The sequence below is a fragment of the Astyanax mexicanus genome, chromosome 21 (genome assembly GCF_023375975.1).
Source record: "Astyanax mexicanus isolate ESR-SI-001 chromosome 21, AstMex3_surface, whole genome shotgun sequence".
In the NCBI taxonomy this organism is placed as follows: Eukaryota; Metazoa; Chordata; class Actinopteri; order Characiformes; family Acestrorhamphidae; genus Astyanax; species Astyanax mexicanus.
This window is the reverse complement of record NC_064428.1, coordinates 36417020-36489108: the sequence shown is the minus strand read 5'-3', so window position 1 is coordinate 36489108 and position 72089 is coordinate 36417020. Positions and strand designations below refer to the sequence as shown.

Sequence of the window (72089 nt, the reverse complement as noted above, 5' to 3'; positions counted from 1 at the left end):
CACAAGCGAACCCCTCCATAAAATAATCTGTGCGTTGGGCGGGGCACATGACGGCATAAGTTAGGGTCAAACTTGTTGACATAATTAATTTGCGTTAACAAAACATGCTCAGATGAAAGCCTTGGATTCCCACACCTGATCAACCAATCAAAATCTTACTGCAATGCTACAAATGTGCTGCAACTCACCAGAGTTTGGAACTAGGTAGTTTAGGATCCATCCGTAACAGCTTGCAGTCCGTACACTTTCCATCACTGTGTCACATGCATACAGATAAAGATCTGCAGAACCTCCACTGTCATCCCTACTACCCTTATTTAAGCAGTAGGAGATTGGCTGAAAGTTTTCAGAAGCATAGCATTCGTACCACCCCTCCTCAGTTCCAGAGTACCACAGTGTCGCAAAAGCAAAAGAGGTGGAGCCAACCCATCTACCAGGTAGTAAACCCTCATAATCCTTACAAACATCTGAAAACCAGAGAAGTAAACATATGAATATTAAATAACAACACAAACAGATTTATAAACAAGAATAAAGTTATTATATGTGAGATTTGATGAATACTACCATAATCAGGGCATTCTCCCCATTTCCCATCTCTGGTATAGTCCTCAGTCGTGCTGCACCATCGTTTATATGTGTTGTTATACTGGTGATCAGTGCTGCTCCATGGTGTAGCTTCAGTAAAATCAATGCAGGCAGTGTAATAAGTTCCATAGTAGAAGAATGGAAAAACACACTGAGCTCCTCTAGAGTTCCCTTTAGTCGTGTCTGAACATAAAAAACATTTTAAAATAATTTACAGTAGTATAAAAACAGACTACCCTGAATAAGTATAAAAATCACTTTTATAACAGATTTAAATATGCTCCTAAAAAGACAAAAGTAGGACACGTCAGAAAACTCTTTATCGTCATGTGACCAATATTAGTAATACTTTAGTCCAGTGGATGGAAAGACCAGAGAGAGAAGCTGTTGGGAAACTATTGTGTTAATAGATATTTTTCTTCTTTTGTGCGTCCACAGTTAAGATTTATCAGTGTCTTCCTGTTTTAGTGTACTTTGAAGTAAAAGCATGTTTTTCCTAGTGAGTTACATTGTGTTCATGTCCTATGGGTAATTATGGGTAATGTAATTGTACATGTTGATAAATATTGACCTCAATGATAAACAAATTTAGAGGAAACAGAACTATAGTCCTATAATGATGGAGTGTTGCTGCTTTCCATTAGCAACAGTTAGCAGATAAGGCTAAGCTAATGCTAAGTATGTCTACCTTGGGATACTGTTGTTATGCCACAACTAATTCTGCTATTATTGGTTAATACTGTTATTTAAGAATGTTTGTTTCTCATGATAATGCCAATCAATCCACTGTTTATTCATTTATTGTTATGAAGGCAGAATTAAGGATTTTGTGTGTGCATCGATCCCTGTCTCTCTAATCAGACGTAGCAACTGTTTTTTGGGGTGAATTGTACTGGGATATTTGGAGGCAACGCTACTCAACTGTTACGACACCTGGTCATATTGTTTTTTCCTTGTGTGCCCTATGTTGCATTACCATGATTGGCCACGAGGGGCACACTCTATAAAAGGAGAAGAGGAGACCTGACCTGAGAGAGACGTTCAGGGCTCCTCCCCTTTCCTGACCTGGAACAACTTCCTGTTTAGACCAACCCAGCATCTCCATTCTGCATTCTGTTTGTTGCTTTAGTTTTTGCTACAGTATACATTAGTCTTTGGGTAAAGTGACCCTAGACCCTAGACTAGGTCATAACATCAACTAAACACATTAACTGAGCAGAAGAGATTTTTTGTAAAATGTAAATAATTCAGTAGTATAGTCAAGATTAAAATATTAACTTTATATAAAGATTAACAGAAACAAGGGACAGCGAGGCATTGGGCACCTGATTCAGACAATCAGCTAACCATAACTCAAGTTTCTTAAATGAAGAACGATAGGTGACTCTGTTTTTTAGTTAAAAGAGATAAAGAGATAATTAGCCAATCACCTTGCCTTCTTTTGGATTCCAACATTTAGACAAACATTTAAAACAACGTATAAAATGCAGCAGCCTTAAAGCCAACTAGCAACCACTTAGCAACCAAGAGACACATCAGAGCATCATCTTATGCCACTTCCTAGCAAAACCTACAGTAACCAACAGCTTAGTGACAGTATAGCAACACATCAAATCCATTATATCCATTACCATAGCAACGCTTAGCAACCCCTAAGCAACCAACATCTTTAGCAACTCCTAACAACAGTTTGGTAACTAGCCAATTAGCATAGAAACCAACACCTTATAAATCTTAGCAATGAGCACATGTAACCTAGCAACAACAAACACCTTTTTCTCTCTGTTTAAAAATACATTTTTTAAGTTGTCTGTTTTTAGTCTTTAGACTTAATTTAATTGTGGCTGTAGTCTTTACTTACAGTAACGATTTGCATTGGGATCTGCAGTAGGATCTTCATTGGGATCTGCAGTAGGATCTTCATTGGGATCTTTATTGGGATCTGCAGTAGAATCTACATTGGGAACTGCAGAAGGATATGCGTTGTAATCTGCATTGGTATTTTTATTGGGCTCTGTAGTAGGATTTGCATTGGGATCTGCATTGGAATCTTCATTAGGATCTGCATTGAGATCTGTATTGGGATCAGCAGTAGGATCTGCATTGAGATCTGTATTGGTATCTTTACTGGGATCTGCAGTAGGATTAACAATGGGATTATCAGTAGGACCTGCATTGGGATCTGCAGTAGTGTTTGCATTGAGATCTGCAGTAGGATCTGCATTGGGATCTGTAATAGGAACGGCATTGGGATCTGCAGTATGATTTGCTTTGGGATCTGCAGTAGGATCTGTAGTAGAATTTGCTTTGGGATCTGCAGTAGGATCAGTAGTTGGTTTTGCTTTGGGATCTGCAGAAGGATTTGTAGTATGATTTGCTTTGGGATCTGCAGTAGGATCTGTAGTAGGCTTTGCTTTGGGATTTGTAGTAGGATCTGTAGTAGAATTTGCTTTGGGATCTGCAGTAGGATTTGCATTGGGGCCTGCAGTAGGATTTGCATTGGGATCTGCATTAGGATCTGTAGTAGGCTTTGATTTGGGATCTGCAGTAGGATTTGCATTGTGACCTGAATTAGGATTTGCATTGGGACCTGAGGTAGGATTTGCATTGGGACCTGCAGTAGGACTTGGATTGGAATCTGCAGTAGGATTTGCATTGGGACCTGCAGTAGGATTTGCATTGGAGTCTGCACTAGGATTTGCATTGGGATCTGCAGTAGGATTTACATTGGGATCTGCAGTAGGACTTGCATTGGGATCTGCAGTAGGATTTGCATTGGGATCTGCAGTAGGATTTGCATTGGGACCTGCAGTAGGATTTGCATCGGAACCTGCAGTAGGATTTGCTTCGGGATCTGCAGTAGGATTTGCATTGGGATATGCAGTAGGATCTGTACTAGGATCTGCATTAGGATCTGTAGTTGGATTTTCATTGGGATCTGCAGTAGGACTTGCATTGGGATCTGCAGTAGGATTTGCATTGGGTTCTGTAGTAGGATTTGCATTGGGATCTGCATTGGGTTCTGCAGTAGGATTTGCATCGGGATCTGCAGTAGGATTTGCATTGGGATCTGTAGTAGGATTTGCATTGGGATATGCAGTAGGATCTGTACTAGGATCTGCATTGGGATCTATAGTTGGATTTTCATTGGGATCTGCAGTAGGATTTGCATTGGGATCTGCAGTAGGATTTGCATTGGGTTCTGTAGTAGGATTTGCATTGGGATCTGCATTGGGTTCTGTAGTAGGATTTGCATTGGGATCTGCAGTAGGATTTGCCTTTGGATCTGCAGTAGGATTTGCATTGGGATTTTCAGTAGGGTCTGCAGTAGGATTTGCATTGGGATTTGCATTTGGACCTGCAGTAGAATTTGCATTTGGGTCTGCAGTAGGATTTGCATTGGGGTCTGCAGTAGGATTTGCATTGGGGTCTGTAGTAGGATTTGTATTGGGACCTGCAGTAGGATTTGCATTGGGGTTTGCATTAGGATCTGTACTAGGATTTGCATTGGGACCTGCAGTAGAATTTGCATTTGGGTCTGCAGTAGAATTTGCATTGGGCTCTTCAGTAGGATTTGCATTGAGGTCTGCAGTAGGATTTGCATTGTATTGTGCAGTAGGATGTGCATTGGGACCTGCAGTAGGATTTGCATTGGGATCTGCAGTGGGATTTACATTGGGATCTGCAGAAGGATCTGTAGTAGGATTTGCTTTGGGATCTGCAGTAGGATCAGTAGTTGGCTTTGCTTTGGGATCTGCAGTAGGATTTGTAGTATGATTTGCATTGGGATCTGTAGTAGGCTTTGCTTTGGTATTTGTAGTAGGATCTGTAGTAGGATTTGCTTTGGGATCTGCAGTAGGATTTGCAATGGGGCCTGCAGTAGGATTTCCATTGGGATCTGCAGTAGGATTTGCATTGGGATCTGCAGTAGGATCTGTAGTAGGATTTGCTTTGGAATCTGCATTAGGATTTGCTTTGGGATCTGCAGCAGGATCTGTAGTAGGCTTTGCTTTGGGATCTGCAGTAGGATTTGCAATGGGGCCTGCAATAGGATTTCCATTGGGATCTGCAGTAGGATTTGCATTGGGATCTGCAGTAGGATCAGTAGTAGGCTTTGCTTTGGGATCTGCAGTAGGATTTGCATTGGGACCTGAAGTAGGATATGCATTGGGATTTGCATTGGGACCTGCGGTAGGATTTTCATTGGGACCTGAAGTAGGACTTGGATTGGAATCTGCAGTAGGATTTGCATTGGAACCTGCAGGACGATTTGCACTGGGATCTACAGTAGGATTTGCATTGGGATCTGCAGTAGGATTTGCATTGGAACCTGCAGTAGGATTTGCATTGTGATCTGCAGTAGGATTTGCATTGGGATCTGCAGTAGGATTTGCATTGGGATCTGCAGTAGGATATGCATTAGGATTTTCATTAGGAACTGCAGTAGGATTTGCATTGGGGTCTGCAGTAGGATTTGCATTGGGACCTGCAGTAGGACTTGGATTGGGATCTGCAGTAGGATTTGCATTGGGATCTGCATTAGGATTTTCATTAGGATCTGCAGTAGGATTTGCATTGGGGTCTGCAGTAGGATTTGCTTTGGGACCTGCAGTAGGACTTGGATTGGGATCTGCAGTAGGATTTGCATTGGGACCTGCAGAAGCATTTGCATTGGAACCTGCAGTAGGATTTGCATTGGGATCTGCAGTAGGATTTTCATTGGGATCTGTAGTAGGATTTGCATTGGGATCTGTAGTAGGATCTGTACTAGGATCTGCATTGGGATCTGTAGTTGGATTTGCATTGGGATCTGCAGTAGGATTAACTTTGGGATCTGCAGTAGAATTTGCTTTGGGGCCTGTAGTAGGATCTGCATTCAGATCTGCAGTAGGATATGTACTAGGATCTGCATTGGGATCTGTAGTTGGATTTGCATTGGGATCTGAAGAAGGATTTACTTTTGGATCTGCAGTAGGATTTGCTTTGGGACCTATAGTAGGATTTGCTTTGAGTTCTGCAGTAGGATTTGCATTGGGATCTGCAGTAGGATTTGCATTGGGATCTGAAGTAGGATTTGCATTGGGATCTGCAGTAGGATTTGCATTGGGATCTGCCGTAGGATTTGCACTGGGATTTTCAGTAGGATATGCAATAGGATTTGCATTGGGATCCGCAGAAGGATTTGCATTGAGATTTTCAGCAGGATCTGCAATAGGATTTGCATTGGGATCTGCAGTAGGATCTGCAGTAGGATCTGCATTGGGACCTGCAGTAAGATTTGCATTGGGGTCTGCAGTAGGATTTGCATTGGGGTCTGCAGTAGGATTTACATTGGGATCTGCAGTAGGATTTGCATTGGGATGTGCAGTAGGATTTGCATTGGGATGTGCAGTAGGATTTGCATTGGGTTCTGCAGTAGAATTTGCATTGGGGTCTGCAGTATGATTTGCATTGGGGTTTGCAGTAGGATTTGGATTGGGATCTGCAGTAGGATTTGCATTGGGACCTGCAGTAGGATTTGCATGGGAACCTGCAGTAGGATTTGCATTGAGATCAGTAGTAGGATTTGCATTGGGATCTGCAGTAGGATTTGCATTGGGGTCTGCAGTAGGATTTGCATTGGGGTCTGCAGTAGGATTTGCATTGGGTTCTGCAGTAGGATTTGCATTGGGGTCTGCAGTATGATTTGCTTTGGGATCTGCAGTAGGATCTTTAGTCGGATTTGCTTTGGGATCTGGAGTAGGATCAGTAGTAGGATTTGCATTGGGATCTGCAGTAGGATTTGCATTGGGACCTGCAGTAGGATTTGCATTGGGACCTGCAGTAGGATTTGCATTGGAATCTGCAGTAGGATTTGCATTGGGGTCTGCAGCAGTATTTGATTTGGGACCTGCAGTAGGACTTTGACTGGGATCTGCAGTAGGATTTGCATTGGGACCTGCAGTAGGATTTGCATTGGGATCAGTAGTAGGATTTGCATTGGGATCTGTAATAGGATTTGCATTGGGATTTGTATTAGGATCAGCATTGGGATCTGTAGTAGGATTCGCATTGGGATTTTCAGTAGCATTTGCATTGGGATTTGCAGAAGGATTTGCATTGGGACCTGCAGTAGGATCAGCGTTGGGATCTGCAGTAGGATCTGTAGTAGGATTTGCATTGGGATCTGTAGTAGGATCAGCATTGGGTTCTGTATTAGGAGTTGCAATAGCACCTGCAGTCGGATCTGCATTGGAATCTGCAGTAGGATCTGTAGTGGGATTTGCATTGGGATCTGTAGTAGGATCAGCATTGGGATCTTTAGTAGGATTTGCATTGGGATCTGTAGTAGGATTTGCATTGGGATCTGTAGTAGGATTTGCATTGAGATCTGTAGTAGGATTTGCATTGGGATCTATAGTAGGATCAGCATTGGGATCTGTAGCAGGATTTGCATTGGGATCTGTAGTAGGATTTGCATTGGGATCTGTAGTAGGATTTGCATTGGGATCTGCAGTAGGATTTACATTGGGACCTGCAGTAGGATTTGCATCGGAACCTGCAGTAGGATTTGCTTTGGGACCTGCAGTAGGACTTGGATTGGGATCTGCAGTAGGATTTGCATCAGGACCTGCAGTAGGATTCGCATCGGAACCTGCAGTATAATTTGCATTGGGATCAGTAGAAGAATTTGCACTTGGATCTGCAGTAGGATTTGCATTGGGACCTGCAGTAGGATTTGCATTGGAATCTGCAGTAGGATTTGCATTGGGGTCTGCAGTAGGATTTGCTTTGGGACCTGCAGTAGGACTTGGATTGGGATCTGTAGTAGGATTTGCATTGGGATCAGTAGTAGGATTTGCATTGGTATCTGTAATTGGATTTGCATTGGGATCTGTAGTAGGATCAGCATTGGGATCTGTACTAGGATTTGCTTTGGGATTTTCAGTAGGATTTGCATAGGGATTTGCAGAAGGATTTGCATTGGGACCTGCAGTAGGATCAGCATTGGGATCTGCAGTAGGATCTGTTGTAGGATTTGCATTGGGATCTGTACTAGGAGTTGCAATAGCACCTGCAGTCGGATCAACATTTGGATCTGCAGTAGGATTTGCATTGGGATCTTTAGTGGGATTAGCATTGGGATCTGTAGTAGGATTTGCATTTGGATCTGTATTAGGATTAGCATTGGGATCTGTAGTAGGATTTGCATTGGGATCTGTAGTAGGATTTACATTGGGATCTGTAGTAGGATCAGCATTGGGAACTGTAGTAGGATTTGCATTGGGATCTGTAGTAGGATTTACATTGGGATCTGTAGTAGGATCAGCATTGGGATTTTCAGTAGGATTTGCAGTAGGATTTGAATTGGGACCTGCAGTAGGATCAGCATTGGGATCTGCAGTAGGATCTGTAGTAGGATTTGCATTTGGATCTGTAGTAGGATCAGCATTGGGATCTGTATTAGGATTTGCATTGGGATCTGTAGTAGGATTTGCATTGGGATCTGTAGTAGGATTTGCATTGGGATCTGTAGTAGGATTTGCATTTGGATCTGTAGTAGGGTTTGCTTTGGTATCTGTAGTAGGATTTGCATTGGGATCTGTAGCAGGATTTGCATTGGGATCTGTACTAGGAGTTGCAATAGGACCTGTAGTCGGATCAGCATTAGGTTCTGCAGTAGGATCTGTAGTAGGATTTGCATTGGGATCTGTAGTAGGATTTGCATTGGGATCTATAGTAGGATCAGCATTGGGATCTGTAGTAGGATTTGCATTGGGATCTGCAGTAGGATTTGTATTGGGATCTGTAGTAGGATCAGCATTGGGATCTATAGTAGGATTTGCATTGGGATCTGTAGTAGGATTAGCATTGGGATCTGTAGTAGTATTTGCATTGGGATCTGTAGTAGGATTTGCATTGGGATCTGTATTATGATTTGCATTGGGATCTGTAGTAGGATTTGCATTGGGATCTGTAGTAGGATTTGCATTTGGATCTGTAGTAGGATTTGCATTTGGATCTGTAGTGGGATTTACATTGGGATCTGTAGTAGGATTTGCATTGGGATCTGCAGTAGGATTTGCATTGGGATCTGTAGTAGGATCAGCATTGGGATCTATAGTAGGATTTGCATTGGGATCTGTAGTAGGATTAGCATTGGGATCTGTAGTAGGATTTGCATTGGGATCTGTAGTAGGATTTGCATTGGGATCTGTAGTGGGATTTGCATTTGGATCTGTAGTAGGGTTTGCTTTGGTATCTATAGTAGGATTTGCATTGGGATCTGTAGCAGGATTTGCATTGGGATCTGTACTAGGGGTTGCAATAGGACCTGTAGTCGGATCAGCATTAGGTTCTGCAGTAGGATCTGTAGTAGGATTTGCATTGGGATCTGTAGTAGGATTTGCATTGGGATCTATAGTAGGATCAGCATTGGGATCTGTAGTAGGATTTGCATTGGGATCTGCAGTAGGATTTGTATTGGGGTCTGTAGTAGGATCAGCATTGGGATCTATAGTAGGATTTGCATTGGGATCTGTAGTAGGATTAGCATTGGGATCTGTAGTAGTATTTGCATTGGGATCTGTAGTAGGATTTGCATTGGGATCTGTATTAGGATTTGCATTGGGATCTGTAGTAGGATTTGCATTGGGATCTGTAGTAGGATTTGCATTGGGATCTATAGTAGGATCAGCATTGTGATCTGTAGTAGGATTTGCAGTGGGATCTGTAGTGGGATTTACATTGGGATCTGTAGTAGGATTTGCATTGGGATCTGCAGTAGGATTTGCATTGGGATCTGTAGTAGGATCAGCATTGGGATCTATAGTAGGATTTGCATTGGGATCTGTAGTAGGATTTGCATTGGGATCTGTAGTAGGATTTGCATTGGGATCTGTAGTGGGATTTGCATTGGGATCTGTAGTAGGATTTGCATTGGGATCTGTAGTAGGATTTGCATTGGGATCTATAGTAGGATCAGCATTGTGATCTGTAGTAGGATTTGCATTGGGATCTGTAGTGGGATTTGCATTGGGATCTGTAGTAGGATTTGCATTGGGATCTGTAGTAGGATTTGCATTGGGATCTATAGTAGGATCAGCATTGTGATCTGTAGTAGGATTTGCATTGGGATCTGTAGTGGGATTTGCATTGGGATCTGTAGTAGGATTTGCATTGGGATCTGTAGTAGGATTTGCATTGGGATCTGTAGTAGGATTTGCATTGGGATCTGTAGTAGGATTTGCATTGGGATCTGTAGTAGGATTTGCATTGGGATCTGTAGTGGGATTTGCATTGGGATCTGTAGTGGGATTTGCATTGGGATCTGTAGTAGGATTTGCATTGTGATCTGTAGTAGGATTTGCATTGGGATCTATAGTAGGATCAGCATTGTGATCTGTAGTAGGATTTGCATTGGGATCTGTAGTGGGAATTGCATTGGGATCTGTAGTAGGATTTGCATTGGGATCTGTAGTAGGATTTGCATTGGGATCTGTAGTAGGATTTGCATTGGGATCTGTAGTGGGATTTGCATTGAGATCTGTAGTAAGAGTTGCAGTAGGATCTGTAGTAGGATTTGCATTGGGATCTATAGTAGGATCAGCATTGTGATATGTAGTAGGATTTGCATTGGGATCTGTAGTGGGATTTGCATTGGGATCTGTAGTAGGATTTGCATTGGGATCTGTAGTAGGATTTGCATTGGGATCTGTAGTAGGATTTGCATTGGGATCTGTAGTGGGATTTGCATTGGGATCTGTAGTAAGAGTTGCAGTAGGATCTGTAGTAGGATTTGCATTGGGATCTGTAGTAGGATTTGCATTGGGATCTGTAGTGGGATTTGCATTGGGATCTGTAGTAGGATTTGCATTGGGATCTGTAGTAGGATTTGCATTGGGATCTGTAGTAGGATTTGCATTGGGATCTGTAGTGGGATTTGCATTGGGATCTGTAGTAGGATTTGCATTGGGATCTGTAGTAGGATTTGCATTGGGATCTATAGTAGGATCAGCATTGTGATCTGTAGTAGGATTTGCATTGGGATCTGTAGTGGGATTTGCATTGGGATCTGTAGTGGGATTTGCATTGGGATCTGTAGTAGGATTTGCATTGGGATCTGTAGTAGGATTTGCATTGGGATCTGTAGTAGGATTTGCATTGGGATCTGTAGTGGGATTTGCATTGGGATCTGTAGTAGGATTTGCATTGGGATCTGTAGTAGGATTTGCATTGGGATCTGTAGTAGGATTTGCATTGGGATCTGTAGTGGGATTTGCATTGGGATCTGTAGTAGGATTTGCATTGGGATCTGTAGTAGGATTTGCATTGGGATCTATAGTAGGATCAGCATTGTGATCTGTAGTAGGATTTGCATTGGGATCTGTAGTGGGATTTGCATTGGGATCTGTAGTGGGATTTGCATTGGGATCTGTAGTAGGATTTGCATTGGGATCTGTAGTAGGATTTGCATTGGGATCTGTAGTAGGATTTGCATTGGGATCTGTAGTGGGATTTGCATTGGGATCTGTAGTAGGATTTGCATTGGGATCTGTAGTAGGATTTGCATTGGGATCTGTAGTAGGATTTGCATTGGGATCTGTAGTGGGATTTGCATTGGGATCTGTAGTAGGATTTGCATTGGGATCTGTAGTAGGATTTGCATTGGGATCTATAGTAGGATCAGCATTGTGATCTGTAGTAGGATTTGCATTGGGATCTGTAGTAGGATTTGCATTGGGATCTGTAGTAAGAGTTGCAGTAGGATCTGTAGTAGGATCAGCACTGGGATCTGCATTGGGTTCTGCTGTAATTAGTACTACAGGCAGTACTAGTGTGAATACAGTGACCCCTAGAGGAAACATATAAAACATTTTCAAGCAAGTGGTTTACTGAGTTTACTTCTTCACTATTACATGAAAATTATTTAATATCTTCAGTGAAATTTTTGCCCAATTTTTTATGTCTCTCTTAATTGTTTTAGATCATCAATCAAATTTAAATTGGAATGAAATATAAAATGCAGGAAGTTAATAATAATACATTTCTGTGCTAAAAAGAACTTAAATATGCTGGACAAAATAAAAAAATAAATATTTAAAGAAGAGTGGGGGAAAAAAAATCCTCAGAGATGTGAAAGACTTTAAATATTATTGCCAACTCCTCAGTAAGGGAAGTAGTTATTGGCTGTCCTAAAAGTCGCTAAATTATGTAATCACCTAATTTGCATAATATGTGTTTTTAAAGCTGTAAAGGAATAATGTCGTGGGAGAGAAACAAGTTTGTGAAAAACACAATAAATATGGTAGAACTGATGTTTTATGTTTAACCCTCCTCCTTTTTCTGGGCTTGGGACACTTAGGCAGAGTAACAGTACAATGGCTACAACTGAAGTAGAGGGTTAAAAATTGTCATTTGCTTTATATTTACACAGTGGAACCCATTTGCTAGATGACCATAGTGTACTTTAGATTGGTGTAATTTTTTTGTAGATGGTTTAATTACATTACTTTGTGTTATATAGTTCCAAAATGGTCCCATAACATTTTTTCAACAATAAACATAACGCCTCAGGCCTTATATATAAGAACTGCATTTTAAAATGCAACATGCTATTCCCACAAATAACCAACTTATTATGAATATAACTTAATACCATTCAAACTGCTATTACAGAACATAAATAATGTAGAGAATAAAAGAGTGTTTCTCACCTGTAAAAAGATACTTGGTGATTTTATTCATTTTTGTAGGGATGTGTTGATCTCATGTCCATCGAGAAGAGGTCAGGTTGATGAATGTGAGTGATGTGTGGACTGTGTTTGCAGGTATAATCCTAGAAATGGTAATTCATTTGCATTTCAAGGCTGGTCTGAGGACAGTAGGACAGTACTTCTTTGCATAAAACACCTTTGAATGTGCTGTTTGGTTTCTGATGAATGGATCCGCCCTTAGGAATGGTGCCACTAGGTTCATGTTTGTTTATCTGCTCCAGAGTGTCCTATTCTATTGGCAATACGTCTCTACAGTGGCTAGACTTGCTGTGTGAGTGTATTTGCATATCTGCGTCAGCACTGGGTGAATGGATTCCTCAGAAGGGGTGTCCATCTGACTTCTCTAGCATCATTAACGATGACAGTCCATCAGCACTAAGCCACTCTCTCACAGACCCTGCATTCATTTCAGTATTTGGATGCGAGTGAATTTCTCCAGAGGACAAACATCTGTTTTCCAGCTAACAACAGCTTCAACCGACACATTTGCAACCTTAACAACAATCTAGGTCACTGAGAGAGAGCATCTTTTACAGGGTCTCATGCATTGGCATCTTGAAAGTAATAATCTCTACTATTGCAGTTATTTATTTACTCATATATCACAAAAACTTATAGTAATGCACAAAAACAATGCATGATCATGCAGCTTTGCCATCAAGCTGCCGGCACTTTTGGCCCTGCTCCCTCTGGGTGGGTAGATGGCGCTCTCTCCCCACATAACTCCTAGGGTGATGTCCACAGCACAGGGCGTCTGTGAGCTGATGTATCAGAACAGAGCCGCTGCGCTTTCCTCTGAGCGTTAGCGCTGTGATGCTACTCAGCAATGCTGCATCAGCAGCAGCTTGAAAAGAAGCGGTGGCTGATTTCACATGTATCGGAGGAGGCGTGTGCTAGTCTTCACCCTCCTCTTGTGTTGGGGCATTACTAGTGATAGGGGGAGTCCCAATGAGTGGGTTGGGTAATTGGCTGTGTAAATTGGGGAGAAAATGGGAAAAATGTATAGTATTAAAAAAAAAAAAAAAAAACTGCTATTGCTGAATCCATTTCACCTGCACTGCACCCAACCAATTCACCTACTGGCAAAACCAAGGAACAAGTCAGGTCAAGTTGGGCCAAACAAAGTCAAGTCAAGTCAAGTTGGGCCAAATCAAATCAAGTCAAACCAAGTCAAGCCAAGCAAAATCAAATCAAGTTCGGCCAAATCAACCCAAGTCAAGTTGGGTCAAACTAAGGAAAGTCAAGTCAATCTGGTCGAATCCAAGCACTAACAGCCTAGGTCAGGTCAAGTCAAGTAAAGCTGGGCCAAACCAAGGCAAGTCAAACTTGTCGAACACAAGCCGAGATGTCTAGATCAAGTCAAGTCAAGTCTGGCCAAATCATTTCAAGTCATGCCAAGCCAAGTCATGCTAGGTCAAACTGGTTGAACCCAAGCCAAGACATCTGGTTCAATCCAAATCCAGTCAAGGCAAATTGGACCAACCCAAGCCAAGCCCTCTAGGTCAATCCAAGTCCACTAAAGTCAAGTCGGGCCAAAGCAAGTCAGGTCAAACTGGGTGAACCCAAGCCAAGATGTCTAGGTCAATCCAGGTCAATCATCCAAATCAAGTCAAGGCAAACTGGACCAACCCAAGCCAAGACAGTCTAGACCAAGCCAGGTCAAGAAAGGTCAGGTCAGGGTATTTTGGCATCTCCTTTTCTGCATCCTCACTTATTGGGATGTACTGTGACTGCTTGCCAGATTTCCCCATGACATAAGAGTAAGACAATAGGCTGACAAATCAAGAGTCAGAATGTTAGAATAAGGCTCTGAATTATTTAAAAAATGCACAGTCACAGTTTAAACACTCCAATAAATAATGATGGATTTCCAAAGACACTTTTTTAAGATGGCAGCCATGCTCTGGACATAGTCTAAAAAATAGGCCCCTCTTCCTTTATTCATAATTTCCCCCTTCATTTCAGTTCCTTTTTTATATTTCTAAAACAAAAGGAATCCCTGCGTTTTTTACCCACCATGTATTACACAAAATAACTGAACTACTGATAGACTGGATTCTATCATTTTAATTTTTATTTGTTTACAGTATAAAATACAAAATGTTTTTTTTTTGCGTTGAGAAGGAAAGTTAACTGTAAAAATGAAATATTTTAAAGTTATAGAGGAAAATATCATGACAACTGTTATTTTGTGATTACAGTATGTACATGTTTAGCTTTTTTGGTCTCATCTGGAACATCTCAAGTGGCCTCAGGAATTCTTTTTACCTGGGCAAAAAGCTCTTGACCATTTCTTGCACTGCTCTCTGACCTGGAAGAGGATAATAATGATCATTAATAATTATATATTTTTTGCAGTGTAGATGAGACTTAAGCTTAAGTTTAAGAACACTTAACAGACTGACATCTTTGTTGAGGATGCAGTGGATGAGGAAGATGAAGGTTCCCTGCTGGGAGTTGAAGAACAGGAAGAGGAACTCCAGAACTTCACTGTTGCAGGTGAAGAAACCCAGAATCCAGGGGCAACCGAGGATGAAGAACTGAGCCATGGTTTTAAGCATCACACTCTGAATGACCTTCTTATCAGCCAGAGTATTTTTCCTCTGTAGGATCTCGCTCTTCAGGCTCTTCAGGGTGAAGATCACCATGATGACGATGGCAACAAAGAGAATCAGGTTGCACTGGAGAAATAAATTCAGAACAGAACAGCTAAAACTGCACTTGTGTAAACGCAGAGATCACTTTTTAAACCTGAAAGAAATATCAATAAATACTTACAGCGAGTATAACACACACAGGACCCAAAAAACTCCAGAAGAAGCCTCTGTCCATCTTAATCCAGCATCTGAAAAAAGAAATATACCATTCGTCACACAGGTATACATTTTTAATCTTCGACAAAATTGACCATACATCATACTGTCATGCCAGCTGCCTCTTCCACTGCTCTCAGTCTCCTGAGTACTAATCTTTCTCACCTGTGTCTCTTTACCCCTTAAACATTTAAGTCAGTTTCATTTAGTAAGATATGTCCAACTCCTGTCTTTCTCTACTGACCAGTTCTTTCTGTATTATATTACCACACTATTGGTTATGCCATTTTACTATAGTTTAGAGCATTGGCTATTATTTGTTATCAAAACTTAAGTATTAATTTACATCTGCAAGCATCTGGTTGGTTCGCGCAGCTTAGAACATACAACACATTTCATTCTCATTTAAAATCAACAGAAATATATTGGCACTGCACATTTGCATTATATTGTGTTTTCATCAGAATATTACTTTAAATATATAAATCTGTCAAATAAACTTTACCAAACTTTGGAAGAACTGTACTTTTTAATTGAAATGCTGCATTTAAAGTCATTCCGCATATCTACAATGAAGTCTTCAGTGTTTTTCTGAGTGTTCATTGGTCAGTTTCACACAAAGCAATCTACCAATCAGACGTGGTGAGAGACAGTAGATGAGTTTCTCAACTGATACTGTGTATTATCCCAAAGATATTTACAGCATTTAGCTGACCGTTTTATCCAAAGTGACTTACAAGGTTATTCCAATTACAGTCTTCCCCAAGGACTCCTATTGGTGTAGAGCAGCATTCTGTAGTCACCCAGAATTGGAATTGAACCCCAGTCTCCCACATGATGTGGTAGCTTACTAGCAGGTAGTGGTGTTATGCACTGCGCTACACCAACCAGTCAATAATAGAAACACTGTGAAACACTGAATTTAATTCGCCAACAGGTCCTTGGACCCCAAGAATAATCATTGGAAGTAAGGGTGCTGAAGGTGCTGCAGAACCCCCTGTTGATCACCTTACCACTTTTTAGCCAAAAAACCTTCTAGCCTAAACCCCACCCCCAACTGTTAAAACCACACCCCTTTCCAATACTTACTGTTCAGAGCCGTATCCTTCTGGCACGACCCCAGCGGACACTCCCACCAGAACCAGTGGAATAACGTATCCAATCACAGTCAGCCATTTCCAGCCCAGAACCTCCTCCTTACTGGATCTGATCTTGCTGAGGTTCTTCGCCGATATGAAGAGCAGAACCGCATCGATGAGCATCCAGACAAACGCAGACAGGAAGAGGTAGTGCAGAACACCCGACAGAACTTTACACGCCCACTGGACAACGAGACAGAGACGGAAAATTAGAGGATCGTAGAGAAGTACATGAAGAAGCTGTAAAAACGGGTTTGCTACTGTATCTGCTATCTCTATAATATCTTTATAAAGTGTAATATTGTGTAGATAATTCAGATTAACTCGTAACACATAGCTTGTATGAGAGCTTTTACGTTATGGGTTAAAAGTATTTGGACATCTGTGTATTCATTTGTTTCTTTTCCTTTTTTAAAGTAAGAATTTCTACTTTTTTTTTTCTACTAAAATTGAGGAAAACGGTTGCCTTAAAAAATGTAAGAAATGGGCAATGAAAACTAATGAAAAGTTAGCATAACTCAAAACATCAACTTATTACAAATTAAAAACTAATTCGCGCAATATTTCTAATGATAAAAATAATAAAATAAGAATGTAATTTTTTTCTTCTTTTGTTTTGATTCCAGTTTACTTTTTTTATAGATATTCACATTGTAAGCTTAAATATGTTGAATTAACCAGTTGCCTTATGATTTTAAATGAATGCTTTCTGAACTTGAGTTAATTAGACTAAAATTTTAGTTATTATGCCTCAATTGTGAGTACATATCAATGATTTAAATTTTTCATTATATCGATTGCTTTGCATAATAATTCTACTGAATGTAATTAAAATGTAAGTAAAATACAGATTTGAAATATTCCTATTCATGTAGCTGGTAATTGGAACACTCACCAGAAAGGCTCGTATTTTGCGTAGGAATTTCTGGGAGAGCAGGAACAGGAGCTGAGCCAGCAGGAGGCTGAGGGTCAGGTTAGCCTGAGCCACACTGTTGGTCTTCAGGTGATGACGGCAAACAGCGAAGGTCAGCAGGGTCAAGCCGAGGAACCCCAGCCCGACGGCCACGGCCACCAGGTTAAACATGTACAGATAGCTACTGGGGACCTGACATGTCAAAATGAGAAAAAAAAAGAAAAAATTTAATTGTAGCATCATTAAAAGCAATTTTAACACATTTCTCCTGCATTATTTTTTACTTTTACTAACTGAAAGTACATAGAATTACTGGCGGTAATTTTCTAAAGTTTGAAACAATATTCTTCGACTAATAAAACAATCTGCCAATAGAACAAGACCCTTTTGTAAAAACTTAAATAACTTAAACAAGTAAATAGCAGATGAGGGACCAACATACAGTACCAGTTACTATTTTAAAATGTTCTGCGTCGTAGATCATTTCTAAAGTCATCCTAACTAGGAAGAAAATCATGATTTAGCAAACTAAAAAAAATAAAGGAGTTAGATATTTAGGAGCAGTAAAGCCACTTATAAGAGTGAGTTTTCAGTAAAGTTTCTCCAGCACTAAGGCTGGGTGCAGCAGCATTAGCATTAGCTGCTAACCGCAGTGCTAGCTCTTTCACCATTCAGAGGTATACATTTAGAGAGAGCGCTATCGGGTGGAATTTACTAGCGCTAAGTGCTGCTGCTAACCACGTTTAAATACTGTCAGTAAACAAAAGCACTTTACTCACCCAAATAAACAGTTTTCAGTAGAAAAATCTGTATAGATTAACATCCAGCACTCATTTAACTAATTAGAAGAGAAATATAGCAAACACCTTTGTCCTTGTTCCTTACTATTGTCGCTTAAATGCGCCTCGTAATTCGGTGCGCCTTATTTATGAAAATAGACCAGAAAATAGACAGACGTTCATTGATAGTGCACCTTATAATACTTTGTGCCTTATAGTCTGTAAAACATGGTAATACACCCCTTTTTGAAAATAATCTTACAGTATATTGTTTTTTATCACCCATACCTGTTCCACACTCTCACCTTTGAAGAGCAATTGATTTGCATGATGAGGGCGAAGGTTCCCGGCTGATCACAGGAGCACACAGTGTGAGAGCTGTTGATGGAAATGACTTCGCAAACATCTTGCACCCATTTAGTGCCTTGCCAGTTCATACAGGACAGAGTACCTTCAGGATTCACTTCCTGAAAGGAGCATGAAGCAGATGAAATGTTTATTGTTTAAGTAAATTGTATATTTTCTATTTTATTTCTCTATGTGTGTAAATATTCTTCTCTGCTTCTCTGTTTTTCTCTCACCTGTACACCTGTACTCGTATGATTTGACAGTAAATCTGATCTGATTGGATTGGATTGGGTTTGATTCAGGGTGATGTTGAAGGATCTGGGCAGCTTTTCGATGGTGATGTTGTACAGTACGACTGAAACCACGTTAGATACGATGTTTTTGTCTTTGCCCTCGGGTTTGTTGAAGATGCTGGGGTTCAGAAGGTTGGATAAGTAGGTGTAGCTTATGAAGGCCACAGCGGCATATCCTATAATACACAATATAAACACATGAGAAACAATATGGGTTGGTAGTTTCGGGGTGAAATGGTAATAAAATAGTTAAATTTTCCTCAAAAACGATCAGTTCGCCCTATAATCTGGTGCACCTTATGTATAAAAATGTGAATTTTACCAGTCAGGTACAAAGAAGGAAGTTCAGAGTTATACAGGAGATTCAGTGAAGTTTCTCCAGCACCAAGGCTGGAGCAGTATTAGCATTAGCCGCTAACCGTGCTAAGTGCCAGCTCTTTTTTCGTTCAGACGTAAGTATTATTGGCCTGTAGTCTGCTCCTAACTTTAGCTAGCACTGCTAGGGCAGCATTAGCATTAGCCACCAACCATGCTAAGTGCTTGCTCTTTCACTGTCTTTCAGAGGTGAGTAGTATCGGCCTGTAGCCTGCTGCTTACCCAAGCTAGCACTGATGGGGCAGCATTAGCATAAGCCCCTAACCACGCTAAGTGCTTATCTTTTGTCATCTTTCAAAGGTGAATATTATCGGCACTAAACGCTATCGCTTTTGCAAGTCAAGTATATTGGACTGTAGCCCACTTGTTTACCACATTAAAAAAAGGTACGTGGAACAAAATGCTAGTTTATATCACCCTGGCTTACCGGTAAACTCAGGGTTCACAGTTTAGCGTAGTCAGGCAGCATTAGCACTGGCGGTAAGCTGCTAATGCTGCTGCACCCAGCCTTAGTGGAAATCTGGAGATCTAAGCATACTGTAAATAAACGGAATAGCTTTACTCACCCCAATAAACAGTTTTCAGGAGAGGAATCTGTGTAGATTCACATCCAGCACTCATTTTACTTTAATAATTAAACAACACCCCTGTTCCTTACTAGTTTAGCATAATTCACCTTATAATCCTGTGCACCTTATAGTGTGAAGAATACGGTAAGATAAATAAAGAAGGTTCTACTGTACCATTATTAATCTGTGAAATCCCAATCAGATCAATATCCAGATAAGCGTTGCTCGTGTTGAGTCGAGGGATTTCTGTTAAGGAGGCATTCGGTCCAACCACAAAGACCTCCGCCTCTGATAAACAGAAACCAACACAATCGGTCAACACAACGTATTTCACTGTTCATATCAATTTCAGTTTCTGTACTTCAATCCAGAGGTGTAAAGTAATGAAATATAAATACTTTGTAATAATACATAAGTAGAAATGTAGGTTATTTATACTTTACTGTAGTGCACTATAGGACTCTTGGGCATAGGTTTTGTTCTTAATGGCTTGATTTTTTCTCCTTACATTAATTTTACTTTTATACTTTAAATAGTTTTGAAATCAGTACTTTTTTATATATTCACTTTTACTTAAAGAGTAAAAAGCTTGAGTTGAGAGAAATATTTTAAACCCTAGTATCTACAATTCTACCTACAGAGTAATGAATGAAGATACTTTTTAAACCTTTGCTTAAATCCAAACTTCTACATGTTTCCTTAACGTCTTTAATGAAGCACCCATTGATCTTTGGTTCAGGAGATCTGCTTTTATAGTTTGAACTTGTTTACCTATTGCATCAAGGCTGATGCTAACGGAGTAATACGTCCACGTCCACGTCACCAGTCCAGACAGCAGTTTCTCAGTGCTGTTTAGTACAGAGTCACCATAGAACCCCGTCACCCTGGGATCCTCATCAGGCTCCAGAACCCTCACACACTTCATCTGCTCATTCAGATACTCAGCAACAACCTGACCAATCAGAACAGAGACAGACTCTTTAAAAAGTAAAACAGTAAAAAAAATAAAAATAATAATTCTATCTAACATCTGTCACACTTCTAATACATTTCCTGCAGCTGTGGTTGCCAGATATTTATTTTAAAATGTACTGTAAAATACTGGTAGCTGTGGTTGCCAAACATTTATTGCACAGTGCACAGTCAAATACTGGTAGCTGTGGTTGCCAGATAGTTATTGTAAAATGTACTGTAAAATACTCACAGCTTTGGTGCTGTATTTTGCATGTGGTTGGGAACAGTAACAGTAAAACTCATAGTATTTACATAAGAATGTGGATGTACAGTGAAATACTGGAAGCTGTGGTTGCCAGATAGTTATTGTAAAACGTACAGCAAAATACTTGATGCCATGGTTGCCAGATATGTATTGCAAAATGTACAGTAAAATACTGGATGCCATGGTTACCAGATATGTATTGCAAATTCTACAGTAAAGTACTGGAAGCTGTGGTTGCCAGATATTTATTGTAAAATGTACTGTAAAATGCTGGAAGCTGGGGTTTTCAGATATTTATTGTAAAATGTACAGTAAAGTATGGGCAGCTGTGGTTGCCAGATATTTGTTGTAAAATGTGCAGTAAAATACTGGCAGCCGTAGTTGCCAGACATTTATCATAAAATGAACTGTAAAATGTACTGTAAAATGCTGGAAGCTGGGGTTTTCAGATATTTTTCATAAAAAATGTACTGTAAAATACAGGCAGCTGTGGTTGCCAGATATTTATTGTAAAATGTACTGTAAAATACTGGCAGCTGTGGTTGCCAGATAGTTATTGTAAAATGCACAGTAAAATACTGGCAGCTGAGATTTCCAGATATTTATTTGCAAAATGTACAGTAAAATACTGGTAGCTGTGGTTGCCAGATATTTATTATAATATTTACAGTGAAACATTTGAAGCTGTGGTTGCCAGATATTTACTATAAAATGTAGTGCAATATATATATATATTGAATAGTTAGGAGTTTCGTACTGTTTTGGACATCACTTGGGCAGGGCTGCTCTGGATCTGCTTGAGGAGATTTAGTGCACATTCTAGGGAACAGTGAACCTGGAAGAAGGAGAAAATCAGGTTGGGGATTGAGTTGTGGTTGCCAGTTATCCAGTTATTGAGAAAGTGATTATATTTCCAATTAAACAGAAATTTATACACACCATGCAGTCTTCAGTTACTGGTGGAATTAACTCTGGAAGCAGAGCAATGCAGATTAAATAATGGTTAGCTGGTCCAAACTATATATATTTTTAAAGAATTGCTAATTCCTTATTATTATTATTATTATTATTATTATTATTATTATATTCACTCACTATTTCCTATGAAATCAAGGGTATTAAAATGACTTTATCCTGTCTCTACTGTCCAGATAAAATATTCTCCCACCTTCATTGCTATCTTGCACCCCGCCAACAGTCTATTTTCACGCCTTCATTAACCTGCATTCTTTAAATAGCAACAGCTTCTGAATATATCTACACTGATGGGCGTGGCGTTCTGGAAATGAGGTGTGTTCAGGTACATTTCTGGAGTTTTGCTTGTTTATCTTGGTAACAGAAAACACAGGAGCTCCACTGACTGATTAAAACCTATACAGAGGCCAACATTCAGATGTTCATCGCTGTCTTGGCAACATAGAAAACAGCATCAAAGAAAATAAAATAGTAAATAAAATAACATTGCTGTTCCCATAAATGAGCTGCTGGAGCTCCTTCACAGCATCAACCAGCAGCTCAGTTTCCTCTGCTGAGAAGAGTTTGTTGAACACGTTCAGGTAGCTGCACCGTTAAAATAGCAATCCACCAAAGTCAGAGCTAACCTGGTTCTACTCTTAAAGGGAATGATGAGCAATTGACATGCTGATTGCTTTATTTCACTTTACGCCCAATGACTAATTAAAAGTATTAGTACATGCATACGTTTTCACATTTCAAGCTGCTCAAGGTGTACTTTTCCCGTCTTTACGATAGCAAAGACTCACTGACACGCCCTAAACCAAGCTGCATGGTGCATGGCCGATGTCTTGCTCATACAGTAAATCACTAAAATGGGGCTCTTAGTATTAGTATAGAAGTTTCTTTTGGCAGAATGCATTAATTAGAAAAACATATATAAACATCTGGACATATAAAGCGTATCTACAGTACAATCAGCACCTCTGCAGGTGTAGGACTCTCTTGTGGTCAGGAAGCCAACTGGTGTAGGAAGTCTAGAGTCACAACAGCAGCCACCATCCTCAGGATTACAGACCGCATGAACACCGCAGGACAAGTTACTGCAGGAGGAATGACCTGTAGAGGAAACAGAATAATTTATCTCATACTAAACATATGGAGATTTAGTGAAGATAAAAGTGTTAAACAAACCAGAATATGTTTAGATGATCAGTTTTGTACATCTCTGCTGCATTTTCTCAGTCAGTTTCATGAGGTAGAGTCACCTGAATTTCAGGCTTTCAGTTAACAGCTGTGGTGAACTCATCAAGAGTTAAAGCTCCACTAGGTAGGATTGAGATTTTGTGCTCGTGGGTTCCCCCTACAGTTGTAGAGTGTAATAAATGTTTCAGGGGGATTAGTTTCTCTTTCTCGTTTTCTGGCTTTCACTTCTGCCAGAGTGTCTGTATGTTAGTTTGTAAAGAATGAACCAGTAGTCCTTGTAGAACTGTTAGAACTAAAGGTCGGAAAGCAGGTCGCAGTTCTCGCGAGCGTTGGTCGCGGCCGCCTCGAAAAACTTACAGAGTCTGGTTTGAGCTCAGAGGAGCTCCGGCACAGACACGAGATCACTGCTATTCCTCCTATTACACCTCAATGCAGCACTGCAGTGAGTTTCAAGCTGTAATTTTACTTCTTTAAAAAGTTCAATAATCAAGGAAATCCTACCTAGTGCTGCTTTAATTACTTGAATTTCTTGCCTCTGAGCTCAATTTGAGTAATGTTTTAATTCATATTAAGAGAAGAACTACTCAACTAAGTAAAGGAAAAATGAAGGTCAGTCAATCTTAAAAGATGAACAAAGACCGTCAAAAACGTCATAATGATAAAACTGGCACTCATCAGGAAAGGAAGAGCGAGAGTTTCCTCTGTTGTACAGGATAAGTTCATCAGAGTTACCAGCCTCAGAAACCACAAGTTAATAACAGCTCCTCAGATAAGAGCACCTTAATGATTCTTCACAGAGTATTGATTTGATTGATTTGGTTTGTTTAACACTGTTTTTAAGTTATTACATGATTCCTTATGTGTTCCTTCATAGTCTGATAGATCACTTCACTATTCATTTATAATGTGGGGAAAAAAATGAAAAGAAGAAAACATTAAATAAGAAGAAAAGTTAAAAGAAACTTAAAAGAAAAGAAAAGAAGAAAATTTAAAGGTCTCATTCCATTGTTTTTAAATTAATTCTAAAATGTCTAGTGGTCTCTAATATGAATGAATTAGCCCTGCTTTAGATCACTGGATTAGAGGTCTCTGAAGAAAGACAGGATTTGCACTAATGCTCATGAATATGCATGCATGCAAATATATCGCCTCTGATTGGCTATTCAAGGATTCAAGGATTCAAGGAGATTTTATTGTCATTCGCATCTTATGTGGTACATGAGGTGGAACGAAATTGTGATCTCACGATCCAGTTTACACCCAGGAGTTGTTATTAAATAGATATATAGATAAAAGTACAATAAAGGAATACAATAAAAATAGAATATACAAAATAGTTAAAGATAAATACCCCAAATGAAATAAATAGAAAGAGTAGACAGGTTGCAACAACAAGTCCAGAGTGCAAATGTGCTATAGCAGCATGAAATGAATTAGAGCAGTAGAAAATAAAGTGTCTCAGTGCAGGTAAAGTGACCGTGTTTGTGCAGTAATTGTCCTTGTGTGTCAGTGCAGTGTGTTGTTAAGTGGAGTTTAAGAGTCTTACAGCTTCCGGAATGAAGCTGTTTCTCAGTCTGGTTGTTTTGCACTTGATGCTCCGCAGCCTCCGTCCTGAGGGAAGCGGGACAAAAAGTGCATGTGCTGGGTGGGTGGGATCCTTCCTGATGCAGGTGGCCCTCTTCCTGCATCTGGAGGTGTAGATGTCCATGGTGCTGGGGAAGCTGACTCCAACAATCCTCTGTGCAGCCTTCACCACCCTCTGCAGAGCTTTCCTGTCTGCAGCAGAGCAGCTTCCATGCCACACGTTGATGCTGGAGCACACGACGCTCTCCACCACACATCTGTAGAAGGAGGTGAGGACTGCGCTCCCGAGTCCAGCTCATCTCAGCCTCCTGAGGAAGTAGAGCCGCTGATGTGCCTTCCTGACCAGAGTGGAGGTCTTGTTGCTCCAGGTGAGGTTGCTGCTCAGGTGCACCCCTAAGTACCTGTAGCTGTCGACCACTTCCACCGCAGATCCTCCAATGTGCAGGGGGAGGTGGGCATGCTGGCCTCTTCTGAAGTCCACAATCATCTCCTTCGTCTTCTTTACGTTGATGCAGAGGTTGTTCTCTCTGCACCAACCCTCCAGGTGTTCCACCTCCTGCCTGTAGCTGGACTCATCTCTGTTTGTGATGCATCCAACCACTGCTGTGTCGTCTGCAAACTTCACAATATGACAGCCTGGATGGAGAGGTGAGCAGTCATATGTGAGCAGTGTGAACAGGAGGGGGCTCAGCACACAGCCCTGAGGGGAGCCAGTGCTGAGGATTATAGTGGGGGAGGAGATGTTGTGAATTCTCACAGACTGCGGCCTGTTGGTCAGGAAGTCTAGGACCCAGTTGCACAGCGAAGAGCTCAGTCCAAGTGAGGAGAGTTTGGTTATCAGTGTCTGAGGAATCATCATCATCGGAAAGAGCATCCGAACGTAGGAATCCTTCTGCTCCAGGTGGGTGAGGGCAGTGTGGACCACGGAGGAAATGGCATCCTCTGTGGATCGGTTCTTCCTGTATGTGTACTTGTGTGGATCCACAGTGACGTTGATGGTGGCTTTGATGTGGGTCTGAACCAGTCTTTCAAAGCACTTTGTGACTATCGGAGTGAGGGCCACTGGCCGGTAGTCATTCAGACCTGTCACTGCGGAGCTCTTGGGGACTGGGATGATGGTGGCGGTCTTCAGGCAAGTGGGGACAGCTGCCTGGATGAGGGACGCGTTGAAAATGTCGGCCAGGACGTCCGAGAGCTGGTCTGCGCAGTCTCTTAGCACCCGTCCGGGGATGTTGTCCGGGCCAGCAGCTTTTCGGGGGTTGATCCTTCTCAGCGTTCTCCTTACTTCTGCTGGTGTCACGCTGAGGGGCTCCTCTCCTGGTGAGTGTGGGAGTCTGGTGCTGGGGGGGGGTGTCAGGATTCTCAAAGCGGGCGTAGAACTTGTTGAGAGCCTCAGGCAGGGATGGGTCTTTGGAGCTTTGTGCAGCGTTGGATTTGTAGTCCGTGATGCACTTGATGCCCCTCCACATGCTCTGTGGATCCTGGGAGGAAAAGTGTCCCTGGATTTTCTGAGCATATGCAGCTTTTGCCCTCTTAACTCCAACAGTCAGCTCTCTTCTAGCCCTTCTGAGTTCGTCTGGGTCTCCAGACCTGAAGGCAGCATCCCTGGCTTTCAACAGAGAACGCACCTCTGCGTTCAGCCAGGGCTTCTGGTTGGGGTAGCAAGTCACAGTCTTGGTGGTAGTGACATCCTCAGTGCACTTGCTGATGTACCCAAGAACAGCAGATGTGTATTCCTCCAGATCCAGCTCCCCCTCACACTCAGCAGCATCCCTGAAGACCTGCCAGTCTGTGCAGCCGAAGCAGTCCTGCAGCACAGCGTCGCCGTCACTGGGCCACACAGTGATGGTCTTCTGTGTGGGTTTGGAGCGTCGCAGCGGGGGGTGGTATGCGGGGACCAGCATGATGGAGATGTGGTCTGAAAGCCCGAGGTGGGGGCGCGGGAATGCCCTGTAAGCGTCTTTCACGGAGGAGTAAAGGCGGTCTAACGTATTATTACCTCGCATTGGGATGTTCACGTGTTGGTAAAACCTCGGCAGCGTGTTCTTCAGTTCTACGTGGTTAAAATCCCCCGCTACCACGTAGAACGCATCCGGATGCTTGTTCTGAAGCGAGCTGATGTTGTCATGGAGCTCCTTCAGCGCGTTGTTAGCATTAGCATCCGGTGCTATGTAAACAGCAATCACGAACACCGCCGAAAACTCACGAGGCACATAGTGAGGGCGACACTTCACAGTCAGCTGTTCTGTCGCCTCGGAGCAGTGGCTGTTTACCAACACGCAGTTTGTGCACGCAGTAGACGCACAAACCGCCCCCCCCGGGATTTTCCAGATAAAAGGCTGCGGTCCGCTCGGAAGAGCTGCCGGCCGGCGAGCTGGAAGGCTGAGTCCGGCATGGTCTGGTTCAGCCAGGTTTCCGTGAGACAAATCACAGCGCAGTTCCTCATCTCCTCAGAAACATTCATCCTCAGTCGCAGCAGGTCCAGTTTGTTATCCAAAGCGCGGACATTAGACAGGAAAAGCGACGGAATCGGGGGCCGGTTAGCATTAGCCTTTAGCCTGGCTAGCACACCACTGCGTTTACCTCGCTTCTGACGCCGCTGGCACCGCCTCCTCCTGCCCTTTGTCTGCAGCGATCCGCTCCCCCACGCCGGAGCGCGGAGGAGCTGTAGCTCGCCCAGCGTAGCTCGTATATTATTGTCCAAAGTTGCTGTTTTACTGACCAAACTGTCCATAATCCTCAAAAGTTCGGTCCTGCTATAACTCACACGCGTGGGGTGCATGAAGTTGGGTTCAGAACCGACGGAAAAACAGCTAAAAAAAGGGTGTTCGCTAGGAGCATGAGTAGCCGCTGCACTACTGCGCGCCGCCATCATTACATTATCAGTAAAGATTTAAGGTTTGGGTAAAACGCAGAATCTTTCCACTGGAGATCCGATTTAAACTTACAGTTACTTACACAAGATAGCTAACGCTAACTAGCTCCTGTAAACAGACCTGTACGCTCTTTAGCCTGCTGACACTTTGCTTTTGCTGATCAACTCGACTTTTCTGAATATTTTATTTTACTAGCTACTGCAGATAATAGAGGTTAAGCTCAGAGAACTTAGAGAGGCCTGATGTATTTTACAAAGAACAAAGAAAAAGTGGATTTTAGCGAAAGAAGACCTTTAAAATACTGCAAATATTATAAAAGGTTTGTGCTCAGGTGTACTGACGTGTGAGATAGGTTCCGTTGGTTGGGACGAGGTAGTACATGACCAGTCCTCCACCACAGTCCAGGGTCTTAGGGGTGTCCATCACAACATCACAGGTGTAGAAGGCTGAATCTGCAGAACTGAAGGAGCTTCCAGAACAATTATAGGAGATTTCACCCACAACCAGACTCAAGCATCTGTAGACCAAACTGTCTCCACCTATACCAGCAAACCGGTACCAGCCCTCCTGCAGCCCACCGTCATCCAGCGGCCCCCCGGGGAAAGCACTGCGGTTAAACTCAGCGTTCCTCCAGGGGTCTCGTAGAGTCTTATTGGACTGGCAAACATCTGAGAACAAGAGGACTGAATCAGAGCGGGTTTAAAAACTTAAAAGTGTTCTCCTTAATGTGATTTTTAACTCAGCTCAACAAGAAACATTGAATTGCACCGTAAACCATAGCAAACTAATTACATCAAATAACATTCTTAAGTTTCTGGTATCAATTTAAAACCATGCTCTTTTACAAAGGGTTTATAAATAGTTTATAAAGGAGTTAATTAAAGGTTATAAATTAAGTTGTAAGTACTAACATTACATTAATAAATATTAATAAGCACTTACAACACATAAGAAGACAGAACAACAGTGACAATTACTTCTTTTTTAAACTAATTTAAACTTTTTCTAATTAAATAATATCAGTTTAAAAATGTCAGGTTAGTCATTTATGCATCTCACAGAACTTAAATTAGACCAAAAAAAATTTGGTTTTTAATTTTTTTTAATGATCTAAAATAACTAATAAATAATTTCTACACTCTAAAAGAAATGGCTAAAAATCTTCATAAAAATGGCAATTTAACATAAATTATCATATTTATACATTTTCTGATACCCCTATATGGTCTTTAATTGTTTTTCCTTTCAAAAACAGACATCCTTTTAGATTAAAATTATCAGTTAGATGTGTTTTCCAAATACATGATGTCAATATAGGCTACAATTACATTATTTAACTGTTTTATACTATAAACATTGAAGTACAAAGGTCACAAATTGAATACATTTTACTGTAGTACTGAGCAATTGTTTGTAAAGGTACAGGAAATGTAGATTTAATGTTTTTGCTATTTTATTTTACAAGTAGTTAAAATTGCTGTATAAATATAAAGTATAAATTTCACTATTACACAATGTTTTCTGTTAGATAATATGATAAATTTATATATATATATATATATATATATATATATATATATATATATATATATATATATATATATTACTGTCATTTAAATGTTATTTAATAAAAACAAATGTAGGGAAAGGCCTAATTCAGTATGAACAGAAAAATGATACTTGAAATCCTGCTTTTCAATAAAATTTGATCCTTATTTGTGGTTTCTGATAAAGTAACGGTACCGTAATCGAGGCAGTCCCCCCGCTGTCCGTCTCTGGTATAGTTATCGGTGGTGCTGCACCAGGGTTTAGAGGAATTCTGAACATTAACACAGTCAGTGTAGGAAACTCCGTTATTAAAGAAGGGAAAAACACACTGATCTCCTTTAGTCGTGATGTTATCTGTAAAAACAGAGCATTATCTTACAGTATATTACAGTATATTAGCATTAGCATCAGCTTAAAAACTGTATATATAACATATAAACATTTAATATCTAACCACCTTCACACAGCCTAACAGTTCCAATGTGTAACAATATCACATTTAACTAAACACAGAAAAAACAAACAAAAAGACAATGTTTCGTTTATTTTTATTATTATTTATTTTAGTTTTTATTAATATTAATTAATTATTATTTTTTTATTATTATACTATGTAAAAGTTAGTTTTACCTTAATTTTTAACAGTTTTTGTCGTATTAATCTTATATTCTTTGAATCGTAATTTCTTAATAAACAAAGTTTTATTTTTTTATTTATTTGATTAAATCTAGATAGATAGATAGATAGATAGATAGATAGATAGATAGATAGATAGATAGATAGATAGATAGATAGATAGATCACTTTATTAATCCCAGGGGGACAGTCAGGCATTACAGCAGCACAATTACAATAAGAACAAAAACAAAAATTAAAAATAAAAAGTAAATAGATATAAGATATATATTATAAAAAAATTAAAAAATAAATTTTAAAAAGAGGTAAAAAGCATAAATATTATGCAGGTAATTGTGCAGGAATAAATTCCACTACAGGAATATCTAAACCAGTAGTAATAGTGATATTACTATTAACTTTAATTGCAAATATAGAAAATAAAATATAAAAAAAAAAAATGCAACATGGAAGCATAAGCGTACTGATATGTGCAGGTAAAATGCTCAGCTACATAAAGAAATGAGGGTTGCCCTCAATTTACTTCCAAGTCTAAATAAATAAATAAATAAATAAATACTTTATTATGGGTACAGGGTAAGCAGAAGCTGCCCTCTGGTGGAGGATCTGATTAATCAATTGCAGAACTTGTTTTGGGGACAGTCCTGGACTACACAGTGTTCTGAATGGAGATTGTTTTCCATTAAAAGGACATTTTATATAATACTAGACTTAAAATACAATATATCAGAGAAACTGCCCTTTAAAGAGGCTAAAAAGAAATAATATAAATAAAGGAGATGCTGGATTGATCCATACAAAAGTCCAATGGAATAAAATGTGTCTAGACAGAGAGTCCAGACCTCAGCGTTATTTAATGCTTTAATGTGTTTAAGTGACTTTTATGGTCAAATCAAACAAAAGAGGATAAAAGGGAGTTTGGGTAATGTTTTGATTAAAATATTTCTTAATTTTTTTATGTTAGTTTAGATGTTCGGATAATGCTTTTATTTATTTATTTTTTACATTATGGTGTGCTGCAATGGCTGCAATGGTTGTATCACGGTTTTAGGGCCCTATTTGAGTGATTTTTAGTTAAAAAATACACTTTACGCAGCGCAAATTGCGCAAAAAGGCATTTAGTAATCTATGTACTTATACAGTTACAGCACACAAGATCAGAGAGCATTAATGTGCTAAAAGTGTTTTAAAATAAACAGTATACTAGAGAGTGTATAGGTTCAGACTGTACTTACAGTAAAATGCAGGACTGACACCTCCAGTTAGTACGAGCACAGTGACCCCTGGTAGAGAGAGAACTTTCAGTTTTAATGCATTTCCTGTTTTATACACACTTCCAGACCATTTATATTATTTTATTTTATTATTTTACATTAATATAGACGTAACAGAACTATAAACTTAGTAATACATTGACTTTTTCCCCTTAGTTGTATAAAATATATATATTGAATTATTGCAGTACATTGAAAATATGTAGAACATATAAATGCTCTTGTTTATGTATCTATATGTGCAATTAATGAAAATAACCAAACAGTGTATTTTTGAACATATATTTATATGTTTGCCCCTATATATATTTTTTTTCTCACGTGGATTGATAAGCATATTATTAAAACCGTCAGAAGTAAAACATTACACCAAACAAACATGACTTTACAACTAAAGGACCCAATAAAACATTTAATAAACAATCCCTACAGCAGCGAACCAGTCTTTACTATACAGCATTATTCTGAATATAGCCCCACCCCTTCACCTGCAGTAAAACACTCAACAAAAATATTAGAGTTAGGAGTAATTAGGAGTAATTAAAAGTTATTAGAGTAATTAGATTTATTAGTTATTAGAATAATTAGAATTATACGAGTAATAAGACTTATAAGAGTAATTAGACGTATTAGTTATTAGATTTATTAGAGTAATTAGACCTATTGGTTATTAGTATTTTTAGAGTAATTAGCGTTATTAGAGTAATTAGGGTTATTAATTATTAGAGTAATTAGTTAATTAGTTAGTAGAGTAAATAGATTAATTTGCGTAATTAGAGTAACTTGTTATTAAAGATATTACAGTAATAGAGTAGTTGAAGTAATCAAGTTATTAGTTATAGGAGATATTAGAGTTATTATTATTATTATTATTATTATTATTATAATTATATTTAGAGTAATGAGAATAATAGACTTATTAGATTAATTAGAGTAATTACAGTTATTGGAGTTATTAGAGTAATTAGAGTTATTAGAGTAATAAGAATAATAGAGTTGTTAGATTAATTTGAATAATTAGAGTTATTAGAGTTATTTAAGTTATTAGAGTTTTTAGTTATTGGAGTAATTAGAATTATTAGAGCAGTTGGAGTTATTAGAATAATTAGAATTATTAGAGTTTTTAGTTATTAGAGTAATTAGAGTTATTAGAGTAATTAGAGTTATTAGAGTTATTAGAGTAATTAGAGTTATTAGAGTTATTAGAGTTATTAGAGTTACTCACAGGTGATAAGGCCGTAGTCGTTGGCGCTCATGTTGTTCTGCTGGTTTATCCTCTATAGGGAACAGCAGCAGAGTGACGAGCTGGATAGGAACGCTGAAAAGTCAACAGCTGGATTTGTATATCCTGGAAAACGACGAGGCCGGTGTGTAAAGACTGCTTTGTTTCCATCAAAACAACATCCGTAACACGCAGCTACATGCAAAACATGCAAATATACTCTGAGGATTCATATCAGCTCTCTTATTTCCATAAACATGCTACTAAATCAACCAGAATCATTTCAAATCCCCCGGTTACCATCATTACCACCCACTGCACTGCACTGCACTGTCTACTGTGGGGGGTAATGCTTTCTATAACATGATCCTGATCAAACTGAATCATGGCTGCATCACTATAGTTAATTTAATGCTATTTTAAAAGGCAACTTAAAAGTTTATTAGTTAGATAATTAGAAATTCTTGATTTTCCTACCATTATCTGGTGTGTAATATTGGAAACATTCATATAATGTCTAAAAAGAACATTCATAAAAGTGTATTTATAAAAAAACAATACTCATAAAGACATATATAAATGTAAAATATATTCTTGCAAATTTATTAGAATTGAATAATATTTATACACAAAACAGATCCAAACACTTCAAGATAAACCTTCAAAACAAAAGGATTATAAAACAGAGAAGAAAGAATAATGAAAAATATGTTATATCAAAATAAGAGAACTTAAAAATGAACAAATTGAAAACCTCTGGAATATAATCAAGAGGAAGATGGATGATCACAAGCCATCAAACCAATAAGTAAAGGCATAAAGTTATCCAAAAGCAGTGTGTAAGACTGGTGGAGGAGAACATGATGCCAAGATGCATGAAACAGTGTGATTAAAAACCAACCAGGGTTATTCCACCAAATATTAATTTCTGAACTTCTTATGAATATGAACTTGTTTTCTTTGCATTATTTGAGGTTGAAAGCTCTGCATCTTTTTTTATTTTCTGCAAATAAATACTCTTAATAACAATATTTTTTATTTGGAATTTGGGAGAAATGTTGTCTGTAGTTTATAAAATAAAACAACAATGTTCATTTTACTCAAACATAAACCTATAAATGGCAAAATTATAAAAAACTGGTTCAGAAAGTTATGCGGTCTTTTCATTTTTTCCAGAGCTGTATATTATAATACTGCAACATCACAAACACATATTTATACAGTATAATATTATATCAGTGCCAATATAAAAGAAAGCTCTTTGCCTACAGAGACATATATATAAAGGGAATTAATTCAAAAGTTTATTACATTGCACACAAACACAGCTTATCTACTTCCTATAAAAGGAAAGTACTGCCAATATAATAGGAACAGGACTCTCTGGAGCACATAAACGAATATAATCAAATACAATCAAATAATTCAGGGCACCTTGAATTGAGCTGTAGAGCAGTGGGACTGTGTTCACTGTGTTCAGTACTTTTGGGAGCCAGTTACTCCAATAAAAGCAGTATAAACACTTTTAATACCCTTGATTTCAGAAGAAATAATGAATATATTGCCTATATAAAAGTATCCTTCATCATACTCAGTCATGGAGTTGTGTAGAATGCAGTATAATTCAAATTAAACAAATAATTAACATTAATTTCAAACATCTAAACAAAATAAAAGCGGAAACACAGCAAAAACTATAGTTTTAAGACATGCTGAAAACTGGAGCAGAATAAATTTCCTGAGGAAGAATGTAAATGGCGACTCCTTTACTCTGGATTCTGGAATATTTGTGTAATTTTTATGTTAATTGGCGTTTCCTCCTCGAGTGTTCGGGACCTCGGTCATGGTGGTAGCGGTGAGAATGGGCTGGAAACCATACAGCAGCTTCCGGTACTCCTGCCTCACCTAGAACCAGACATCAAACAAGGTTAGGGTCATTTTTTTTGCATCCTAGTTTCTACAGGTGGTTGCAACACCATAGCAACCACCTGGAATGCAGTAGCAACCACGTAAATACACTGCAGTGACCACCTGGCAAAAATATAGCAACACTATATATACTACTTGTAATAGATTAATGACCTCCTAGCAAACACTGCAGCATCTCTCTGTAATAAACCTTTGCAACCACTTATCAATGCCATGGCAATGACATTAACAACCACTTATTAATGTGCAACACCACAGCAGCTGCATGGGAAGCTATGGAAACCACCTAGCAACACTATAGCAACACCAGCAACCTTTTTAGAAACCATAGCAACAAGCTGTGATACCACAGCAACCACTTGTAGTGTAGCAACACCACAGCACCACCATTGTAACCCCCTGTGATACCTTAGCAACCACTTTACAATGCCATGGCAATCAACATAACAATCACTTAGCAAAACCACAGCAGCTGCATGGAAAGCTATGGAAACCACCTGACAATTCTATGGCATCACCACAGAAATAAACTGTGATACCTCAGCAACCACTGATCAACGCCACATCACCACAATATCAACCACTAATAATAGATTTATAACCTTTTACCAAGCAAAACACCAACCCCCAGTGATACCTGAGCAACCACTTAACAATGCCATGGCAATGACATCAGCAACCACTCAGTAACACCACACCAGCTGCATGGGAAGCTACGGAAACTACACTATACACTATAGCAACATCAGCAACCACCTAGCAACACCACAGCACCACCATATAAACCACTAGTAATAAAATAATAATCTCGGAGCAAACAAAACAGCAACCCCCAGTGATACCAGGGCAACCACTTAATAATGCCATGCCAGTCACATTAACAACTTCTCAGCAACACCACAGCAGCTGCATGGGAAGCTATGGAAACTAACTGGCAACACTTTAGCAAAGCCATAGCAACAAACTATGATACCATAGCAACCACTTAGCAACACCACAGCACGACCATATCAAGCACTAGTAATAGAATAATAACCTTCTGGCATACACAACAATAACCCCCGTGATACCTGAGCAACCACTTAACAATGGCATGGTGATCACATTAATAACCACTTAGCAACACCACAGCAGCTACATGGGAGGCTATGGAAACTACCTGGCAACTCCATAGCAACATCAGCAACCTTTTTAGTCTCACCATAGCAACAAACTGTGATACCACAGCACCACCATATCAAGCACTAATAATAGAATAATGACCTCCTGGCAAACACAACAGTAACCCCCAGTGATACCTGAGCAACCACTTCACATTGGCATGGTGATCACATTAATAACCACTTAGCAACACCACACCAGCTGCATGGGAAACTATGAAAACCACCTGGCAACACTATAGCAACACCATAGCAACTAACTGTGACACCACAGCAACACCATATCATCGAAACCAACTGGAAACACTATAGCAACATCAGCAACCACCTAGCAACACCATAGCACCACTAAACAACTCCAACACAACCTCACAGAACACCATACTGTATCAACCAAGTAGCAATAAAATAGCAACTACCTAGTAACACTATTGCACCCACCTGGAACACCACAGCAACCACCTAGCAAACATATTATAATCAAACCAGCAAAAAGATGTGCAGACATATATGGATACAGTCTAGCAAATGCCTGGAAGTGTGAACAGAACCTGGTAAAGACTCAGAACCTGGTAAAGACTCTGTAGCTGTACGTTATTAGTGACTGACCTCTTTGTTGAGGATGCAGTGGATGAGGAAGATGAAGGTTCCCTGCTGGGAGTTGAGGAACAGGAAGAGAACCTCCAGTATTTTACTGCTGCTGGTGAAGAAACCCAAAATCCAGGGGCAACCGAGGATGAAGAACTGGACCACGGTCTTAAACACCACAATTCTACAGAGAGAAGATGGAAATAGAGATACTTAAACCTGGCCCTAACCATAGCACTGATACCAGTTTCTGTCGTTCCTAGTCGCTTTCACTTTTCAATAATAGCATTGAATTAAATTTCGCATTTAAGCAAACATTTAGCAAAACATATTAGGTGCCCCTGTTGAATGGCCCTGTTATTTAAATAAAGAGGGAATTGTAAAAAAGTCAATTTTTATTTGTACAATAGTTTATTTTGTTGGGTTTTGTTTTGCTGCAAACCTCAACCACATGGATATCTAATTATACTTAATCAAACACAAAAAAATATTCTGATCTCAGGTTTAGAGAAATGCAGGTTTATTTCATGCGATCACCTTTTGCCTGCAATCAACTCATAACTGCTTTGCCAACTCTGAACCAGGGACATAAATACACATAGTTTACACACACACATAGCAGAGCACATCACAAGGAAGCCTAGGTAAAGGGAAGGAAGCCATAGACATATACAGTGTTTCTGTAGAGCCCAATGAGCTGCACAGAGCTAGAGCTACTGACAAGGGAGCGGTGTCTCAGTCTAAATAGTCATTGAATTAAGTAACTTTTGTAGGTTAAATAAGGTGTTTAACAACCTGTTAAATAAATATGTTTGGCAATATAGAGTAGCTGGTTAGTAATACGAGTGTGTGCGTGTGTGTATATGTGTGTGTGTCCTACCTGGTTTGGTTGATCTGGGAAACCTGACTGTTGAGACGTGTAAGAGACGACCTGAGACTGTTAGCGATTAGGCTGAAAAGGATCACGTTGGACTAAAACAAAAAGAAACACACTCAGATTAATTTCTGACAGTGTTGCTAGGTGGTTGCTATGGTGTTGCTTGATTGAGTAGATCCAAAGATAATGTTCTGTTAAGGCCTTTCACTGTACATTGATTTACTTAGTATGTGACAAATACATTTTATCAAATTGTCATTGATCTTAGATTGCTACAGTGTTGCATCACAGGTGGTTGCTGTGGTGTTGCTATGTAGTTACTAAAGAGTAAATTGTAATATCACAGTTGGTTGCAATTGAGATTTTATCACATGTTGCTTATATTCTGTGATATAGGTGATTGAAACAGCATCTCAAGAGTTTGATTGCACACTCTAGATTTTGGTGCATTGCTGTGAGGATCTGATTGCATTCAGCAACAAAAGCAAATATTCCCACGTTTAGATGTTGGATGATCTTCAACCCACCTCATTTTTCCAAGCGAGCAAAGTGTTCTAATTTATGTACTAAGCAACGCTATACTCTTAAACAGGGATCAGGAACATCTGGCCCATGAGATACTTTGAAATATAATAAAAGATAATGAAAATAATTAATATTATCTCCTTATAAGGGCGTTTTTTTCCCAGCTGTGTCCCATTTCACTAGCCAGGGCAGCAGTAGTGTATTGGACCACGACCCTGATGAGCAGTGTGTTTATTCATTTATTTGTTTTTTCCTTTTTTCTTGGGTTTACCTGCTTTGAATTTAACTGTTCTGCAATTGGGTTCAACAACCCAATGGGCTGGAGAGCTACTAGTCTGTAGCACTAACTCCATCCCATTACACTTCATTTTCCAAAACAGGTTTTTTTTTTGTGGCCTGTCATGTAATGGCTTGGAAAATATGTACTTAATAATGATGTCCACCAGGTTCTATCAGTGGGCAGCTCTTACCACCAGCATGAAACAAACTGGACCCAGAAAACTCCAGACCAGGTTCCTGTCATTCCTCAGCCAGCACCTACAGAGATAAAGACACAGGTAAGAACCTGTAGATGTTCTCAGCTGAGTTAAGAGAAACCAAACCAGATACTGGAGCTTCTCTACACTCACTTTTCACTGCCGTATCCACCCGGCATCACTCCAGCAGACACGCCCACCACCACCAGAGGAATCCCGTACCCAACAGCAGTCAGTCGCTTCCAGCCGAGCATGCTCTTCTGATTGAGGCGTGAGAGGTTCTTCACCGAGATGAAGAGCAGAACAGCCTCAATGGACATCCAAACAAACGCTGAGAGGAAGAGGAACTGCAGAACACCTGCCAGAACCGCACACACCACCTTCAGGGGAAGAGGAAGGACATTCAATACAGAATGTAAATTTATAATGAAATTTTTATCACAGTTTATTATGGTTTTACTGGAATTGCAGGTACTGCAGGTAATGAAACACCTGGTGAGGTTGTGTGTATGTAAAGTCACTCACCTGGTGAGGTTTAATGTAGTGCAGTAATGATTGGGTGAGCAGGAAGAGGAGGTGGGCCAGCAGCAGACTTATACACAGGTTGACCCGAGTCGTTTTGGTCACTCTCGAGTTTCGCCGACAGAGAAAGAAGGTCAACAGAGACAAAACAAGGCAAACCATCCCCACTGATACTGCCACCGTATTGATCAGCTCCAGTACAGCTTTAGTCTGAAATCAATATTCAATAAAAGATCATATTAAACAACATTTCAGTATTGATTCAGGGGTTATATAAGACGGGAAAATGAAATAAAATCATAGAAAAGAGGTGCATCTTAAAAAATTGAATATCATTGAAAAGTTACTTATTTTAGTAATTCAGTTTAAAATGTGAAACTCATATATTATATAAATGTATTAAACACAGAGTGATCAATTTTAAGCTTTTATTTATTTTGTTGTTGATGTTTATGAAGCTTACAGCCAATGAAAACCCAAAAATCAGTGTCTCAGAAAATAAGAATATTACATAAGACCAATTGGTACTTTTGGCAGTGTGGGCAGTGTGCAAAGTCCTGCTGGAAAATTAAATTCACATCTCCATAAAAGTTGTTATCAACAGAGGGAAGCACGAAGTGCTGTAAGATTTTGTGGGAAAACAAAACTGCACTGACTTTAGACTTGATAATAAAACACAGTGGATCAACACCAGCAGATGACATGTCTCTCCAAACCATCACTGATCATCAGTAAATTTTACATTTCATTTGTAAATCAAGGAAGCAGTCTGGAGGAAGAGTGGAGAGACACACAGTCCAAACTGCTCGAGGTCTAGTGTGAAGTTTCCACCAATCAGTGATGGTTTGGAGAGACATGTCATCTGCTGGTGTTGATCCACTGTGTTTTATTATCAAGTCTAAAGTCAGTGCAGTTTTGTTTTCCCTCAAAATCTTACAGCACTTCATGCTTCCCTCTGCTGCTGACAACTTTTATAGAGATGCAGGATTTCATTTTCCAGCAGGACTTGACACACTACCCACACTGACAAAAGTACCAACTGGTCTTTATATAATATTCTATATTCAATATTTTCTGAGACACTGATTTTTGGGTTTTCATTGACTGTAAGCCATAATCATCAACAATAAAACAAATAAACACTTAAAATAGATCACTCTGTGTTTAATACATCTATATAATATATGAGTTTCACATTTTAAAATGAATTACTGAAATAAGTAACTTTTCAATGGTATTCCAATTTTTGAAATCCCCCCTGCTTACCTTCTGGGGGTGGGTCTGCATGATAAGAGCGAAGGTGGACAGGTGAGTACAGGAGCAGACAGTGTGGCTGCTGTTGGTCTTAGTAAGAGTACAGCCATCGACAACCCATTCTTTAACCTTCCAGTAAACACAGGACAGCGACTGGGACTCATTGGGACTCAAATCCTGGTTTAGATAGTTAAAAACAGGGACATTTTACACATGAAGTGACAAGAAGTAGAACAAAAAACGATGAGTTAAATAATGTGAACATCTGCACAACATCTGGTAGGTCTTGTGGAGTGTTTCCCATTATGCAGTGGTTAGTACCCACCAAAAGTGCTCAAAAAAGTAGGACAATCAGGGAACTGGCGTCCGGGTCACGGCACCAATTCTTCACTGATTATCAAAATCCATCTTACAACTTACACATCTTAAAGCTAACAATAGCTAAATGCTAAGAATGGCTTATGATAGATTATGATAGAAATAGATGGTTTTCATGTTATGGCTGATTGTCAAAATTCTGGTAATTAACATATAAAAGATGTTGAGGACTCACAGCTGTGTGTCTCAGTGTGAAGTTGACTGGTTTGGTGAGGCTGGTGTTGCTGGTTCTGGACAGCGTGGCTGAAACCACAGTGGACATCATGACCGTCATTGGGTCAGTGGTCAAACCGAAGAGGCTGGAGTCGGACATGTTGGTGTAGCTTATGAAGGACACAGCAGCGTTTCCTGAAGAGCAGAATAAGTACAATCACACAATAATGAGTATTTTTCATTATGTATGAAAATATACATTTACATTGCCCTCCAAAAGTAGACTGGAAACATTTGGGTTTGACATAAAAAATGAATATAAGACAAAAGATCAACACATTTTGTCAAAAACCACCTTTTTTTATGAGCAAAAGTACTAGAACAGATTAAACTGAAATAGAGAATGGAGTGAATAAAACAAAGCTTGTGAGCACCTGACATTACTACACATATGCATTCATCTTTTGTGATGCACTTTTTTAGTTTTGGGGTTTACTCCCTTCAGTCTCCTTTTAAAACTGTAAAGTGCATGTGTTTGTTGGTATTATCAAAGAACAAGACATTCATTAAACACGTTAAAAAGTTTAGAAATGTAACAATAAAACTTAAAGTGATCTTGCCTGCATTCATATCATTTTTCGAAATTCCAATCAGATCAATCTCTAATTGAGCGTCCTCCGTTTGGAGCTGAGGGATCTTCTCTAAGGAACAGTTTGGTCCAACTACAAAAACTCGAACCTCTAATAAGGAAACAAAACGTAGGTATAAGTTAAATAAATTATTTCACATGGGTTCACTTAAAAGCTACATATTGTGCCTTATACCACAGCTTTTAAGATATCAATACAGTTTAAAAATTGTGTGATAAGAGCTTTTATACACCTTTTTTTCCTCTTTTCTCCCAATTTAAGCTAGGCCAATAGTCCCACCCATCCAGCTGCAGTGTTTTGTGGTCAGTTTCTTTACCTGTAGTTTGGAGGGAGATGCTAACAGAGTAGTTAGCCTCTGTTTTCTTCACCAGAGTAGACACCACCTTCTCACTGGCTCCCAGAATCTCATTAAAAGAAGAAACACGTTGTTCTAGACTGGTTTCTTCAACAGGAGGACTGTTCTGTTGAGCGGTCAGGAACTCTAAAACGTCCTTCACTTCCTGTTCAATAATCAATAATCAGAGACAAGGTGAAACGGATCAATTAGAACTGTTAGAACACTGATGTTCTATTGACTAAAAATTCTAGTATAACATACAGCTCTGGAAAAACTATAGAGATCACTTCAGTTTCTGAATCAGTTTCTCTGATTTTGCTATTTATAGGTTTATGTTTGAGTAAAATGTACATTGTTGTTTTATTCTATAAACTACAGACAACATTTACAAAATTGCAGAGCTTTCAGACCTCAAATAATGCAAAGAAAGAAAACAGTTCATATTCAGTCTTAAGACTTTAGAAATCAATATTTGGTGGAATAACCCTGTTTTCTAATCACAGTTTTTTTCATGCATCTTGGCATCATGTTCTCCTCCTCCAGTCTTACACACTGCTTTTGGATAACTTTATGCCACTCCAACCTAACCAAGTTCAGTGTGGTTTGATGGCTTGTGATCATCCATCTTCCTCTTGATTATATTCCAGAGGTTTTCAATTTGGTAAAATGAAAGAAACTCATCATTTTAAGTGCTCTCTTATTTATTTCCAGAGCACAACATTGTTAGAACGTTTTTCATATTCAACATTTGCAGTTAGAAACTTTTCTAAAAGTAACATCTAAAAGTAAAAGCAGAAACTTTGATGTTGCAGCAGCGTTGCCAAATAATTTTGAAAAAGTTAAATAAAACACATATCCAGAAAAAATGACAGATTGAACATTCTAAGAATTTTTATTTTAACGTTAAGAAAACGTTCTACTAACAATAAAAGGTTAGCTGGGCTATTGAAGAGGATGGTAATGATGGTGACTGGTGGTGTCTGGCTAAAACTGTTCATGTGAATAGATAGTGACTCTGGCAGAAATCCAGTAATCACATCTGCATTCAATGAAGGAGGCCCCGCCCACGCACATGGCAAAAGTCATGGGACATGGCAAAAGTCATGGGACATAGCAAAAGTCATGGGACATGCTAATTCATGGTAGCATATTCCTAAAGTGTTCTTGCGTCTCATTTATTTTTCTGTCAAATTTGGACCAATAGAAATGTTCCAAAATGACCTAATATTTTTTGCTATATGAAAAAAAAGTTGCTATTTCTGGAGATATGAGTTTCGCTCTTGCATGGTAATGTAATATGAGTACAAATATAGTTCTAAACCACCATCACTACCCAATACCAAACTTCTACTCACAGTCGGTGAAAACACTTCAGTTGTGATGTTGTCGATCTGGCTCAGGAGTTTGTTTGTACAGTCCAGTGTGGCATTAAACTGAAAACAAAAAGTCATGTATATTATATATTTAGAATATATACACAGTTAGCTATGGTTATTAAGAAATATCAGAAATTTAGAAATATTAGGGTCAAATCTTTTGTTATTACAGACCTTGCAAGCTTCAGGAATCATGATATCAGGAGCTGTGAAGAGAGAGTTTAATAACAAAAAAAACAGCATTAAAGAAATTGACTGTGTTTCAGTTATATATTCAGAAATATTTTACTACTATTGAACTACTGTTGATTTATGTGAGAATATTGGAGGTTCTTAGGATAGACTATAACAGGATTCCTTTAGGAACCTCTACAACTCTTTAACACATTGGTTCTCAAACTTTTTAGACCATGTACCACCAATGACCAAATGAAAACTTTCAAGTTACCACGCACATGCTTATTTATACACAGTAATTTATAATTGTTCTTTACCTGTTATGTGGAGCTTGGCTGTTTTTTCTGTAAGTTAGTGTGGTAAATTGATTGATTGATTGATTAATTATTGTTTCTGGCTAATACAGTTTTCCTACTACCTTATTTAGCTATTAATTGTAATGCAGAAACTGTAGTGAACTGTTGGTGAACAGTTGACATAGCGTATTTTGTGGTGTTCCACAGGGTTATACCCTAGGGTCAATGAAACTGATGTTAATAATAATAGTAATATCATGTTATGAAAATTACAGGTATCACTTTAAAATAAGACTACCTTTACAAAAGGGTTTATAAATGGTTTACAGTTAGTTCATTAATGGTTACTAATTAGGTTGTAAATGCTTTAAAAAGCATTAATAATCAGTTATAACACATACATAGAAAGGGCAACAATATAGATGGCTGTAGGTTCACTATTTGGCAAACAACAGGTCATTGTTGCCCTTTCTATGTATGTGTTATAACTGATTATTAATTATTTTTAAGGCATTTACAACCTAATTAGTAACCATTAATAAACTAATTGTAAACCATTTATAAACCCTTTATAAAGGTAGTCTTATTTTAAAGTGGTACCAAATTACAGCTGGAAACATGATAGATTCTTAATATTTTAATGCAAGCAGAATTTTTTTTGAGGTTATCTAGTGTACCACCTTGGGGTGCATCGAGTACCACCAGTGGCACCCGTACCACAGTTTGAGAACCACTGCTCTAACACAAGCATTACAATAATCAATAATCAATATGACCAAAAGAGTCACAAAAGAGTTTAAATATTTAATAATAAGTTACACTGTTTAAGGTCATCACGTGAGCATCCGTAGGAGTTTCCGGTGGGCAGGTAGTCGTCAGGTATGGAGAATCCAGCGTCGCACGCACAGCTGCCATCAGTAGAGTTACAGTGAGCATTGGGGCCGCAGGAAGACGCGCTGCAGGACGAATGACCTGCAGACATTCAGACATTTAAACAAAACATTTAAAATAACTTATTCAGCTTATATCGCTACTCTGATCTCAATAAAGAACAATACATATCAGAACTAGTCTAAAATGTATTGTTATTTACTATTAATATTTTTTTTAACTATTATTATTTTACTAGTACTATTTTTTACAATTATTTTTTTTCTTACTTTTTATCTTTATTGAAAATTGTATGAATTCTTTACTTTTTATGTGTCATTTTTTATGATCATTATATTTAGATTTTATATATATATATATATATATATATATATATATATATATATATAATTCATGTATATTAAATGTATTTATTTAAAGTGTGTATTTCCTTTATTTATTATTATTATTATTATTTTTCCTTTTTTTAATTTCTTATTTAATATTTTCAATACCTTTTATACTGTAAATGCTTATCTGCATTGTAAATACTCCCAATTAACATAAAGGTTAATTGATTTATTCATTGAGAACTACACTATATACGCAAGTATATGTGTAAAGGGTTTTAGAGAGGCCTGTTTAGATATCTATTTTTGTCAGGCTCATATATTTTTCCAAAAATAATTGCAATAAACAATATTACTCATTATTTTCAGCACCTTAGTGGCATCAGTGGTATAAATATACATACAAATATTCACACTGTCAAAAATTACATAGATATAATCAGCTTACATGCACAGTAAGCAAGTTGTGACAAACAATACAGCTAATAGAGGACATTTTGAGGACGTTTAGCAACATTTTGTAAAGGTTCCAGGAAAATTAGCCCATAACGTTACAGAATTAATGGTTTGCATCGTTACTAGACGAATACTAACATTATGGAAATTTGCTTGGATACATTGTATGTACTATACATTTATTGTAGAATACAGCTCTGGAAGAAAATAGGAGACCATTTCAGTTTCTGAATCAGTTTCTACGATTTTGCTATTTATAGGTATATATTTGAGTAAAATGAACATTGTTGTTTTATTCTATAAACTTTAGACATTTCTCCCAAATTCCAAATAAAAATATTGACATTTAGAGCATTTATTTACAGAAAATTAGAAACTTGAGCTTTCAGACCTCAAATAATGCAAAGAAAACAAGTTTATATTCATATTCATTCAAGTTTTAAAAGTTAAAAAATCAATATTTGGTGGAATAACCCTGTTTTTTTTTATCAGTTTTTTTCATGCATCTTGGCATCATGTTCTCCTCCACCAGTCTTACACACTGCTTTTGGATAACTTATGCCTTTACTCCTGGTTCGATGGCTTGTGATCATCCATCTTCCTCTTGATTATATTCCAGAGGTTTTTAATTTGGTAAAATCAAAGAAACTCATCGTTTTTAAGTGATTTCTCTTTTTTTTTTCCAGAGCTGTAAGTGGACAGTGTTGTGTTGATACTCACGTGTGGAGAAAGATCCGTTCGAGGGAGTGAGATAGTAAAGGTAGAATCCTCTACAGTTTATACGCTGAATGTACTGCTCAGCATAAACACATTCAGAACTGTAACTGATGCCCAAATTACACGTGTCCAGATAACCGTCTATAGAGGATGTAGGTGTACCCCGGCACGACCCCAGAGATAAGCTCATGTTGGAGCCGCTAGAATTGGGGACACAGAAGTCGCTTAGGACGTCTCCTCCGATCCCAGTGAAGCGGTACCACCCGTCCCGGATATGATGGTCGTTCTTCGGCCAGCCGGGGAAAGAGGTCGACTTAAAGCCAGCGTTCCTCCAGGGATCAGACAGGGTTTTATACGTCAGGCAAACGTCTGAGAACAGAACAAAAGTCATATAACTCATTTGCAGATCCATATGTACATTAATAATTAACTGTATAGTGAGATATTTTTTAAATGATTGAGTTTCACATACCGTACTCACGACATTTCTTCCACTTTTTGTCAATATCGTAGTTTCCGGTCATGCTGCACCACATGGTGTCCGATTTAAAGCCTAAATATCTGAAACTAATGCACGAACTGAAAGAATTCCCACGATAGATAAAAGGAAACACACAGCCATCTCCTTTGGCTGTGCCAGGAGTGGTGAATGTGCCTAAAAACAAAATGAATATAATCACGTTACCAAAAAAAGCAATGTTTTCTGTTCTTTTACACAATTAACTATTGTTACACAAATTTACAGTGTAAAGTAATGGAAAAAGTCAATTCTAGAATCTGTGCTGTCAGATAAGCCTGTAAAACATAATTTCAGTCATTTTTAGCCCAATTCTACGCTCATTTGTGGGAGGGGCTTAGTGCATGCTGGTTTATAATTTGGAGAATTTCCTTCTGACTTGTGTACCGTAAAAATCTGATTGCATGGTGTTTTTTGAGTTAACTGAATTAAGTCAACTATTTTTTAAACCTTTGCATCTCAGTTTGTTCAACCACACAAATTAATTTAGTATGTTTTGAGTTAATTCTCAAAACATTAAAAAATTAGCATCGCTTGCAACGTTATTGAAACGTTTCTTAATAAAACTTTGTGTTTTGCTGTGCAGACATTTAAATTGCTAAAAAAAAAAAAAAAAGTTCTAAGAATTTTCACAAAACCTTATAGATTGAACATTCGAAGATCGCTAATTGTAACGTTCAGAAGACGTTCTACTAACCAAAAATTGTTGGCTGGAAAAACTTTATATTTATATATAAATTAAAACTAAAACAAATCTGGTAAAAATCTAATTGCAAGGTGTTTTTTGAGTTACCTCAATTAAGTCAATTATTTTTTAAACTTTTGCATCTTAGTATGTTCAAACAGACAAATTATTAATTAATTATATTTTGAGTTTATCCATAAAACATTACAAAATGAGCTAAAACTAATTTTTTTTAAATCTCTTTTGCAGATAAGAGCGCCCCCTATCACATAACATCCCTAGACTAGAAAGGTTTTGGCTGTGGGGTGCTGAGCTCTTGCTGGGGTTTGAACTTACAAACTCCTCACTTTTGCTAAACGGTTTATTTTTTATATGATTTTACAAAAAATATATATAAGTGAAATATGCAACATGTAGAAAAATGATCTGTTTTTAACAGCTTTTACTTTTAACAAAACTATACCACTGATATAATGAATAAACTATACTATTTACAACCATCTACAGAGCAACAGAGTTTTAATATTAGAAATATAAACTCACAAGTAAGCGCTTATCCGGGATTTTTTTTTTTTTTTGTAAAGTAGAATAAAGTATTTTAAAGTATTATCACATGACGTCCCTAGACTAGGAAGGTTATGGCTATTGGCTGCTGAGGTCTTGCTGGGGTTTGAGCTTACGAACTCTTCACTCTTTCTAATCAGCAGTTAGACCGTAGGGCCGGTCTAGAGCTGTGAAATTACACTATATAAAAACACAGTTTTGAGTAAATTGACCTTTACATTCATTGACTCACAGTCAAACTGCTGCTTATTAAGAGATTCGGGATATCATAAGTTCAAATCCCTTTAACAACACAACTACCCTCCATGGTCAGGAGTCTGTCTGATAATAGGAAGGCCTAAAAAAAGCTTTAAAAAGTCCCGATATTTACAATTAACTGACGGTGCATTGCTTATATAACATCATGGTTACTTATCTGAAGTCAAGCCATATTTATAGTGTGTGAATGGCTGTAGACATTACTTACTGTAAACTGCAGAAGCATTGTGTATGACTGCTGCATTTAGGACCACACTGACCCCTAGAGGACAGGAGGAGAATTAGTTTGTGCTCAATATTCCACATCCATCCACCTTTTATGCTTTAACCCATTCATATCATGATGGGTTCAAAAACAACACTACACCCTGGACTGATCCCTGGCCTGTTATAGGGAGGGGCTTATTCCTCTGGTTTGTTTTCACACACAAGAACTTCATTTGAACTATGGATCGATTTCACAATTCCATGCATCACTTTTCTGCTTGTTGGATCACTTAAGCTTCACCTTTTGCTGCTTTGGAAGCAGTGGAAGCATCACATCATAAAATGAGACAATCATGTAACCCCAAACACAGCACAAGAAGCAAATAGCTTCCATGCCTGCAGGTAAACCGACCTCACCAGAGTCTACCTGACAACCTAATGTACCCACTTAAAGTACCCCCACCCAGGGAGATACAGCAATGTCAATTGTGCACTCTCAGACTCTAGCTGCTGATGGAGGAGCAGCATGATCTGGGATTAAAACCAGCAATCCTCAAATCACATTAACATCACTTTAATCTGCTGAGCCAACCAGAGCTCTATCTGCATTCTTTTTGTCAGGAAATTAAAGAATACAGAGTGAAGTAAAGGAAATATAAATACATAAACAATACAAATAATAATAAAATTAAGGCTGTCAGTAAGAGTTTCAACGCTGACGCATTCACTTGATCTACAGATAAGAATAACAATCTATCGCCGACACCATTTACTGCTGAGTAACAGACCTCCAGACGCTTTTCACAGAAACCTACAACCTAACATCCTCCCTTCCCTTCCACTGAAACCTGAACCAGACAGACAGAGAGATAGACAGAGAGATACAAAGAGAGAGAGGGAATGAGAGAGAGAGAGAGAGAGAGAGAGAGAGAGAGAGAGAGAGAGAAAGAAATGGAAAATCATTGTCATCGCAACACTTACTATCTCACCAAGCTTAAAAACAGGAAGCTCTCAGAACAGTTTGGACAGAAAGAGAGATTTTTTTTAAATTTGCCTTTAAGTGAGAATCTAACCCTTCTGTTACTTTAACATTTATTAGCATCTTTTATCATTAACATCCAGACAATTATTATATAATAAAAATAAAACTGTTACCCAGGTTTATGTCACATGCTATATTTGCTTGTCAACTACCCAAATAGCTTTTAAAAAAATAAAACCAGAGTTGGGCATTAATGGCCTTTTGGTGCCATGACCCTGTCACTGCCTGAACATCACAGTTTGGTTCTCATCAAAAAAAAATTATGGTTGCCCATTTTTCCCGCTTCAACACATAACTTCAAGAACTGACTGTTCACTCGCTGCCTAATATATCCACCAGTGTTTTTTTAACTTACCTACCAGTGGTGCTAAAGTTATGACTAGTCTATGAGTATTTTTAACTCATACAAACCCAGATCTATGCCCATTGAGTGTAATAAAACAGTCACATGACTTTTGTACATATTTCACCAAGACATTTATCATTTATCATTGACTTGTATGTCATTGTATTCCAGAAATGGGTGTCAAAACTGATAATATATGTAAAATATAACCTTTTGTTAGAGTGTCTGATTTGTTATTGTGTTGTAAAAGACCTACAGGTTCAAAAATGCACTTTTTTGCAAAAAAGAGCAAGAATTTTTTTTTCTCAAGCACTAACCAAGCATACCAACATTTTATAAAAGAGGTCACATGATCACACATTCCCAATCTGTCACCATAATCTTCTTTAGGTTTTTTAGGACAAAAAGTAGATTCCTTTCCTCACAAACACATTTGAGTAAATGCAGTATTATTAAAAAAAAAAAAAACCAAAAAACTACAGACAGTACACCATTATGCATTAACTCCAGTACCTTAAACTGAGTAAACTTTACACCATCAACTATCCTCTAGCAGTGTTTTATGGGATAAATTAGGAGAAAATAGACACTTACATGGCAGAAAGGAGCTCATCTCTCTTCAGTCTGAGCAGAAATGACTCTGCACACCAAACACACAGAAATCACACAGAAGTGACAAACCACCAAATGACGCATCACTGACATGTCCTTATCCAGTTACACATCTTCAGTTTCGGGGAAGAGACTAGGGCCCACAATCCCACAATATATAATTAAAAAAAAAAAATACATATATATATATATATATATATATATATATATATATATATATATATATATATATATATATATATATATAGTAAATTAAGTGTAAATTAATACATTAATACAGTGTCTTTTCTCATGCATTGTTTTTATCTTATTATTTTGAACATTGTAATTGTATATTTGAAAAGTATGAAAGGTATTCAAAAGGATGAAGAATCTCATATGGAATTATGCAGTAATTCTTCAAAGACTCAGCTTTAGCTTTGATGCCAGCTTTGCCCTTTTTTGGCATTATTTCAATCAGCATCATGAGGTAGAACAGTCTTGAAGAGGTTCACTCTGTGCTCCAACTCATACTAAACTCAGCCCAAACTGTCCTCACTCTCATCCCAAACTCAACCTACACTCATCCCACACTGACCCTACACTCATCCCATACTCATCCTAAACTTACCAAACACTTATCCCAAACTCACCCTACACTTATCCCAAAGTCACTCTACACTCATCCCAATCTCATCCCACACTCACCCCACTCTCATCCCAAACTGAACTAGTTCTCATCCAAAACTCACCATACACTCATCCCAAACTCACCATACACTCATCCCACACTCATCCTAGACTTACCAAACACTCATTTCAATCTTACCCCAAACTTATCCCAAACTCACCACAAACTCACCCTACAGTCATTCTAACTCACCCCAAACTGACCCCACTCTCATCCCAAACTCACACTACACTCATCCCAAATTAATCCTAAACTTACCAAACACTTATCCCAAACTCACCCTGCACATATGCCAAAGTCACTTTACACTCACCCCAAACTCACCCCACTCTCATCCCAAACTCACCCCAAACTAAACTCGTACTCATCCCAAACTCACCATACACTCATCCCAAACTCACCATACACTCACCCTACAGTCATTCTAACTCGCCCCAAACTGACCCCACTCTCATCCCAAACTCATACTACACTCATCCCATACTTATCCTAAACTTACCAAACACTTATCCCAAACTCACCCTGCAGATATCCCAGTCACTTTACACTCACCCCAAACTCGCCCCACTCTCATCCCAAACTCACCCCAAACTAAACTCGTACTCATTCCAAACTCACCATACACTCATCCCAAACTCACCATACACTCACCCTACAGTCATTCTAACTCACCCCAAACTGACCCCACTCTCATCCCAAACTCATACTACACTCATTCCATACTCATCCTAAACTTACCAAACACTTATCCCAAACTCACCCTGAACTTATCCCAATCTCACCCACGACTCATCTCAAACTCATCCTACACTCACCCCACTCTCATCCCAAACTCAAAAATTAACCCTGCACTCATTCCAATCTCACCCCAAACTCACTCTACACTCATCCTCAACTCACCCGAAACTGACCCCACTCTCATCTCAAACTCACCCCAAACTGACCCTACACTTATCCCAAACTTATTATACACTCATCCCAAACTCACTCCACTCTCGTTCCAAACTCACCCTATACTCATCTCAAGGTCACTTTACAATCACCCAAACTCACCGCAAATTTACCCTACACTCATCCCAAAGTCACTCTACAATCATCCCAAACTCATCCAAAATTCATCTCAAACTTACCATACACTCATCCCAAATTCATCCCAAACTAATGTTAATGTCATCACAACTTAACCTTACACTTATCCAAAACTCACCCCACTCTCATCCACACTCATCCCACACTTACCCCACTCTCATCCACACTCATCCCACACTTACCCCACTCTCATCCACATTCATCCCAAACTCACTATACACTTTTCTCATACTCATACAAACTCATCCCAAACTCACCCTACACTCATCAGACCACTCAAATGTACTTTTAGAACTATGTGGTCTTTAAAAAGAGTATTTTTTTTTTTACATTTTCCCCAAACAAAAAACATATACTAAAACTTAAATATTCCATAGTTTTTTTTTCTTGCTTAGGACAGATTACAGATACAGTGTATATTATCTAGTTTTTACGGGAAAAAACACACAAAAAAGTTTTATTTTAGCTGATCTGCAGATCCATGGTACCAAGTTTACAGTAGAGTTTATTTTGTCTTTTTTTCTCTTGTAATGTGACTCACAGAAGATGCAGACCTGAGACATGTAGTTACACAATGTACTGCATGGTGTAATATTCCAAACTCACTGTTACTGCTGTTCATTAGTGTCTTTTACTGATAACCGACAAAACAAACAATATAAAGAAGAAAGCAGGTACGTATAGAGAAGTGATATAGTTACAAGAAAAAGCATCAGAGTCTCTCTAGACTCACCTACACCAGAATTAAACATATATATGATTGCGACACTGATGAAGTAAAAGTGTTATGTGGACGGAGTTGCAAAACATTAAGCTTGCATTGTGCAAAAGATAAAATAAGTCAGAAAAGTACTCCTCTCGTCAGTTAGGCAGTTCTCACAGATGAGCAGGAAGTTGTGAGAGAAAGGAAATGTCTTGTATTTCACAATGTTCCTTTTTTCACCTACACTGATGGGGGTGGTGTTTTCACCTAAAATCACCCAGAAAACAGATCAGGTCTTCTAAAAAAACAGTTTAACCTTTATAGGGTCTTTGTTTTTTTTGTTACACTGCTGGGTCTGGCTGGCCTGTTGCATTTTAGGGTTTTTATTTTAAAATAATGAAACTTTCTTTGCTAAAATAGTCAGAAGATGTTTACTTCATCTCAGTTGCAAGTCATACATACACAACACATATGTTAAATTTGTTTCCTTTACCTTTGTCGAATTACATTTATAGATAGAAATGCTTATTGTTTTTTTGACAATTTTATGAACAAAATAATGTACAAATGAAGCAGAGTATTATTTATCTGAATTTCAAAAAAAAAAAAAATTATAAAATGTGCAAAAGTACATGAAGGCAAAGTGACACCATGGAACCTATTTTAGTGATCTATAGGCGAGCCGTCAACCACTCAGCACCATGCCGCTTGATTTAGGGTGTGTCAGTGTGTCTTTGCTATCGTAAACACGGGAAAAGTACAACTTGCTTGGCTCAATGTGTTCACAATGATCTTAATTAATCATGAGTGTGTTTTCTGTCACTTGCTCTCTTTTTCCTCAGATCCAGGTGAGCTCTGACTTTGGCGAATTGCTATTTTAACAGCACAACATCTACCTGGACGTGTCCAATACTTCTGGGCAGAGGAAACTGACTTAATAGCTAATTTATGGGAAAAGCAATGTTATTTTATTTAGTTTTACGTTTATGGTTGATGCAAAAGTTGGGTTTGTGCTGCTGTGTGTTCATGTGTATTTGTATAACTAGCGCACCTCTGCTGCCAAGATAGCAATGAACGTCTAACTGTTAGCATCTGTCTAGGTTGTATTCAGTCAGTGGAGCTCCTGTGTTTTCTGTTGCCATGATAAACAAGCAAAACTCCAGAAATTTACCTGAACACACCTCATTTCCAGAACAGCACGCCCATCAGTGTAGATATTTTCAGAAGCACCGTTGCTATTTTTTAAACGAGACAGGTGCAAGGTGTGAAAATATACTGTTTGCGGGCTGTAAGATAGCAATGATCCTCGCAATGTCTGGACAATCAATATTATTGACCATTATTTACCAAAGGTGCTTAAATTGTACAGTTTTCCCAGACCAGGTTGAAGCTCTTCCATACAATTTCCATATTACTCAAATCAAATCCGAAATCTGGAGATGCTGCGTCTGCTGAGGAACCGAGTATTCAGAGTGAAACCGTTCAGTCTGCGGTTTAAAGCCAGCAGAAGTCAGCCGGCACCTCCACATAACACACTGCTGACTCTGTGATCAGAACTGATGATGGAGATCAGAATTACGCTGCATGTCCTCTGCTGTCTCCTCTGTGGTGAGTTTATCTACAGTATATTATTCATTTAATTTTATAAATTGTCTATTATTTATTTTTTCTGCCATTCAAAACCCTTGTACACTATAGTTCGTCCTCATGTTTAGAGATTGCACTTCTAATAAATGCCGCATTCAGCTACTTTGCAGTAATTTGCTGACACTGCTGACATAGGTGTGCAAAGCTTGTCAAATCACTGTGGTAGAAAAGAACTGCCAATAGAATAAGACTCTCTGAAGCATTGGTTAGTATGTAGAAGTTTTCCTGAATGTTACAGTTAATATTCTTTGAACACTCAATCTGTCAGACTTTTTTATTTAACGTTTTTGAACTTGTGTCAGCGTTTTAATTTTTAGTTTTGCCAAAGATTATTTTAAACTTTTAAATTGTCCATAATGCTAGTATTACATTTTAATAATGTTGTGATGCAATCTGTTATTATGTCATACGATTTTATAATGTTCCTGGAACATCATTTCTGTACGGTTAGAAGCTAACCTTCATAGAACCTCTTTTAAATAGATTTCAAAAAGCCCAAGTGTTGAAGGGTTTGTCTATTTGTCGTTCTGTCTGTGTGTCTGTCTGTCTATCTATCTATCTATCTATCTATCTATCTATCTATCTATCTATCTATCTATCTATCTATCTATCTATCTATATATATCTATCTGTCTGTCTGTCTGTCTATATAGCTATCTATCTCTCTGTCTGTCTTTTTTAAGTATCTGTATGTCTTGTTGTCAATATATCTCTCTCTGTCTGTCTGTCAATCAATCAATCAATCAATCAATCAATCTATCTATCTATCTATCTATCTATCTATCTATCTATCTATCTATCTATCTATCTATCTATCTATCTATCTATCTATCTGTCTTTTTCTCAATCTATCTGTATGTCTGTCAATCTATCTATCTATCTATCTATCTATCTATCTATCTATCTATCTATCTATCTATCTATCTATCTATCTATCTATCTGTATGTCTGTCTGTATAGCTATCTATCTCCTTTTTAAGTATCTGTATGTCTTGTTGTCAATATATCTCTCTCTGTCTGTCTATCTATCTATCTGTCTGTCTATATAGCTATCTATCTCTCTGTCTGTCTTTTTTAAGTATCTGTATGTCTTGTTGTCAATATCTCTCTCTATCTATCTATCTATCTATCTATCTATCTATCTATCTATCTATCTATCTATCTATCTATCTATCTATCTATCTATCTATCTATCTGTCTGTCTATTATTACACAATTAACAATAGAATAATACATTTATTACTAGAATGTGAATAGAGTTTCAATCTATCTGTCTGTTGGTCTGAATATATATGTGTATCCATATATCTATCTATGTCCATCTCTATTTATCTATATCCATCTGTCTGTCTTATAATGTTTATTTTCTACAGTATTAGCTGTGGTGTCTTCTAAAATGATCAATACTTTAGATTGGGATGAGTTGGAGATTTGGAGATGAGTTGCAGATACTGATCATCCAACATCTGAATCTTTCTATTGATCCAGTCATTGTAAAACTCTGAGATTTATATTTTGTCAAAATTCCCAAGTTTTAAAGAGTTTTGCGGTTTTATTCCGTCAGCTCTCAGTAAAGAGGAGGTGATGGCCGTTCTCCAGGTAGAAGGAACAGAGGGTAAAGACCTGAACATCACCTGTACCCACTCCTGGGCCAGCACCAACATCAAGTACTTCTGCAGGTGGAACTGTATTGAAATGGAGGTTCTGATCCGGTCTAAAGGAGTGGGGAGAACGGCGCAGAGCGGACGGTACTCGCTGTACGACCGAGGAGGAGGAAGCTACACCGTCACCATCGCCCGGCTGATGAAGAGGGACTCTGGAAAGTACTGGTGCGGAGTGGAGAGAAATGGCCTGGACACGTTCCATGAGCTCCTTCTAAAAGTGCGGGATGGTAAGAGTTCACTATATTACTACAGATTAATACTCTAAATACACAAATAATAACAGAGTAATACATTAATTACTAGCATTTAAATACAATTACAGTCTGTCTGACTATTGGTCTATGTATATGTGTATATATCCATATATCCATATATATATCCATATATATATATATATCTATGTCCATATCTATTTGTCTGTCTGTCTGTCTATCTGTGTGTCTGTCTATCTATCTATCTATCTATCTATCTATCTATCTATCTATCCATCTATCTATCTATCTGTTGCTTTGTTTATATATGTATCCATATATTTTTCTATGTCCATTTTTATTTGACTATTTCTATATATCTGTCTGGCAATCTGTCTCTTTGTCTGTTTATTTGTCATTCTATCTGTCTCTCTCTGTCTGATCTTTATCTATTTGTTTCTCTATCTATCTATCTATCTATCTATCTATCTATCTATCTATCTATCTATCTATCTATCTATCTATCTATCTATCTATCTATCTATCTTTAATGTATCTGTCTGTTTCTCTGTTTGTCAATCTTTCTCTACCTGTCTGTTTATCTGTCTACATATCTGTCTGTCTGTCTGTTTATCTGTCTGTCTGTTTATCTGTCTATTTATCTGTCTGTTAATCTATCTGTCTGTTTATCTATATATTTATCTGTCTGTCTGTCTGTATGTCTATCTATTCTCATTCATTCTCTCTTATACAGCTCCCCAGGTCACTACACCTCAAACATCAACACACTTCTCCACTAAAGGTAACACACACACACAGACACACACACACACACACACACATTTATTTATATCCAAATTTACCATCCAGAACAGCAAAAACGAAATGCCACAACCATCTCAATTCCTTTTCTTGACTAATGACACACACACACACATACACACACACACACACACACACACACACACACACACACACACACACACACACAAACACACTCACTCACAGATGTGTGCGTCTATATACACTACCGTTCAAAAGTTTGGGGTCACTCAAACAATTTTGTGTTTTCCATGAAAAGCCACACTTATTCACCACCATACGTTGTGAAATGAATAGAAAATAGAGTCAAGACATTGACAAGGTTAGAAATAATGATTTGTATTTGAAATAACATTGTTTTTACATCAAACTTTGCTTTCATCAAAGAATCTTCCATTTGCAGCAATTACAGCATTGCACACCTTTGGCATTCTAGCTGTTAATTTGTTGAGGTAAGCTGGAGAAATTGCACCCCACGCTTCTAGAAGCAGCTCCCACAAGTTGGATTGGTTGGACGGGCACTTCTGGCGTACCATACGGTCAAGCTGCTCCCACAACAGCTCAATGGGGCTCAGATCTGGTGGCTGCGCTGGCCACTCCATTACCAATAGAATACCAGCTGCCTGCTTCTGCTGTAAATAGTTCTTGCACAATTTGGAGGTGTGTTTAGGGTCATTGTCCTGTTGTAGGACGAAATTGGCTCCGATCAGGCGCTGTCCACTGGGTATGGCATGGCGTTGCAAAATGGAGTGATAGCCTTCCTTATTCAGAATCCCTTTTACCCTGTACAAATCTCCCACCTTACCAGCACCAAAGCAACCCCAGACCATCACATTACCTCCACCATGCTTAACAGATGGCGTCAGGGATTCTTCCAGCATCTTTTCATTTGTTCTGCGTCTCACAAACGTTCTTCTTTGTGATCCAAACACCTCAAACTTGGATTCATCCGTCCACAACACTTTTTTCCAGTCTTCCTCTGTCCAATGTCTGTGTTCTTTTGCCCATCTTAATCTTTTTCTTTTATTAGCCAGTCTCAGGCTTTTTCTTTGCCACTCTGCCCTGAAGCCCAAAATCCCGCAGCCGCCTCTTCACTGTAGATGTTGACACTGGTGTTTTGCGGGTACTATTTAATGAAGATACCAGTTGGGGACCTGTGAGGCGTCTGTTTCTCAAACTAGAGACTCTAATGTACTTATCTTCTTGCTTAGTTGTGCAACGCGGCCTCCCACTTCTTTTTCTACTCTGGTTAGAGCCTGTTTGTGCTGTCCTCTGAAGGGAGTAGTACACACCGTTGTAGGAAATCTTCAATTTCTTAGCAATTTCTCGCATGGAATAGCCTTCATTTCTAAGAACAAGAATAGACTGTCGAGTTTCAGATGAAAGTTCTCTTTTTCTGGCCATTTTGAGCATTTAATTGACCCCACAAATGTGATGCTCCAGAAACTCAATCTGCTCAAAGGAAGGTCAGTTTTGTAGCTTCTGTAATGAGCTAGACTGTTTTCAGGTGTGTGAACATGATTGCACAAGGGTTTTCTAATCATCAATTAGCCTTCCGAGCCAATGAGCAAACACATTGTACCATTAGAACACTGGAGTGATAGTTGCTGGAAATGGGCCTCTATACACCTATGTAGATATTGCACCAAAACCAGACATTTGCAGCTAGAATAGTAATTTACCACATGAGCAATGTACAGAGTGTATTTGTTTAAAGTTAGGACTAGTTTAAAGTTATCTTCATTGAAAAGTGCAGTGCTTTTCCTTCAAAAATAAGGACGTTTCAATGTAACCCCAAACTTTTGAACGGTAGTGTATATATATCTTTGTCTGAACTTACACACATTTATATAAATAATAATAGACTGTAGTCCATGGTGGTGGTGTATGAGGTGTTAGTGTGTGTTGTTCTGGTACGAGTGGATCAGGTACAGCAGTGCTGGATAATAGGTCTAGAAGCAAGGAGGTGATGATCATAATGATATGCTTGATCAGTATTGTGTTGAGGGTCTAGATTTTTCCAGGATTCTCCATGCCTGCAGCTCAGTGGATGTGTTCACTTCCATCAGCAGCTCACCTGAGTACTAACATTAAGCTGCTGATATGAGGAGAAATATAAATAATAATGGTGCCCTTCCAAAATTATGTTTAAAAAATGTTCCTGCCTTGACTCCAATGAAGTTTAGTGTTTATATATATTGTGGTAGGCCCCTGGGGTTAGGGGCGTGACCACTGTGACCCGGAAGGAGGAAGCTCACAGAAATACACAGACACGGGGAGTAAATGAACTCAAAACATACCTTTATTTTCTTTTAACGCCCTCCACCACACCCAGAAACAAACTTAAAAGAACATAGCTCGGCCCAATGGGGCTCTAGAGTCTATAAATCACTTTGGGGTTGTTTTAAAGGTCCGTGCGGCCTCAGCTCACTCCTCCCAAGTCCAAGTCTCTCTCGAGTGTGAGCTGAGGCAGAGTTTTTATGCCTGTCCCAGCTGGCGGCTTAATCAGTCCTGAATGCACACCGGCTGGGACAGACATGGCTGTGAGTTCCGGCGTGGGGCGGACCCACGGTTCCCCCGCCTCCTCACGCCACAATATATATATAAATAATACCCCAAATTGAGGAAGTGAAAATAGATTACATTTATTAAATAGGAAAAACAAGAAATGCCTGAACTATGACGCTCGAAATGTATCCCTGAGGCTCTCTTAGTTCTCTTGATCATCTTTAAGATGTTTCTACACCTTGTTTAGAGCCCACCTGAGGTAAATTCAGTTGATTGGACAGAATTTGTCAATGTCACAACAGCCAATGCATGTCAGAGTACATAAAAACCACATAGTAAAAAAGGGTTTAAAAAGTGAAAAAGGGGGTGAAGACTTTTCAAATAAGCATCTTATACTGTATATCACCCTCTATATATACTGTATCTCCAGATTACTGAGTAGTCAAATTCCTCCTCCAGGCCTGGTTCAGTAAACGCCTACTCACTGCGCTTTTCAGAGTCTGTAAAAAGAACTGAAAGTCATCAGGTAAAGAGAAGTTAAACCCTCACTAGATGACTGTAAGACTTTCTGAACACAGACGTGTTCAGCTGACGTAGTCGATGAGACACAAACCAGAAGGTGGGCTTTAATAATGTGCACCTTCACCATATACACAGCTTTAAAAACAACCAGTTCGCTTTTAGGTTGGTTTGATTGACCCTAGATACTCAATCTCAAATACAAAGACACTGGTTTGATCAAATGTTATATCATATGAAGTACCAATACATTCTCATTTTAAAAAATTATTTTGTTTAATTTTTACCTACATAGTAAATGAATAGAGAAGTGATTCAGACTATGAAGGAACACATAAAGAATCATATAGTAACTTAAAAGTGTTAAACAAACCAAAATACCCATTGAAGCATTTAGGTGCATTTGTCTTCCAATACTGTTAACTCTGATCAACTAATTCAGGGGCGGTTCTGATGAGTGCCAGTTTCATCATTATAATGTTTTTGATGGTCTTTGCGGTGAGAGCACTTGAGGATACTTTCAAAGTTCCTGAAATTTTTCTTTTACAATCGACTGACCTTCCTTTTTTCTTAAAGTATTTATTTTCCTTTATTTAGTTGAGTAGTTGTTGCTTCTCATAATCTGGATTAGAACATTACTCAAATATTCACTATTCACTGTATACCTGTAACTCTACCTCTTCACTACTTTACTTTAACTGATGCTCTCAAACACTTTATTAAGAGACAAGAAATTCAAGTAATTAACTCTTGATGAGTTCAGCACAGCTGTTAACTGAAAGCCTGAATTCCAGGTGACTCTACCTAAGCAAGAATGTAAAATATTAAACACATTCTGGTTTGTTTAACACTCTTTAATTTACTAAATAATTCCGTAAGTTTTCCTTCTATAAGTTCAGCTACATAAAATAAATAAATAATGAAAAAAACTGAATTTAGATGAAATTAAGATGTGTCCAAACTTTTTACTGTGAACTGTGAACACCCAACCTAGAGAACTAACTACACCAATAATGGACATTGTGCTTAAAGAGGAATACCAGTGGATGTCCTAATGGTGCCATCTACAGGGCAGAGCAGATTATTTGCCAAAATGTGTCAGCTCACCCAAGTAAATATAAACATATCAATATCTAACCTATGTAAAAATATATCTTAAATAAGAGTGATGTAATTGTATCAGCTGTGCAATAAAAAGTAGAGTAAAGTAGACTCTTTTTACTACATTTTGGTTCATTGCTTAAAGGATTTGACTGCATTTACCAAAAATAACATTAGTTAGGTCAGAATGTTGGATGATTACGAAATATTGGATGGTGCACCAATCGTTCAGTGCTGGAGGGCTTTATATCCCTCTAAAGAGTCCTATTCTATTGGCAGCAATTCTCAAATTCTACATTTCTACAGTGTCGATGCTTGATGCAATTTTAAAGTAGCAGAATGCTGCATTCATTAGAATGGGGTGTTTACTAACATTTGGATATACAGAGTAGATTATAGTAATCTCCATCTTTCATCACACAGGTCGATGGTACTTCATTCCTGTGTGTGTTCTTGCTGTACTGGTGGTCCTGGTTGCGTCTCTGATGCTTCATCAGAACTGGGAAAACATCTGCAGTGCATTAAGAGGTAATAATTCAACATGCACAATAGGGGAGAGTGATATTGTCCTAAATTAATATAAAATTATTTCAGGGTATTTTTGAGATAACAATAATTTTGACGATGACAAAAAATATATATTTTAAGTTAATTTCAAGAATATACTACTGCAACAAAATAAATATAATTGTTTTATTTAGTATAATAATATATAGGTCTGTAAAAAAAATATAGAACACCACTTAAAAATGATGAGTTTCTTTGATTTTATCAAATTATAAACCTCTGGAATATAATCAAGAGGAAGATGGATGATCACAAGCCATCAAACCACCAAACTGAACTGCTTGAATTTTTGCACCAGGAGTAAAGCAGCATAAAGTTATCCAAAAGCAGTGTGTAAGACTGGTGGAGGAGAACATGATGCCAAGATGCATAAAAAACTGTGATTAAAAACCAGGGTTATTCCACCAAATATTGATTATTTCTGAACTCTTAAAACTTTATAAATATGAACTTACTTAACTGAAAGCTCTGCATCGTTTTTTATTATTTTAGCCATTTTTAGTTTTCTGCAAATAAATGCTCTAAATGACTAAAATATTTTTATTTGTAATTTGGGAGAAATGTTGTCTGTAGTTTATAGAATAAAACAACAATGTTCATTTTACTCAAACATTAACCTATAAATAGCAAAATCAGAGAAACTGATTCAGAAACTGAAGTGATCTCTTCATTTTTTTTCGAGCTGTAAAATATAATAATTTTTTTTACATTCAGTAAAATCCAAAAAATCTAAATATCTTTGTCCATTTCATTAACAGTATCTTACCAAGACCCTATTTTTGTGAAAAAACAAACAAACATAAAAGTGCAAAAAAATGATAAAATACAGAAAATAGCAAAACAAATACAAAATCAAGTGCTTTGATGAATATCGCGATATCACAATATGGGTTTTTATAATTATTGCATACAATATGATATGCCACACAATATAAGACACACAAACACACTCAAATTCACACTCCTAGTCCTGAATTTGTGCTCTCCTGTTGAATCCACAGCTTGTTCACCATCAACGAGAGGCCAGGTGAGTTTTAATGTTCACTAGGGGAGTGAATCACAGAGCATCTTATGATATTTCGCCCATATTAACAATGATATCAAAGACGATTCACAGAATTTACAAACAACATTCTTTACCGCAGGTTTATTAACTCACTATTCATTTGATTATAGTGCCACTATGTGGAGTAATGAAGCAGTGAGTCAAATTCAGAAAGAGTCTTAGGATGTTTGGAGCTCCTATGCTTCAAATACAATATCTATATTTGACGATACATATTGATAATGTATCGAAATGAAATCAATATATATTTTATTTATTTTGTTTTTGTCTTTTTATTGATCTAATTTTATGTTTTACATTTTAGCCCTTTTATTTTATTTTATTTTTTTTTTTCATTTCATCTTTTTATTTGTTTTGTTTACTTTTGGTCGTTTACCTTTTTATATTTTTTTACTTAATATTATTATTATTATTTATTTTATTATTTCCATCATTTACTTTTTTATATTTTTTTAAATTGTAGTTATTTTAGTCCTTTATTTCTTTCATTTTTTTATATTTTATTATTCTACGTATTTATCTCTTTGTTTTATTGCTCTACATTTTAGCCTGTTTGCATCTCCTTTTATTTTAAATTAATTTATTTTTTCTTAATTAAATTTTATATTATTTGCTTGTTTTACAATTAAAAAAATTTAATCCCTTTCATTTTTGTGTATGCTTGGCTGCATTGAAAATAAGGGTTACCCTTAATATATTTACAGAGTGGAAATAAAGGTTGATTGATTGATTGATTGATTGATATCGCAATATCTATATTTTGTCCCACCTCTACTATACAACAGTATTTTACAATCATAATCACAATCCAGTGCAAATTCAATAATTTGTTTTATAATTTGTTTTATGTTCTGCTTTCAGGTCAATACTGACCATGTAGAGACCACACCTGGAGACCAGAACCCAGAGAGTCTAATCTACGAGAACATGGAGTTTAAAGTGTCTGCAAACCATATAGACTAGACTCCAATGCTAGTCAATCAGATTGAGTCAAAAAACTCAAAACAGCTTGACCGGGCCTAATCCCACTTGATCTTTTGTTTGTAATGATTATAATTATTTTACAGTATGTGTTCTTGTGCTTTTGCATCTTCCTTTTCTGGTCTGATGACATATTCCACTTCCCAAGTTCCATTCCCATACTCAAAAATGTATTAATGAAAAATGGTTAAAAAACGAAGCTGCATCAGTTGTTGATTTGCTGCGGAAAACAAATTAAGATCTATTCAAAATTCATGGGGATTTCACTGCTGACCCAATGCCACAAAATGCTGATCTGATCCATAATTATATGTTTTAACAATTCTTAAATTTTAAACTGTGCTGCTGGTCAGAACTCCCAGTTTCAAAGAAAGAGAGAACAGATTTTTTATAAATAAAATTACTATTTAAAGTCAATCTAATAATAATAAAATCACAGATTTCACAACAACAATATGCTGTGGACTTATCTGACCCTACAGCAAGAAACTATTGTAGGAACTATAAAACTGTATGTGAACTTTTTGTCTCAGTCTTTATACAAATTTAGTTTATCATACCCAGCTATTCTATTCTGTTCGAAGGTATAGGAAACATTTGTTACTGCTTTTTAAAATATATATTTTTAAAAAGCTCAGGTTATTTCCATTGCTATTTACAGGCTGTAAGCTGTTAACCAATAAACTGTTTGCTAAAAACCACCTCCTCTTTTTTTAAACAATATATGATATACTACTAATATATATTTTGTACCATTTCCGGTTCCTGACTGGACCCGAGACCTGTTGAGCTTAAAAAGCAAAAAAAAAAATGGGAATAAATTGGGTTGTTCTTAAACTTTTGAACAGTAGTGTACATACATACATTTTATAAGGGTTTACTAAAAAAGGAAATAAATCAGTACAGCTTGTTAATACACACATTACGTTTGAATCAGGTTGTGCATAGGCCTATTTTCCCTTATACTCTTATTATTATTATATAATACATTTTTTAAATGTACTAGAAATGTCCATCTAAAGTGACTCTAAATGATAGTTTAATATATGATACTAATAATAATAATAATGTTGTGGTTTCAGACATTATCTGTGTGAGTTTGATGATGTTCTGACAGGATTCTCTCTCTGAATTGAGGCTAAAAAATAAATTTACTGTAGAAAAACTGATACATGTAGATGTTTTCTTTGCTTTTCATCGAAATACATCATTTTACTTTCTAAAATTAAATGAATATTCGACTTAAGTGTAGAGTTGCTATGTTTAATTAGTGTTTTTAGCCGTTTAGCTCCATTCACCCCCATTCATTTTGGTCTCTCTCGCGGGCTCCCTCTAGCGTTCTGCAGTGATTTAGTGTGAGGAATTCTTCCCCATAAACTCTGTAGAACAGGTGAGCCATTTCAGGCAGGTGTGTTTGAGTGAGCTGATCTTATATGGAGAGAAAAGCGGCTCTGAATCTGAGAGGATTTGCTGTGGAAAGTCGTGTTGTTTGGAGCTAACCTGCTCTGAATCTTCACCATTAGCCTACAGGCAGCTGCTTTCCCGCGCTTTATCAGCCGCGCGCGCGGCGCCGTTGCTCAGCAACCGAACTCGCAGCTCCTGACAGGACAGCAGTAATGGAGGAAATGTGAGTGATTTAGAGAGTTTTCTGTAAATATTAACCACTAAAAGTCTGTCAGAACCGCGCTGTGAACTGCTGACCGCTTTACACAAAGCTTACAAAACATCATTTCAACTTTCTGACGGGATTTCTCTCCTCCTACAGTGTAAACATGGAACTGGGCTAGTTAGCTAACGCTAATCTCCTCAGCCTCCATCCTGAACGAGTGGAAGAAGAACTAAAATAATCATCAGATTAGATCTTTAATTCTCTTCATAATGTACATTTTAGGAGAGATAGAAGTGATAGAAGAAAGGATAATAAAATATAGGATAATAAATGATTAGAACACATAAACGCTCTAATTAGCTCTAATTATAGAGTTAGTATTAAAGAGTTTTTGTTTAAGGTATTTTCAACAAGAAGGTATGCCCTAACTGAGTTTTCTGTTAAAGTATTTACCACAATAAGGTAAGAATTTAAGGTTATTTTGTAAAATGTAATCCATTCCTTGCTTGGTCAGGTTTAAGGCAGATTGTCATCAGTATATGTCTTTAAAGTACTTATTTAGAACATTTATATTTAAATTGTTAATCAATATTTGTAACTTTTTTTACTTAATTTTCTGCATGACCGAACACTCATTAAAACCTTTTCAGACCTGAATTATATGCCAGTGTAAAAATATATATATATTAATTTATAATTTCAATAATATTTAATGTATAATATTAATGCTCACAAAGGAAGACTCTAAAATTATAATATACAATCTATATTAATATTAAATCCAATTAACTAAAATAAGTAACTTTTTTTGTCTTTTGGATTGGAAGCGTGTGCTTAACATTTTTATTTTAGATTTTATTTTAGATATATATTGACCTTTTTATTCACAAGCCATCCATAAACACTAAAATAAACACGGAAAAAAGTGTTCTAAATTACATACAATTAGTAAAAAAATATATATTTTTAAGTTCTTTTAGTTTGCCTCTTTGGCTCTAGTGATGTTTTTATTCCAGTGCAGTGGGTGGGGATAAGCTATTATTTCTGTGGCTTGTATTTTTTTTCTTTGGCTCTTTTAAAGTCTTTTCTTATTAAAAACAGGTTTCAGTTAGTGCAACAAAACATTTAAAAATAAGAAAATACATGATGGTCATTGTAATCTTGGTCTGAAAGGGTTAAAATCTGACTGTGTATGTGAAAACTAATATTAAATCAGATTTGAAGAATCTCTTACTATAGAGCTTGTAGCCACAAGAGGGCAGTCTCGGTACACTTATACAGTGATTACAAAACCAAGTATCTCCATCCACTGCTAAAAGATACAATACTGTTAATTACAAATTACAGACACACTGTATTCAACTGAGCAGGTAAAAAAGCCCCAGCTTTCATAAAGCCAGTCAAATAATTATTATGACTATAAAGAGGGAGGTTTTAAATCAAATAAGACACAAAGAAGGATTTTATAAATGTAACTGATTTATTTAGTTGTTTTTTTTTCTTACACAGTACAATTAAAATATAAAATGTATATAAAAGCCATTAAAAAGCCAGCAGTCTCTTAAAAACATTTAATAAACATTTCACAAAAATGTTTATAGCTAATTTGCTGCTCTATTACCCCTCTAGTCTGGCAACATGAGCAGTTCCCAATGCCACCAATAGTAGGCGCTCTTTAAGCATTCATAATTAATACTGTTAAAAAGCTCAGTAAATTAAACAGCCTCAAGCTGGTTAACTGTCATGAATTATCATGCCTGTAATTAGTCAACAGATATATTTACTTCAAAATAAAATAAGGCACAAAAGCATCATATCAACTAACAGTTTATATTAATGAAATTCATTCAATCAACACATCTCAAAAAAATTAAATATAATAAAACAAATAATAAAAGAGCCACTTAGAAAAAGTGCAATCTCTTTTTAAAACATTTATTAACTATAGAATAAAAATACTTATAGCTAAATTGCTGCTCTACTACCTCTCTACTTTGCCATCATGAACTGTCCCCAATGTCACCAGTAGCAGGCACTCTTTAAGCATTTATGATTAATACTGTTTAAAAAAGCTCAGCTTTAAGCTGTCTAAATGTCATCAATTATCATCAAAAGTATCATATCAACTAACAATTCATATTAAAGAAATTCGCTTTTCACACATCTAAGAAATATTAAAAAACAAAAGCCTAAGAGCCATTAAAAACTCAGCAATCTCTTAAACATATTTACTGAACATCTAAAAAAAAAATCCTTATAGCTAAATTGCTGCTCTACTACCTCACTCCTCTGCAATCATGAGATGTTCCCAATGTCACCAGCATTAGGCCCTCTTTAAGCAATTATAATTAATAATGTTTAAATGAGGATACATTTGTTAACTCACTAAAACAAACAACCAGAATCTGGTTAAGCTGGTTGAATGGCATGCATTATTACTACTTTATTTAGCACTAAATTGGTTAACTGGCCAGTTATAGGTAGTACAGCTTCAGTCAACAGATATATTTTACTTCAAAATTATAAAAAGGAAATAAGCATGGTTTTAGAGCTCATTGATTAAAATAATCCAGCTCTGCTCATGTGCTAAAAGCCTTCACACCTTTTTTTTCTCACAGAACACATAAAGTATAAAACATACGATGAAAACACATTTTGAAAAAGCCAATAACCTCTTAGACACATTTTTCTTTTTTTTCCCATTTTCTCTTCAATTTACACCGCCAATTACATAACACACTCATTAGGACTCTCCCTATCACTAGTAATCCCAGTAAGTCCCAACACCAGGAGGGTCAGACTCTGCCTCTTGATGCAGCATTGCCGAGTAGAATCACAGCACTAACGCTCGGAGGAAAGCGCAGTGACTTAATTCTGATACATCAGCTCACCCTAGGAGTGATGTGGGGAAAGAGCGCCAACCGTGCTCTCTCAGGGCTCCGGTAGCCGATAGCAAGCTACACGAACAGGATTCGAACCAGCGATCTCCTGATCATAGTGGCAGCGCTTAGCCCGCTGGACCTCTCGGAGCCCCACCTCTTACACACATTTAATAAACATTTACTAAAAGTATTTATAGCTAATTTACTGCTCTACATCTCCATTGTCCCATTACCAGTTTTAGGCAGTGTCTAATACTGTTTAAAGGTGGAAACACCTGAACAAAATAAAAGCTCACTAAATGAAAAAGCATCAAGAAGGTTAAGTTGGTTGATTAACTTTTTGACTAGCATAGAATATGCTTTTCTTTGAGGTTTTTTTTTTTAGATAGTCTACCCACCTGTTCAGGCTATTCAACCATGATCAAGGTGGTTAAGTAGCATGAACAGGCATGTTGCCAGCTGACTAGTCAAGAATTATCACCAAGTTGGTTGAACGACATGAGTTATTGGCCTAACCATGCTGGTCCAAAAGAAAAAAATACCAATATAAGTTGGTACCACTAGTCAAATAGGTTTACCAAATGGGTAAACAGCTGTACCAATCTAGTAAACCAGTTTGGTGGAGCTGGTTATGTCAATAGAACAGCTAGTGCATCAAACTCAAATGAATTTTTCTCTTGACCATCATAAGATATGTTTTTGAAATTGATGGTGTAGCTGGACTAAAGACATGACTAAACTGTCCAAGATAATCAACCAGAAAGACCAAGGTGGTTGACGAGGATGAGCATTGTGATCATGTTGGTCAACCAGCATTACCACACTGTAAATTCTTGGGTCATAGCGTGGGTCATGAACAGATCTTTAGATATTGTTTACTTCACCCTGCTGTAGATCACGGAGGGATCATTGGGTTCAGCAGACCTGTAAACAAGAAATGATCTGATTGGGATCTGGAAAGCATGTAAAAGATCTTCGTTTTTAAGTCAAATTAATGTATTTGTTGTACTAACTTACCTGTGGGACGGAACAGTATGGGGAAAGCTGACACTAGCATACTGTACATCATTCTCTCCAGTCCTCTTCACCTCTTGACCATGGGGCTGGATGGTACTGTACTGAACCTCCTCGTGGGAAACTGCAGAGCGCTCTTTGGTCTTGGGTTTCTTTGGTCTGGGGAATTGTACTCTAGCATAAAAAACATCGTCTTGATTGGCTGCATCTGGTGGTGGGACATTTGTAGTATCGTCCACTGCTACACTGCTGTAGATGTTTTCCTGAGGTTAAAATAATCAAAGGTACACTTTGAAATGAAACTGAAAATTGGGTTCTAGGTCTTGTCTCTGACTATCTCTGATTGACGTGTCAAAAGCCATGTTGTCTTGTGAGTGTGGTTAAAATTGGGCAGTGTTCTCATTACAAGGCGAGGTGAATTATGGGAATTGAGGTGAGGCCTTCCATGACCCAACAGCTCCATCTCAACCTTAAATCACCAAACACAATGTTAACCGTTGGATACAGAAGTGTAAAGCACGCCGCCACTTAACCCTAGAGCAGTGGATATGTGTTATCTTGAGTGACGAATCAGGGTTTCCTGCAGCACTATCTAGACAAAGTGGCCACCTTGACAACAAATGCTCCTGATAGTTACATATCTAAGCAGGGATCTCTACTAGCAAACACAAAAAAATAACTTATGCATCCTTAGTATAATGATAATAGTAATTGATTTGAAAGCAATACTAATGTGTAGCGGTGTGCTAAAGCATTTCAGACTTACCCACTTTGGTTTGGATTGTTCTGCTACAGGACCTCTTCTCTTTCTCCTAAAAAAACACAGCAACATTACACACGTAATACCAATAAAGCTTCCTGTTCTGCATGTATCAATCAGTAGCACTGTACTAGAAAAAAGAGCAACCTCTACTAGAGTATATATGAGGTATAGCGTTATCATTACTATCATTATAGTATATCATTACTCCTTTCAAAACAAACTGCTTAAAATCACAGTACATGAGCTTACCATATAAATAAAATGACAAGAGCAAGGACCAACCCTACACACCCAATCACAACTCCAACAATCACGTAAAGAGTGAAACTTGGATTCCCTGTGAAACAAAAAACAAATATATCTGTAATACATTCGCTACCAATGATCATGAAATTGTATGTTATAGTAGTTTTCTGTCAATCATACCTTTGAAACTAAGCAGCACTGCTTCTGATATTTTAGATCCGTGTTCATCCTGAACCTCACAGTAGTACTGACCACTGCTTTCAGAGTCCAAGGTAAAGCTGTAATTGTGTCCAGATCCTACAGGTGAGCTTCCACCAATTTTAAACCAGGTGTATTTCTGTACAGGTGGGTTTCCATCACTGCTGCAGGTCAGAGTCAATGAACTGCCCTCCAATATTTCACCAGAGGGACTGACGGACACTGAGATGTTTTTTGAAGGATCTAGAAAACATAGAAAAACAAGAATGAAAATATCATCACAGATCCTTTAAAGTAAAGAGCTGTTATAACAAGATAAGGAATAAAATGAATAACTACAACAAGTAAAGAAGCACTCACACAGAACATTCAGAGTTACAGTATCAGAGTATTTCTCTCCATGTTTATTACTGGATCTACACTTGTATTCTCCACTGTTCACAGAGCTGATCTTGTTCACTGTGAAGGTCTTTCCTGTTGCTACTGATGATGATCCTTTATACCAGGTATATTCCACAGGTGGGTTTCCATCACTGCTGCAGGTCAGAGTCACTGAACTGCCCTCCACTATTTTACCAGAGGGACTGATGGACACTGAGACGCTCTTTGGAGGATCTAGAAGAATTTCATAAATACGGAACATCTTAAAATACAGCAATGATTAATTTTAAATTGTATAATTTAAACATTAGAATCAAATAATAAATACTTACAAAGAACATTTAATGTTTTGTACTTTGAGTACTGAGAACCTTGTGTGTTGGTTGCCATGCACTGATATACTCCACTGTCTGCAGATCTGATGTTTGTGATGCTGTAGATCTGACCGGTCCATTTCTGCTGAATGTCTTTATCCACCTTCTTAAACCAGGTGTATTTCTGTACAGGTGGGTTTCCATCACTGCTGCAGGTCAGAGTTACAGAACTGCCCTCCACTATTTCACCAGAGGGACTGATGGACACTGAGACGCTCTTTGGAGGATCTAGAAAACAGAGAACAACACCAGTGAGAGTATAATCACTGACTGTTAGATACTTAAAGTTAAGCTGTTATAGAATACCGAATCATTAACCGAAACAAGTAAACAAGCACTCACACAGAACATTCAGAGTTACAGTATCAGAGTATTTCTCTCCATGTTTATTACTGGATCTACACTTGTATTCTCCACTGTTCACAGAGCTGATCTTGTTCAGTGTGAAGGTCTTTCCTGTTGCTACTGATGATGATCCTTTATACCAGGTATATTTCACAGGTGGGTTTCCATCACTGCTGCAGGTCAGAGTTACTGAACTGCCCTCCACTATTTTACCAGAGGGACTGATGGACACTGAGACGCTCTTTGGAAGCCCCAAAAAAATGTCATAAAGATGGAGCATCTTTTTATACACCAATGACTTATTTTAAATGGTCTAATTTATACATTAGAAACAAAGAATAAGAACTTACGTAGAATAGTTAATGACTTGTACTCTGAGTATCGAGACCCTTGTGTGTTGGTTGCCATGCACTGATATTCTCCACTGTCTGCAGATCTGATGTTTGTGATGCTGTAGATCTGACCGGTCCATTTCTGCAGAACATCTTTATACACCTTCTTAAACCAGGTGTATTTCTGTACAAGTGGACTTCCATCACTGCTGCAGGTCAGAGTCACTGAACTGCCCTCCACTATTTCACCAGAGGGACTGATGGACACTGAGACGTTCTTTGGAGGATCTAGAAACCAAGGAAAAACAAGCCTAAGGTTATCACAGAACCTTAGCCAATTAAAATAAAGAACTATTATAATAAGATAAGATACAGAATCAATAACAGAAACAAGTAAAGAAGCACTCACACAGAGCATTCAGAGTTACAGTATCAGAGTATTTCTCTCCATGTTTATTACTGGATCTACACTTGTATTCTCCACTGTTCACAGAGCTGATCTTGTTCAGTGTGAAGGTCTTTCCTGTTGCTACTGATGATGATCCTTTATACCAGGTATATTCCACAGGTGGGTTTCCATCACTGCTGCAGGTCAGAGTCACTGAACTGCCCACTACTATTTTACCAGAGGGACTGATGGACACTGAGACGCTCTTTGGAGGATCTAGAAAAATGTCATTAATGTGTAGCATCTTTAAATATAGCAATGACTTATTTTAAAATATATAATTTATACATCAGAAACAAAGAAAAAGAACTTACGTAGAACAGTTAATGACTTGTACTCTGATGATTGAGACCCTTGTGTGTTGGTTGCCATGCACTGATATTCTCCACTGTCTGAAGATTTGATGTTTGGGATGCTGTAGATCTGACCGGTCCATTTCTGCTGAACGTCTTTATCCACTTTCTTAAACCAGGTGTATTTCTGTACAGGTGGGTTTCCATCACTGCTGCAGGTCAGAGTCACTGAACTGCCCTCTACTATTTTACCAGAGGGACT

At 37.8% G+C, this 72089-nt stretch overlaps 2 protein-coding genes across 3 annotated transcripts; one reads left to right on the top strand and one right to left on the bottom strand.

Annotated features, from left to right (window-relative positions):
- Nucleotides 1-14456: 14456 nt before the first annotated feature.
- On the bottom strand, nucleotides 14457-45719 carry LOC103027453 (uncharacterized). The gene is made up of 29 exons (XM_049469494.1): nucleotides 45656-45719; nucleotides 45307-45552; nucleotides 43610-43762; nucleotides 42492-42523; nucleotides 42297-42374; nucleotides 40921-41104; nucleotides 39977-40149; nucleotides 39436-39600; nucleotides 38173-38379; nucleotides 37801-38027; nucleotides 37642-37708; nucleotides 36650-36741; nucleotides 35791-35953; nucleotides 33905-33997; nucleotides 32096-32147; nucleotides 29156-29314; nucleotides 27754-28080; nucleotides 22731-22865; nucleotides 21732-21763; nucleotides 21550-21627; nucleotides 20345-20525; nucleotides 19748-19861; nucleotides 18570-18805; nucleotides 18294-18455; nucleotides 17192-17401; nucleotides 16247-16479; nucleotides 15123-15189; nucleotides 14750-15025; nucleotides 14457-14655 (listed from the first exon to the last, which is right to left on the bottom strand). The coding sequence occupies exons 1-29, from the start codon at nucleotides 45717-45719 to the stop codon at nucleotides 14596-14598; spliced, it is 4266 nt and encodes a 1421-aa protein (XP_049325451.1). The 3' UTR covers nucleotides 14457-14595.
- Nucleotides 45720-53384: 7665 nt separating this feature from the next.
- LOC111189588 (CMRF35-like molecule 1) lies at nucleotides 53385-63884 on the top strand. 2 transcript variants are annotated; one of them, XM_022663258.2, is made up of 6 exons: nucleotides 53385-53484; nucleotides 55088-55414; nucleotides 56133-56180; nucleotides 60752-60856; nucleotides 61897-61922; nucleotides 62823-63884. In XM_022663258.2, the coding sequence occupies exons 1-6, from the start codon at nucleotides 53436-53438 to the stop codon at nucleotides 62922-62924; spliced, it is 657 nt and encodes a 218-aa protein (XP_022518979.2). In that variant the 5' UTR covers nucleotides 53385-53435; the 3' UTR covers nucleotides 62925-63884. The 2 variants fall into 2 exon arrangements, with proteins under 2 accessions (XP_022518979.2, XP_022518980.2); XM_022663259.2 differs by lacking the exon at nucleotides 61897-61922 and having other exon boundaries at nucleotides 62823-62909.
- The last annotated feature ends 8205 nt before the right edge of the window (nucleotides 63885-72089 follow it).

What these genes read in the sequence shown, in the direction of transcription:
- LOC103027453 (XM_049469494.1), bottom strand. Translation starts at nt 45,719, where the DNA reads ATGTGGTGCAGCATGACCGGAAACTACGATATTGACAAAAAGTGGAAG. An exon ending in CAGTAACTGAAGACTGCATG is followed by an intron (nt 21,628 to 21,731) that starts GTGTGTATAAAT and finishes TCCTTCTTCCAG; the next exon opens with GTTCACTGTTCCCTAGAATG. An exon ending in CATCAGCCTTGATGCAATAG is followed by an intron (nt 19,862 to 20,344) that starts GTAAACAAGTTC and finishes TCTGTTTATCAG; the next exon opens with AGGCGGAGGTCTTTGTGGTT.
- LOC111189588 (XM_022663258.2), top strand. Translation starts at nt 53,436, where the DNA reads ATGATGGAGATCAGAATTACGCTGCATGTCCTCTGCTGTCTCCTCTGT. An exon ending in CCTTCTAAAAGTGCGGGATG is followed by an intron (nt 55,415 to 56,132) that starts GTAAGAGTTCAC and finishes TCTCTTATACAG; the next exon opens with CTCCCCAGGTCACTACACCT. An exon ending in CACCATCAACGAGAGGCCAG is followed by an intron (nt 61,923 to 62,822) that starts GTGAGTTTTAAT and finishes TTCTGCTTTCAG; the next exon opens with GTCAATACTGACCATGTAGA.